Raw genomic sequence first — 72,089 nt, 5'->3', positions numbered from 1 at the left:
GATTATGTATGTACTAAAAAATAATTGACTGACATCTTTACCAAGGCTTTAAGTGAAGATAGATTTTGTGAAATTAGGAGAGAACTAGGAATCCTTGATCCATCAGCTTAAGTATCTTTTTGATTTCAGGTTCTTTTTGTCAAAAACTCATTGAACCAAATTTTTGAGCTCAATTCTCATCTCTCCTTTCTTAAAAGCTCAAAATTATCCTTCATTTGATCAATCTCTTAAATAGACATCCTTCTCTCAAGTTTCAAATTTTTAAAAAAATTTTCATCATTTTTTTGAATTTTTCCAGCCATGAGTCGACCCCCAAGGTCGACCCTAGAGTAAACTTGTAATTTTCATTAAAACCCATCGGGTGCCCTGTTTTATTGAAAAATCTCTGTTAGTTAAGAGGTCGACCCTTTGCCTTTCGTCTTCCTCTTCCCATCGAACAAAAATCTCCTCCCTTTCCTCTCTCTCAACCGCAAAAAATTCTCTTAAAATCCCTCTTCCCACCGGGTTTCCCCCTTCAAATCCTCCTTTTAGGAACTAAATCCTTTTACTTTTTCTTCTTCGTTTGGGCGGATCTAACTTACCCTATCTTCAAACTCTCTTCTCCAAACTAACGGTCTATCTCTCCAAAATCTTTATTTTTCCTCTAAAATCCTTTCCACTCTACCTCTCATTAGGTCTCCTAAACTGTTTGCAAGTCTCTCTTATCCGAAATGACTCCCAAATTGAAGCTACCACAGAGAAGAAAGTCTGCTCGTGGGTTAGAGGAGGAAGTGCGCAGAAAAAGAATGGCAGCCGAGCCCTCTCCTGCTCCAATCCCGATTTTCGATACTGCTCCAGCTTCTTCACAGTCCCCACTTAGTCCAAGCAAGGTACCACTCTTCAAATGAAAAATAGAACCCAAGAAGAACATAGATTTTAAGTTTTTTAAAAAAGAGGTGTTCTCAATTGAATCAAAAATTAAAAGTCAAGGATGGAAGTTTTACTGTCTATTAAAGAAAAAAACTTATGTTGATTTGGTCAGAGAGTTCTATTTAAATTTAAGTTACTACAATGGAACAGTAAAATTTTTAGTGACATGTGTTAATATTGTTCTTGATCCATTGCATTTAGGACAAATCCTGTACTTGCCTTGTGAAGGTTATACTCATATGGAGCTCCCAATCAAAGAAAAGGGACTAAGTGTTATTTTAGGGAGAGCATTTACTGAAAATTTAAATAAATTAGAAGCAAAAATACTTTCAGTAGAGATGAGACTTTTGCATCACGTGGTGACCAAACTTTTTATCCCTAGGAGTGGCAGGCATGACCTCTTATCTGGTAGGGATATATGCATCATGTACCATATGATCACCGAGACCCCTTTGAATCTTCCTACTTTGATGATTGAGGTCATAAAAGAGATCCTAAATAGGTCTAAGGCTCACCTGCCTTATGGTATGGCACTCATCCTAGTCATTAGGAGGTTTGGAGTCTGTTTTGAGGGAGAGACAGTCATCAGATTATCATATTCTGACACCATCAACCGCCACACACTGCACTGCATGAGTTTTTCAAAGACTGATGGCAGTTGGTCGAAGGATGTTGAGGAGAGAGCAGAGGAGGAGGGATTGTCTTCACCTCCTCATGATCACAGAGCTTCTCTTGATATTCAATTTATGTCTGATCACGAGGCTGGTCCCTCAGAGTTAGTGAGAAGGGATGCTTCTGTACCACAGTCAGGGAGCAGAGTAGATCCTTCAGTGTTCAAACTTGCAGACGATCAGATTCAGTTGATTTTCCAGCAGGTTACTTCTATCTTATCCCAACAGTTTTCCACCTCAGATTTTACTCAGAGGATGACATCTCAGGCTGTTTCAGATCAGGCTATGATCCCTCATGTCTCTACTATCTTTCAGATGCTTACAGCTTAATCCGCATGACTTGAGGAGCTTGAGGGATATATGCGGAGACTGACGAGCAGAGTTTTAGATTTACAGAGGCAGGTATTAGCCTTAGCCCATCCTCAGCTGCAAGAGGACATCACGGAGGTCTCCAACCTATCTGCAGAGGTGGCTAGGCTTCGAGATATTTTGGAGAGTGGCTTTGATTTTTTGAGGAGAGAGATCAGAGACTCCAGTGAGGCTATCTCTACTCAGATTGGTACCTTGATGCAGTCTATGTCGAGAGCTTTGGAATAATTGGACACCATCAGACTTGTTCTCCTAGCAGAGTCCATATCTTCCTAGGCTCCAGGGCCTTCTCGCCCTTCTGCTCATGCCGGTACTTCTATCCGTGGCCGAGGCAGTTATGCTTGAAGACGTGCTCGTGGCTTTGTTCCTGAGACTCCTCATCATATCTCTGACTCTTTTGATTCTGACACCTCTAGTCATGATATTTATTAGATCTAGCATAGTTAGTCTTTTATGTCTAGGATCTAACTTATAGCCTTTGTATTTGTTGGCTGATTGACTCATGGATAGTTATATTTTTTGTTACCCATGACTTTTGTATGGCCTATGTATTTTGACTTGACTCTTATGTATTGTGACACTTATGTATCTGATAACTCTTCATTTGGATATATATATATATATATGCTTTTAATTTCTATGAATGTCATTTGGATTGATTTTTATGAATGGCATTAATTGAAATATCTTAATTATGTGATATGAAAAATACCTCATATATGTGCTATAAAATATTATGAATGACAATATCTTCTATATAAATAAATTGAAATGTCCTTTATAATTGCTATAGTAAGGAGCAGTCTTTTTTATTTTTTTTTAAAAATTTCTTAAGATCTTAATTGATGTTGTCAAAAAAGAAGAGTAGAGAAATAAATAAAATTGGATAATAAGCAAATGTGTCAAAGAAAATAATCTTATAAGTAATTTTCAAACTAATCTTCAAACTACTCATGATATATTTTATTCAAATAATTAGCTATAATGTTTAAGTAATGCATCTTCGTAAATTTAAAATTCTTAATCAATGCTTTATATATGTTATATTTTACTTTTGCTCAAGTATTTTGTCATCATCAAAAAGAAAAAAATTTTTGCTCCATGAATTGATTTTGATAATTACAAAATATTTGAGGAGGTTACTAATGATTTTGGCTTGAAAAAAGATTTATTGTATTTCAGGGATAAATTTATAATTTTATCAAGTTCTGATTCAAAAATCTCAAGAGCAAGAACAGAAGATTTGTGATCTATTAGAGATAATTTTATATTTTTTGTATGTATATTTTGAGAGAAAATCAAGTTTAAAGAAAAAGATCGACCTTTGTCAAAAGGGACTGAACGACACGTTATTTTTGACTGGCAAACCCAAAGGGGACGACCCTATGAGTCGACCTCTGTGCCAGGGGTCGATCCCAGGATTGATCTCTGTTAGCTGTGCAAGCCAAAGATATAGAACAGTCACTTTCTATTGTGCGCCACAGAGGTCGACCCCTGTGCAGGGGACGATCCTATGAGTCAACCCCTGTGATGGAAAATCTCTGTAACAGTTAGTTTTTCAGCTAAATTTGACTGTATTTAATGCTCATTTAAAGCTTTCCAATGGCTCTAATCCTGTCCAGATTTCTCTCTAGCATCCATTGAAGATATAAAGATACTTAAAGGAGAAAAAAATATAAAAAATTCAAGCATTCATTTCAGCCCTAAGCAAAAAGCCCTCTTCAAGCAAAAGAAGCTTTCATTTTAAGTTCACCAACCCCTCAAGAGCTCATTCAAGTCTTCAACAACCTTGAGAAAATCAGAAAAGCTTCTTCCTTATTGTGTAAAGTATACTTAAAGTTTTATTTGCTCATTAAAGGAGCTAAACTTGTATTTCTTTGTCATTAACTCTTGTACTCTGTTTCTGTCTTGATCTTTAATTTTAGAAGAGTTCTAAAACTTAGATAGATTGATCTGAACCTTGAATCAGATTGTATTAGGTTGGCTTGTATCCGAAAAATAAGTGTTCTAGCTTGGGATAGTTAGAGTCGGAGGTACCGACGTTGTATTCTTGTTGAATATATTTTAGTAGATTTAAATTTTCAAGTAGGAGCTTGGAGAGTGAATGTAGATGCAAGGTTGGCACCGAACCACTATAAATCTTGATTGTTTGTAGTGTGCTTACTTGCTCTCTATCTAAATTTCTTTATTTTCTTATATTCTTGCATCTCATTTCTACACTTTGCTTAAATTACTTACTTCATATAACTTGCTTATTATTACTTAATCCTTATGGTTCTAAATTAACTTTAAAATTTCAAAAATCCAATTCATCCCCCCCCTCTTGGGTTGCATAGCTGGGCAACAGACCCTCTATCGTGAGTTTTGACTAGATGGCAGGTCATGGATAAATCATTAACCCTCAATATCAGTCATATGATAGATTGATTAGCACAAGTCCAGTTGTGACTTCTATGAAAACTCTTTTCTGTCAATCATACTACTGTGGCCACAAACTCTTGAACTTAGTCTCTTAAATTTTATAGGACTACTCTTCTCTATCAAGGTCGATAGATCCTATCTTGATGCGCATCCCACTCCTACAGTGGACCAACTATCACCAACATCCACTACAAAGGCTCATTGAGATCCATATTTATGTATCAATCAAACTCCAGCAGCCTCACTGTGAATAGCAGTACCATTTTAAGTCAAAGGATCAGTCACATGACTACAGCATCAAGACAATCACTGACGATTGAATAGAGATCCAAGTGATCTCATATGATCACACTCAGTGCCAGTTATTTTCTAACAATCACCTACACTTGTCACCCTATGTCTCTACACAGTAGATTAGAGACCCATCTTTTCTGAAGGAAGCAATTTGTGCGCCAGTCTATCTGGATCTATCATCATCCTCATGATGATCCTATGATTGAGAGCCTTTAAAAATTAAATACATGTCTCTAATTCTTAATATTTTGAGAATATATATCGAAATTAATTTCATAGACGATTCAAAGACACATTCGCTTGAATGAAAAAGAACTTGCCCTTTTTATTGATCATATCAATATATTAAGTATAAAATTATTTTCTAAAAATATTATAATGTGTCAGTCATATTGGCTTCTAGGACATACATCTAACAATCTCTCACTTGGACTAAACCAATTGGCTACAAATCTAAGTCCCATCTTTTCAAGATGGACTTTCATTTTTGGTTGGCTCAACTGCTTAGTCAGTGAGTCTGTCACGTTATCCGTAGAGTCTACTCTTCGCACCTCAACATGAGGTAGTCACGTATACTGTTGCTCTATGTATTTGAATTTCTGGTGAGACCTTGGACTCCTTAGCAAAAGCTATGGTACCATTATCTTTGCAGTACTGTGTCAGGGTATGACATCTAGTTGTACAACTAACATTAGAGTCAGAATTTATCCTACATATTTATAGCACACTCAACCTCCATTGATCGATTACTCAGAACCCTCTAGTAAATCAAACAAGAATACACCCTCGAATCGCAACTCAGAATCACCTCCAAAAATCAAGAACAGATCCTTAGTCTTTCTTAAGTACTTAAGAATGTTCTTCACAGCTATCCAATACTCCTCATCTGGATTCGACTAATACCTGCTCGTGACACTCACAACAAGGATAATACCAGGTCGAATACATAGCATTGCATACATGAGGCTTCCTATTGCCAAAATATAAGGACTTCTACTCATGCACTGAATCTTCTCAGATGTGATCGAACACATCATTTTGGAGAGACGAATACCATATCTAAGAGGTAAAAGATCTCTCTTAAAATTTTTTATGTTGAATCTCTTCAGCACCTTCACTATGTATAGGTTTTGTAACAGGCCAAGCATCCATTTTGTTCTATCCTTATAAATCTTTATTCTGAGAATATAGGATGCTTCCCCTAGATTTTTCATAGAGAATTTTTTGGACAACCATCTTTTGACCGTGGTAAACATGAGAATATCATTCCAAATGATGCTCGCACAACTACAGTAAAGTAATTCAGAATTAGTTATTTCATAAGGATTAATGGAGTTCTTATTAGTAAATATCGATCTTCTAGTGAGGCTATTAGGAAAATTGGGATACCACACATGTATATACCATCTTCAATGAATGACATGATCCTTCTTCTTTATAGGCACATATGAGTTATTTATCTATATAACAAAATATTTTGGTTATTTCATAAAAAATAAATTATTTTAATTATATATAATAAAATAATATTATTTAGTATTTTTATTATTTAATATTGTTTCTTATATGATTTAATTTTTATTCATGATCGAGATATGCTTCAGGAGGAGATAATACTATGGAGAGAGAAGATCATTCATTGAGAAAATAATCGAGAAAAAATATGAGAGTCAGATGGTTTACATTGTTTATCAGATCTGATTTTTCAGAAATAGCTTAATCTTCCAAGGCTAGGTCGTACGTACTTATCGGATACAAAAGAGAGCTATATGCTTGGCTATGGAGTATTGTCAGTTCAACATTGCTGACCCATCCCTTGACGTCCTCGATATCTGGGACTTCTATGCTACTCCTACAGCAACCGATAGGGTCATCTTTATTTCTTGGGAGCCCTCTCATTCGAGATTTATCAAGGTAAATTTTAATGGCAACATCGAGGATGGTAGGGGCAGCATGGGTTTTGTTATCTAGATTATTGGCTATGGGAGGCTCTTATCTTATTGAGCCTTTGGTCTCGGGTGCAGAGCTGCATGTCATCTAGACAGGCATCATCTACGTCAGATAGGAGTTGCAGGCAGAGAGAATTTTTATTGAGGGTAATTCTGCTATTGTCATTGGTTGGATTTGGGGCAACTAGAGGCACATCGTACTACAAAAAAATAGACTATTAACGATAGCTAACTACAATCGCTAATAGTCATTTTGCCATCGCTAATACTATGCCATCGCTAAAAATCCAATGAAAATAACATCATTACTAATTATCATTATTAGTAATGATAAATTTGTCATCGCTAATAACAGTAATTAGCAACAAAAGTCATCATTAATAATTTTATTTTTTTAATTAAAGTATTAAAAAATTATTGGCAATGGCCATTATCATCACTAATAATTTTTAATTTTTTAAAAAAATTAGTAATAAAATATTTTAAAATCTATTTTAATCATATTAACAAGCAATAATATTTTCAAAAAGTTGATATAAATAAAATAATAATTATTTAATATAATCATAAATATAAAATTAATTATATTATATTAAAATATAAATTTTATAATTTTATAAATTTATACTATTTTACAAGTATCAAAATTACATATATATCAAAAAAAATTATGTAAGATCCTCCACTATAAGAAAAAAGACTATTAGTGATGGCTAATTGTGGTCACTAATAATATTAGCGACGGTGCACTATCGCTAATCCGACGAAAATAACTTCATTGCTAATTATCATTATTAGCGATGATAAATTCATCATCACTAATAAAGATAATTAGTGACTGTATTAGCAACAAATCTTTATCACTAATAAATTTAATTTTTTCTTAATTAAACTGTTAGAAAACTATTAGCGACAGTGATTTCATCACTACTGCCATGACTAATAATTTTTTAATTTTTTTAATTAAACTACCATCGCTAATAATTTTTTATTTTTTTAAAAAAAAATATAACTAAATACTTAAAAATTTACTTTAATTTTAATAACAAGCAATAATATTTTTAAAAATTTGTTATAAATAAGATAATAATTATGTAACATAATCATAAATATAAAATTAATTATATTATATTAAAACTATAAATTATATATTTTATATATAGATACTGCTTTATAAGTATTAAACTTACATTCATATCAAAAAAAATCATGTACGATCCTCCTCTTCATCCTCCTCATCCCCTTCCTGGTCCTGTACGTTCTCTCCAGCACCTGATGGATGAAAGCCGAATATCTCAGCATTCTGTAATGAAGAAAAATAAAATATTATTCATAAATTTTGATACAAAAGTATATATATCGATATAGAGATGTATATTTTGATATACTTCATCGATTCTCAAATAGATTATTTCTATACATTTTATTCGATGATACAGACCTATAGACACCCCTGATCTATCTTTTGAATGGTTAGATTGAATTTATACCCTCTATATCTCTTTTTTGGACTCAAGTCTAAATACATGAAACTTTTAAATATAAAAATTTCAAGTAAGTAAAAAAAATTATTAATAGACTTACCTACTATGATGGCTGTAACAACGAGCCCAGCTAATCGCACAGATATGGATCTCTGAGAATCTCAACGATCGTATCGCGAATGGCGTCTCGAAAGCTCGAAGGTCGTTAGCTCCAAAGCCTTTGCACGACCTCCTCCACATGTGCGTCAGCCTATGTCTACATCGTCAAACCCTGAGAGGAGGATGTCGATGAAGATCCTCGAGCTGGTGGAGCATCGAAGCTGTGGCCGAATCTTATGATCCGGCTCCTACTCATCCCTCCGATGGCCCTGAGCCATCCCTTGAGGTCAAAGAGGAATTGAGAGAACGGATCCTTATCGTACCATAATATGACACTACTACAGGACAGGACTACAGCAATGGTTCTGAACCACTGTCGTAGCTCGAACCACTGTCGTAGTCTAAAAAATTACTATTATAGTCTATGACCGTAGTTTCACAATCACTATCACTGTCGCTATTGCCGCAGGTCTATGACAGCGATTATTGCAGCGGTTACAGTAATCTCTATCGTACATGGATATAGCAGCGATTATTAAACCGTTGCAAAAATCGGATCTATCGCAGTATATAGCAGCGGTTGGTAAACCACTGCTATAGCATCTACAGTAGTAGTTCCTAAACTGCTGCTATAGCTTCTACAGCAATAGTTCCTAAACTGCTGCTATAGCTTCTAAACCACTGCTAATCCTTTAGCAGTAGTTAGAAAATCGCTACTATAACTGCTACCATAGATTAGGACAGCGATTATTGAACTGTTGCCATAAATTATAACAGTAGTTAGCACAGATATATGACAATGAGTGGCATGGATATAATAGCGGTTGGCAACCACTGCTGTAGGCTATTGGACAGCAAAAAAGAATATAAATTTATTTTTTTTATCTTTTTTTACCTAATAAATACAATTCAATATATAATTTTTCAAATTAAAACTTGAAAGAACAAAAAATTCACATAAAACTCAACAATAATGCAGGAATATGTCTCAAATATTTAAATTGATCAAATTATATTATAATATTTTTAAATAAAAATAAAATATATCAAAAATCAACTAAATCTAAATCCTTCTCTCAAAATATTTCGTTATCATCGGGAGGGGCTGGAGCAAGAGCTGGAGCAGGAGCTAGAGGGGCTGGAGCTAAAATGCTAGCCAACATATCTTGAATGCTCGAAAAATCAGCTCCAAAATGAGAGAAGAGTTATGTTACTATAGCAGACATAACGCTCTATAACTGAGATGTGTGCTCCTCAGCTTGAGATACGCGCTTCTGAGCCTGACCTGTCTATGTCAAGGTCTCATTAAGCTGCTTCTGACTGACGACCCCAAACGCATCTGAGGAGACACTTACCTCAGACTAGTAGCTCATCGGCATATGTCCGGACCTGCAACGAATCCTCTCAGAGTGCTCAAGTCTCAAGACCTGAGACAGATGGTCATGGGGGCCAGAGGTGTCTGAACCCTTGCTCGCAAGCACATCTAGCTGCTCTTGTAATTATAAATTTGAATAAAATGTCATAAGAAATACTATAATACTAATTACACTAATCATACTCTAGTTATTACTTACAAAAATCTTTTTGATCGTGGCGTCATCGGTCTGCCTTTCTTGTCCGTATGACTGGATCGAAAAATGATGCTACAAGTGGGCATTACCCCCTCTTTCATCAGCTATAACAATCAATCAACTTGTTAAAAATATGCAAAAAAATAATAATTCAATATAAACTAAGGATCAGAATTTATTACCTCTCTATGCACACGACTGGCAATAGGCTCATGACTGAAAGTGTGCATGTACTCCTGAGCAGTTTGGTTCTCTCAGTTCTGTTGGGAGGCAGTCAAAAAAATATTTAAATCATATAAATTAAATTAAATATAATTATCAGCGTAATAAAAAAATTCTTAAATTATAAATTAAACCTAAAACTCTTTGCTCCTCCAATGCCTGACCATCCCCTCCCACTGACTCGGGGGACAGTCCTGGATCCAAGGAACAAGCTCCTCCTCAATATCCCTACAGTGCTCTAGCCACCCTCTTTGGAGCTTAATCTTGTAGTTCCAGTATAACTCCCTAATCTTTTACAGTCGGACATCTCGAGCACTCTCTTGATCTGAGAAGTCATGTCTCCTCTGCACAAAGTTATCAGAAGTTATTTATGAAATTATTCTAATCAAACATAGTGTAAATATATCATATGCATATATATAATTAAGATACACCTATCCAAATCTCCTCCCATACCCGATCCTTGACACCAGTGTCTATCAATCGTCAGTCTACGGGCAGTACGCGAATGATGTCGGACCACCTCATAAATATTCTGAAAAAGGAATGCATCTCCTACGTGGTCTCTCCTACTGACTTCCTCTTCTAATCGTACTCCATCATGATCTAATGCTGGCGGTTCCACACATGCGGTATGCATATGGGACCGTAAAATATTCTACTTGATGATACACCTACAATGAAAATACATTACAAATATATAAGAGTGTACAATAACTATATAAAAAATAAATAAATAAATAAATAATTGACATAATAAAAATCTACTCTCACTGGGATCGTGCGACATAGATGCCGATGGAGCCTCATCGGTGGGTGAAGTTTGTACCCAAGATGTGGCTGTCGGTGGAGGCTCCAATGTCAGTAGTGCCTACGAAGCCAAAGGCTATGCGAAGGTGGATGGAGTATGCTCCGATAGTGGCTCAGATGCGAAGCTCCGCGTAGCCTGCTGAGGGGCAGGGGTAAAAGCAAGATGGCGTTACGGTGCTATCATGACCTGCAATGTTAATGAATATTAACCAATATAACATGTTGAACAATAATATTAATAGAGCATCAATAAATAAACACTAACATTTATACCAAGATGTTGAACTCATCGCCTAATAGCATCTACAATGTGGACATCACCATCGCTTCTGACAAATATATCTGGGACTTTGACAACACGAAGTAAGTTTTATCCTACAGGAACACTTTTTATGTATGATCCAACATCATCATCAACCTCGATATCATCAAAGATATGCCTAGGTACCATCCTCACAACAACACTCCATTGAGGCTCCAAGGGATCACTAACATAGAAAACTTAACTAGCTTGAGAGGAAAGTATATACAATTCTTCAGTGCGGAGATGGCATTGCATGTTGACAAGAGTAAAATCGCACTCATTAGTTTTCATCCCTGACGAGATAAGGTGTCAAACCAATTGTATTTCATCAATGCAACCCTTCCTTTAGAATAGTAATCCAAGATGACTATCTTCTCCACAACCCTATAATAGTTTAAATCTTCCATACGAGACTATGAATCCCTCGAGCTAGCATAACATTCAGTGGTGGTGCTCAACATTATGCCACTATTTTGTATTACCATATTTATGGACCGGTTGTGAATATTGAATCTGTAGCCGTTAATGATGAGCTGTTTATACTCACACACAGTATAATTAGGTCCCATTGAAAGAGCAAGCATTCCAGGGCTCACATCACCGAGCAATAATCTCCACACCTAAGAAGATGACACTTGATTAGTAAATATGTTCAAATAAGGTATATAAGGCAGGAATATGCACTCACTTACATAATTCTCCCATCCATATAAAAATATATAAATGTATGGATACCGTAAATTATATACACTAATCAATTAATGGGTCTATCATTATACAATGCAATAAGCAAAAGCAACAGGGATTAAATAATAACTCAAAAAAATTTATGCAATAAATTTTATAATAAGAATTACATTAATTCTGAAGTAAAAGGGAAGCTCAGATTCACTACTCAAACCGCACGTATATGAACAATCCAAAATTATATGTTTCTTGATACTCATTCTTAATGTCCTTAAGTAATTATGCTTGTGCTTTTGTAAGATCTGTTTAATGTGAATGGTTCATATAAGCACGGTTTGGATTTTATGATCACCATAAAATAAATAATTAAAGTAATAGTAAAGATTAGTTATCTAAAAAATTATCTTATAATCGGATATCGTTTGGCCTTTTCATCACTCATTTTTTATTTAACGATCGAAATCATCTCGTGCTAAATTGACCATGATAATAATATCTGATTAAAATAAAATTTTGATAGTATACTGCAAACATCATCGAGATCATCGTTGTAAATTTTCAGACCTATCGATGGTCTTTATCTATCAAGTCATCGTACGGCTATTCGTCATTATCGAAATCAAATTTTATTGATCAATATAGCTAGGGCTATCAGATCAAGACGATCTTTTATGATCACACTCTAATAATAATTATTTAAATAATGAATGATGAAGAAAGATTTTAAATTTTAAAATTATATCATATTTAAAAAAAATATGAAAAAAAATTATATTCAACCTATATAGCAGCGGTTGCACTAAACTGCTGCTATAATTAATTATAGTAGCGATTATTATTAACCACTGCCATAGAGTTGACCTATAGCAGCAGTTACACCTAACTACTGCCATAGGTCGGAGATATAGTAGTGGTTACTATAACCGCTATCATATGTCGAATCTATAGAAGTGGTTACACATAACCGCTGCTATAGATCGAACTTATGGCAGTGATTATTTATAACCACTGCTATATCTCCAACCTATGGCCGTGGTTAGTCAACCGCTGTAATATCTAAAACTTATTGCAGTGGTTATTTTGTAACCGCTGCAACATATCCAGACTATAGCCGTGGTTATTTTTAACCGCTGCCATAGGTAGCCTATTACAGCAGTTACTTATAACCACTGCTATACTCGCTATGGCAGTAGTTTTTGAACTGCTGTCGTAGTAAGCATTGCCATAGATCTGTTCTATAGTAGTGCAAGATACTCTATATAATCTGTCTATATAGTTTAAAAATTTATTAGTCCATATATATCATTATATATAAAAATTTAATAAATAATATTTTAAATTATTATCGCGATCTGTCGAGATCGAAGATCTAAATAATCATCAGTCCTCCTAAACTGATGTGTGGCCTCCTATATCTGCAGCTACCTTGGTACACGACCTAACTGTCATGTCTACAATAAATAAATAATAAAATAAAATTAATTAAAATATATATATGATTAATTCAATATGAAATTAATTTAAATATAGAATTTTTACCCATCTATCGACCACAAATATGTGCCAATGGAGTCGTCAGTGTACTTGATCGAATGTGTTGGGCAAATCGATTCTGTCGTACCCTCTACCACCTATCAGAGTACTCCTGAATACTCCACTGATCGCAAAGGGCCTCTCATATATCCATCCACATCCAATGATCTATGTAAGACTTCTAATCCGATGGTGACTTGAAATTAGAGTGCTCTATGGTAAACTGTCGAAGGCTGTATAGCCCATCCTGAAACCTCCGTGTGGCCACCTCTTCGAAGGTCCGACGGCCAGCCTCCTCATCCTGAGGAGTCTTAAATCGATAGTACCCTTATAAATAGAAGCAACCATGTATTAATAAATAAAATATAAATCTACTGCGAATTTAAAAATAAAACATCTTTGACTTATCAAGAACATCTTCCAGACGGTATCACGAGCCCCCGATAGCCAACTGGTGAACTCATTCACTGACCCTGGCATCAATCGTCGGATGATGTCAGTAACCATATGAGGCATCCCAGGCTGTGTAAATGTATTACAAAATTTATTTTAAACAATAAATGTTAGACCTTAAAATGGCTAAAATTTAAATGTATTCAATGAAGATATATAGTACTTACGTGCGGCTCTGAACGTGGATGAGCTCTTTATCCTCCAGCCAAGATGGATGTGGCATGAGCTAGACGGGTCCTCTACCATGCCTCTAACTCTAAGAGCCGAGCACGGCTCCATGTGATTGTGGGGTCATTGGTGATCTCATGTCGTCCGAACCTGAGAGTATCAAGATATCATAAAAAATATTATATTAGATAATAAAAGATAAAATGATATAAAGAAGAATATCTAAAGTATTAGAGTTTACCGCATGGTACGTGTGGCATGGCATAAAAGCTCTCTTCTCGACTGCGATAGCTCCAGCCTCGGAAAGACATGATCTATAATCTCTGAAAATAAAAAAAACTATGTATCATATTGAATTAACTGTGTACCAAAATAAAATAACTATATATCATATTTATTTAACTATATATTATGATATCTTAACTTTGTACCAGTAGACCAACACATTATCATATACTGCTGGATGAGAATCATTTTTCTACTGATACATTACAGATGCTAACTAACAATCTTACATAATATCTTTTTTTGGGCTGCTTTTCATGCTCGGTATTATGTAGAGTCTGATTTCTCTTTATACCTGTGAGGAGCACTACTCATCGACCTTTTCAGATGTTTGATACCCTTCAAATTTTTTATCTGATTCTTCCTCTTCTTTCACTTCTTCATCTTCTTTCGCTTCTCCCCTTTCTTGGATAGGACTGTGCTTTAAAACAAACTTGTTGGGCTAGCACTAAGAAATTATTGACACATACTTTTGATCCATGTTTGATTTTAATAAGCCCATATCGTGGATCAACCTTCATATAATTATCAGTATCAAACCATCGGCACTTAAACAGAATGATACTATTTTCTCCAAGATTGATCAACTTGATCACTTCTTCGAGGATTCCAAAATAGTCACTCTCTACCTCTACCCACCAACTATCTTTTATACACACACTACTGTTCATTGTACTCTTATGATATCCATATTGCTGCTTGTAAAATTTGAAACCATTTACATTACAGTCATTATAACATGTCACATATTTTGTTAGTTTGTAACCCAATGATCTTAGCTTCCTAAGTATGGATTCGCCCCCTTGCATGACCAGCATATTTTAAAAAAAATAAATTGAGAGAAATTAAAATAAATAAAATGATAATGATCGCTTACCAGTTGATGGAACCAATTTGCAAAATTTTATGAGCATTGAGTGGAGATTTCTTCCTCGCTTATCATCAGGTTGTCCCATCTCAGTATCTCATCATATTGTTTATACATGCATAAGATAAGTATATGATGATAAGTGATTAAAAAGTTGAGATTATGCTGGATACTTACTCAACATATGGATTGACCTCCATGTAGTTTAGCAAAATATATATCTCTGCCTGTCGAATTTCAGCATCAATTAATACCCAACAAATCTCATGCCCAAATTCACGAGCGGGATAGATAAATATCGAGATCTCTATCTCTGATCCCTCACCACCACCATCATTTCAACTCATTTGAGTTAGCTTTATCTATGCATTATGGTTAAAGTAGTATCGACTGAAATTAAATTTTTTTTTAATTTTATAAACCTCCACAATAGAACCTTCGACTCTGATCTTATTTTTCACTTTCTTCTTGAGACTGTACATGTATTTTTTTGTTAGATGTATGCCCTAGAAACCAATCGGATTAATACATTAATTCTTTGTAAGACATAATTTTGTACTTGATCTAATTAATTAAGACAGTAAATTTTATTCATATAGTATATGTGTCCATGAATCGTCCAAAAAATTAACGAGATGATAACACATATTCTTAAGAGTTGAGAATTTGAGGCATGTATTATTGATTATTAATTCTTAAATTACTCCCGATCGTAAAATCATCATAGAGACGATGATTGATCTGGTAAGATTGGTGCATGGATCACTTCCTTTAGGATAGATGAGTCTCAAATCTACAGTGTGGAGATACTGGAGTGAGAGTGTAGGTGATTGTTAGAGAATAATGGTACTGAGCGTGACCAACATAAGAAATCACTTGGATGTCTACTCACTCGTCAATGATATTCTCGATGCTATAGTTATGTCAGTGGTTCTTAGATCTGGCGATGCCTCAGCTACTCACAGTGAGGTTGCTATAGTTTGACTGCACATTTCAAATAATTCTGACTTATGCTTCATAAAATAGACATATCATATCTCGATAGATCGTCTATAAATATAATGAAGTAGTAGTATCCTCTTCTGACACTTATGTTTATAGGTCTGCATATATCAGTATATATTAGACCTAGGACATCGCTGGCTCTTTCACCTTTTCTCTTAAAATGTGACTTAGTCATCTTACCTAGTAAACAGGATTCGTAGGTTAGTAATGATTCACAATCATCTATCTCAAGGATACGTTCTTTGATCAACCTGTCAATCCTACTCTTATTCATATGACCAAGTCTACAATGCCAAAGGTAGAATTCACTGATATTATTTAATTTAGAATGTTTGCTGGTTGTGTACATTACACTAACAGACCGTGATATTATATATATGCCATATTTTAATTGTCCACATATAATTACTATCATTCATAATGATATCATAAAAATCATCTTTTATTATAAACTTGTAACCAAATTAGGCTAAAAGGCCTACAGAGATGACATTTATAAAAAAAAAAAGAACAATAATGACAATCATCTGACAAGACACTACTGGACTCGAAGACAAGCTACAAAATTTTCAAGGCCAGAACAGGAACAAGACTTTCATCTCCAACACTAAAGAACCGCTCGCCTTCTCAAAACTTCCTACTTACCTGAGTCCCTACAACAAATTGCATATATTAATCAAACTTTCAGTATCTAATACACAGGTAATAGTATCACAAATAAAAAAATTATAAGGAGTTATCATATAAGTACCTTATGAAGCAACCACTTGCTTTTTTCTCTTATTTTTAGGTTTGTTTGGGTCAAGGGTGGCTATATAAGTAGGATAATTTCTCTTCTACTAACCCAGCTTCTTACAAAAGAAGCATTCTGTCTGGCTCTTATCATCTTTTAATGATTTGCTCTACTTAGAATCGGTGATACGGGATTTCTGCACCTTCTTTTTCTTTCCTCTCTTAGAGGATCAACGTTCTACAGATGAATCTCCCACTAAATTCACCGGCTCTTTCTGAAGCTGGTGGTCCTTTTCAAAAGTCTGCAGTAACCCTAGCATACCATGGTAGTTCACTGTAGGCTTCATCATTCTATATTGATTGAAAAAGGATAAGTAGGATTTCGGTAGCGAATTAAGAATAGCATCCTTGCCTAACTATTCATGCAACGGAAAGTCAAGTTTGCTAAGGCGTTCAATCTGCTCAATCATATATAATACATAATCAGTGACTGAAGCTCTCTCTCGCATACATACATTGAATACTGTGCAGGAGATTTTGTGTCTCTCCATATCCTTAGGGACATCGAAGGACTCATTCAATATTTGAATAATCTCCTCAGGCTGCACATCCTCGAACTTATGGCTAAGTTCGTCGTTCATAGCTATCCTCTTCATGCAACACACAGTCGTACGATCATTGAGCCACTTCATGTAAGTATCTCTAGCAGCACGAGGAGCATTGGCTGTAGGTTCTTCAGGTGCTTCGTCTGTAAAAATGTATAAAATTCTTTCGTACTCCAAGATGATCTTCAACTTTCGATACCAGCTATCTAAGTTAGATCCGATGAGCTTATCATTGTCCAATAGCATACAGAGGGATAGTGTGTTGGCCATAACTGAAAGAAAAAATACAAGCCTATTAGTATATGAATTATCTTTTAGTCCTAAAGACATGAACTTTAGTCTAAAGGTCCTCCCACTATTTTTATGAATTGATAGCCTCTACCTCCAACTCGAAGAATTACACTAATTTCTTAGTGGGTACTAGAATCCACATAGACTGCATTTGAGCTCGAGTGTGGCTCGATCAACCCTAGTGCATCCATGGTAGGTTCATAACTAATTATTTTTTCAAATAACTTCTAGCAATTAGATTTTTTCCCAGGCTTCTCTTCAGCAGACATGTGGCACCTCCACTAAAAATCCTAGTTAGATCCAACCATTAACATGACAATACCAAGTACATCCAACAAATGGATGTCCAGGTCCGAGTATGGCTCGACCAATCTGAATATTGATCTGAAAGTAAATTATGATGGTCATATGATGAACGACAATTCTAATACATAATAGATACCAAGCGTGTGGTGCCTCCAATGCCTATTTGAAATATTGGACTCATTATCACGTACCTTGATGGAAAGCTATGACCAAGTTATCCCATAACTTTATCATTTTATGAATCTAATAATTTAGAAATTTTGATTTCATTGATCTAAAAATAAGAGAAGAAGTCGACCTGTAAGCTGCAAATCCTCCCACTGACTTCACCAAGTAATGTAGGGGATTAGACACAAACTGGTCTAAAGATACCTAAATCAGTCACACTAATTCACCTTGATGGCATGGGTCTGCTCGAATCGACTAATGACTTAATCAAAATATAATCTATCATATTGGTCAGGTAAGTAAAATCAGTGGGAGGGATGTGTCCTTAATTCACCGTAGATGCATCTAGGTGAATAACTCTCGATTAAAAACTACTTGATCTAATCTGCCAAACTTACTTTAAACACCAACTGATTAATTAGTTTTGATTTGATCCATCAGAAGATTCAAACTCAACCACGGAGCCATGATCATGGTCCATTTATTAGAATTAAATATATAAACTTGATCAAACTTCAACTATTGAGATTGATTTAGAGAAATTCTGATATAATCTATTTCAATATTTGATTAGATTTAATCAATTTCTCTACTTGATCCCTTTGTGTTTCTAATCCTAGGTCTAACCCATTAGAAGGACCTGATTAAAGCTAACCCTTTGCCCATCAATTTATATGATATCTTAATGATCTTCAATTCTCAAATCTAGATCATTCAAACTTAATTCAAAATTAAGTGTGTGAAATATATGTTTCAATCTGTAGAACTATTCTACCAGAATTTCAGGTGAAGCATATCATATATTTCAATTTATGAAAATAAATTTTTATAATATATTTAATAATTAAACATGTATAGGTATAATCTAAATTTCATACATACATCTCATGCATCATGATAATTTTTAGATCAATATCGATTACATCTTATTTAACATGCTATTCAGAATTAAAATAATTTTATATCTAAATTTTATCTTATTGTAATAAATTATAAATCACTTTAGATCTAATCTAAATATATTTATGATTAAAATAATTTATAAGAATCTGTTTACTTTTCTTCTTCATGAAACCAGATCACAACGACACCCCTACACATCATAAGAGAACCCATCGAATAGGTAAAAGACAGATTAATCTCTTTGATCTCTTATAATCAGACGATCTGGTGATCTCATCAATCCGAGTACTAGGCTATTAAGATCTGAAATCTAATTTCATATGTAATCACCTCAACATTCAATTGTTGACAAAACTATTTATGTCATGAACATGTCCTTGATCTTATCAATCATGTTCTTCATCTAATCTAATTAGATTTGATGTATCATATACATCATATCAAATCTAAAATATATCTTATACTAATTATAAAATATTAATTTTAGATTTAATATTATATAAAAAATTAATTAGATATAAATATGAATGCATAAAGATCAAATTTATGATAAAATCTATTTTCGTGTAGTGCTGAATTTCGATAGGATTCAGATCTAAATATCCATCAAAACAAATCCAATTCAGATCTGAAATAAGCCCCACTTCATAATGAAAATAACAATATTAAATTTTTTTAAATATTTAAAATATATTTTAATTCACGTTATTATTCCATCAAAAATTCAGCAAGCAGTAAAATTCTATTATAACAATCTTATAACAACCTTAATCAACAATGATTAAGCTCATCTAATCCAATCAAAATCAGATCAAAAATTTTATATAAATAAATTTAAATTAGATTTGATATCTAACATAAAATTTTAATTATATATAATATATAATTAATTCAAAAAAAATCAGATATGCATGCATATATTTCAGCCTCGCTCTGATACCAATTGAAGGGAAGAGAAACTATTTCTCTTCGGATAGCTCAGGTTGCATCTAAAAATTTTTTATTAATCTACATGAATAAAGATTAAATTTTTATCTGATTAGTAGCAAAATCAGAGATCAAATCTCTAAAAATCTGAAACAAACCTTCACGGAGATTTGAAAGTGCAGACCCTCTACTTCGAATACACGTCAGACAACGCAGGAAAGTAGAATGAACTCCGATCAAATCACCTTCGCAACCCAATCAAACGAGGGAGAAGAGGTGCTGGTGTGATTCCTCACACCAGTAAGGGAGATGCCCAAGATGGGTCCCACGCCAAGGAGAAAGGGGGTGGCCACAAGGGATATGCTAAGGGAGAAGGAAGGGCTTCTCTCTTCTCACGCCTCTCTCTCTCTTTCTCTCTTCTCTCAATCTGATTTGTTTGCTATGCATCCATAGGTAGAGACTCTCTCTATTTATAGATGATTCTCATGATCCAATAAGTATAGGACTCCTAACTCAAATATACTTTGAATCAGTCCAATACTCATGAAAGAAGGACTCCTACATGAGATACAATTGCTATCACATATGGCATCCACATTGCATCCATTCCCACACCCACGTGGGACGTCCACAACTAGCACCATTCCAGATGTTGGTCGGCCCAAGAGAGAGGAGAATCTCAGTGCAAGTGGGATTCCTAATATCTCATCCAAATTAAATCTGATTCGAATCCAATTCGTAGCTGGTTTGAAATAATTTTGAAAGGCTATCAATCCCAAACTCTTTAAGACTTTTGTACCAAATCTAACTTAAATTTTTGGATCCAATTAAGTTTAATTAATTCATATCTAATCTAAAATTAATTAGTACTTAAATTCAATCTCTCATATGCTCTATGGATCATAAATCAGAAACTGTTCATCTCCGGGATCAAATCTGAACCTCATGTATAGTGCTAGCTCGACATAGTCAACTCTTCAATCTCATTTGATTCATAACTTAATTCTCAATCAAGTTAGCTTATATGTCCAATCAAGTTCAGTACTTCTAAATTGGATATATAAACATAGACCAATACTTTTCTACGGTGTCTGACTTGTGTGTATGACTCCATAGGTTCAAACACTAAGTTGGTAGCACAGAAACCGATTTCTGTACTAATCGAGATACCATCTAATAATGATTTTCGATGTTCAGATAGATCGAATTATCGTAAAAGAATATTTTAGAATCCATGCACATGGTTACCACATAATTCATCATTTTGATCCTGGATGCTCTAGGATGGTCTCAGATTAATTGTCAACCGAGATTGCTTCATCCATATTGTATTTCAACTTTTCAAATCTATCTCATGGATTACTCTGGCCAAGGCTTTACTAAATTGAAATACAGTGATACATCAACTCCAATAATTCGGAGGATCAATTCTATCTTGATCTACACGCAGACTTCGCAAATACTTGACTGTACTCAGTAGCCTTTCGTCATTGTATTAGAAATCTAGATAGTCCGACATCAAAGTACAGTGAGTTGCTGGCAAGTCACTATGGTGATCTCAGGTCTGAAGGACACTTATACCCATGTGCTTCATGAGCAGCTCTTGACAGTAGAATGCTCAACAGGTGAGTCATTTATTCAGTGATAATGTGCTCTTACATCTCACCTGTATGCCATACCAGTGTCACCACACTCTTTGGTTAAGAGGATAACCAACCCATATGGCATACAATGACCTCCATTCGATAAGCATCATCATCCTATAATGACATATCATTTGGTCACGAATATATTTAAGAACTATACGATAAATTCTCTCTTTATCATACACTAACATAGTTCTAAGGACTTCATCACAACACAAGAGTTCAAGGAAGATATAACTTTGTAATAAAAAATATCAGAATAATTATTATTTATTAATCAATAACTCATATATAAAGATGAACTCAATCGTCATACGGTTGATTTTAGGATACAATTTTCAATAAAATCATTATGTAAAAAAATAGTCTAAACATCTAGCCGATGAAGCAACCAATTCTTGATAACGACTATGGCAAGTAAGACTCGCACCATGACTATCTTGGCAACTGGGGCAAAAATCTCATGGTAATCTATACCATCTACCTGAGAATAGCCCTTGGTCACGAAGCGAGCTTTATATCTTTTAATGCTCCCATTAGAATTATGCTTGATCTTGAAGACCTATTTACATCCAATAAGTTCCTTATGAGGAAGCAAAGAAACCAAGGATCATGTTTTATTGTCTTCCAAAGTCTGAATTTCTGTATCCATTATCTATCTCCACTCAAGATATTTTACAACTTAGGAAAAGGTTTTAGATTCAACTGTAGAAGCAAAGGAGCTAAGAAAGGAATGATGAGATGAAGAAAAAGGATCATAGGATAAAAAATTTGCAAGTGGAAATGAAGTAGCTATCATGGAAGATTGAACCTAAGCATGAGAATAGTGATAGTCTTGTAAATAAGCGGGAGATCAATGAACTCTTTGTGAATGGCACAAAGGTAGTACAACTGGATTTGACAATAGAGATGTATTGGGTTGAAAATCAGATGCACTTAAAGTGTTATTAACAGAACATGGTGCTTGAGATATGTTGATGGATAAGTAAGACCCTTATTAAGAATAGATAAGGAAAGAACTGTAATGGATTTATCAATGGAAGTAGGCTGAACATGAAAAAATAGATTCAAAAAAAGGCGACATCTCTACTAATATAAATTTTTGTTAGAATGAAGGCTAAAAATTTTATAACCCTTTTGAGCGAAAGAATATCCAATAAAAATACCAGGTGAGGCACGAGCATCAAATTTATGTTGGATGTTTGGCTTATGCCCATAGTATAAACAACCAAAAACCTTTAAATGATGATAAAAAGGAACCTTTTTAAATAATGATTCATGAGGAGTTTTATCTTGAACTACTTTAATAGATGTTCGATTAATAAGATAGGCAGTAGTAAGAATGCAATCATCCCAAAATTTTAATGACAAATTTGCTTGGAAATGAAGTGCATGAGCAACATTTAGGAGACGGTGGTGTGTTAGTTCTACTACTCCATTCTGTTTAGGAGTTAAAATACAACTATATTGATAGATCATGCCAAGTGAGTTCAAAAATTAATGATATCATGATTAAAAAGTTCGAGACCATTATTACTATAAATTTTACGAATAGTGGTACCGAATTATGTTTTGACCATTGCAAATATATATATATATATATATATATATATATATATAGAACAAAGTTTTAGATTTATGCTACATGAGATAAATCCAAGTATTACATGAAAACTCATCAACAATAGTTAAGAAATAGTATGCACCACTAATCAATAGTATATTACAAGCTCCCCAGGCATCCATATGAACTAATTCAAAACAAAATGTTGATGAAATAGAACTTGAAAAAGATGGTTATCGATATTGTTTAGCTAATGGGCACATGGCGCAAATATATTTACAAGAAAAGAAAACACTAGAATCTAAAGTGGAAAATTTTTTGAGACAAACTAAAGCTAGATATCCTAAACGCCAATGCCTTAGGTCCACTTCATTTTGATGGACAAGCATAGAAGCAAAAGGGTTTGACTTAAGCTCCAAATAGTAAAGAGCATCACATTTCTACCTAGTCCAATCTCCTTCTTAGTTTGCAGGTCTTGAAAAATACAATATGCAAGAAAAAACATGGCAGAACAATTGAGTATTTTAATGATTTTACTTATAGATAATAACTTAGAGTCGAAAGTGAGGAACATGCAAAACATCATCTAATGATAATTGAGGGATAAATTTAATAGAACCAACATGCGTAGCTTGAATTGTATCACTATTAGAAAATTTGACAAAAGAATCAGAATGAAGATGGGATGCATTTAAAAGATCAAAATCATAAGTCATATGATTAGTGAGTCTGTAAGCCATGAATCATCCATAGAAGAAAACAAAACACAATACCTGCAAGGTTAGCCAGAAGATTATTAGATGATGAGGGTTCATAGTCAGATGCGGAGGAGGCAGAGAAATTGAAGATATGATAAAGTTGATGTTGGTGTCACCCATGAAGAAAGATAAAAGAAAAAAAATAAAATTTTGAGTTGATGGAGGCTATAAGATGTTATGGCTCTGATACCATATTGGAATTGAGCAGAAAAAATTTGGTATGATATTTCATTCACAAAAATGGTGTGTGTGTAAGAGTACAAAGATCTAGAAAATTAGAATCTCATGATTTCAATGTAAGAAATAAACAAAATCAGGATCCCATGATTTTAGTGCATATGATATATATTGCAGAATTTCTTCGATACTCCCTAATATGGTATATTAGCTAAAATCTTTCCGGTTTCTCTTTGATATTTTATGATATTCTCTAATATGGTATGGCTGAAAATCTCTTTGATATTCTCTGATATTTTATGATATTCTCTAATCCCAACTGAAAATTCTTCTCGATATTTCTTGATATTCTCTAATACTTGGCAAAGCCAAGATTGGATTTTAGAGGATTAGAGTATATTCCCATACCCTTATGAAATGGAAATGGGAATAAAATTCCTCGTAACTAATAGCTGGAATGGAAGTCACACATTCCCATTCTCATTCTAGAGCCCAATTCCCTCCAACCAAATATGCACTTAGTTGCAATCAAGTTTATACCCACATTCCCCCTCTTAAAATAAATTGAAGGTGTATCTAATAATTTATTTCCTAATATCAAGTACATAATGCATATGATATATTCAAGAGAAAAAAGTAATTGGTAGATAGTTATGATCCTATTAATCAGTATTATAGGTTTGACAATTATATCCTTGTTTAAGTTTAATATATTTTATTTTTTTATTTTTAAATTATTTTAGTGCCAATAAGGAGGAATGTATTGTTTAAATAATTATAATGCCAAAGAGATATGAGCAAATAGTTGCTCTTCCCATGTATAAGATGTGCAGGCACTAATATGAAAACTACTGCATTGTGGGTTTCCCCTTTCTCTTTTCGAGGTTGGCAAAATAATTGGCCTACATTTTTATCTCCCGATCTCCATATCTCACGCTTTCCCTGAATTTTCAAAAAGGAGTACCATATTAGACTCCGAGGAAAAAAATATATGGCATAACCAATGCCATCCTACAAAGGATTTCTTTTCATAATAAGTAGTAATGTGCACATGCCATGCACGTTACTATATTAGCATCAATCACTTGTTATTAATAGTTAATACACAATAATATCTAAATACAATGTAAAGCTAAATGTTTTCAACGATCACATAGCAATATAGCATAGCATATCATTAGATTGGCGGCTTATATAGCATGTGGAAACGAAAGACGATTGGAGCTCATGAAATAAAGTTATTCCCACTTCTAAAGTGAGTACAAGGCTCGCAAATAAGAGCTGAAATATTATATGCAGTAGAGAGAAAAAGAGAGGAGAGAAGGAGATACCTTAGGTTAGTGCATGGTGGATACAAAGTCGAGAAAATAATTTTTCTTATGCACTATGCCTTGATTTGGCATAACACATAGGTTTATATAGAATGAAGGAAAGACTAAGAAAGAATGAATAAGAAATTAGACTTTGACTTATATGCTAGCATATAAAGACATACTAATAGTAGAACCTTTCTCTAAACAAAGCAATATAATATCCTAAGATAGGCATGAATTTGTTTCTTATACTATTTAGATATTATAGCTTTACACTTGGACTCAAATATGGAATCCAAATTAGATTCTTGATTAAACAGGTCAAAATGGATAGGGGCCAAAGGTCTAAATATGAATCTAATCTATTTAATAAATAGGTTTAGATGAACGGATCCATCAAACCTTAACCTACTTAAAGTGGGCTGTTTGTCGATCAAGTTTGATGGGTCGGGTCATAACTTACCACTCTTACTCAAAGATAGTAAATCCACTAAAAATATGGCTAAAGTGTTTTGCTGCATTTTAGTACATATACAATATGCAAAGATAATATATTATAATATGGCCATACTTCTGCAATTGCTCTATCCATGACTTTGTCCTACTCGGTCATTATAACCATTGGAGCTTTTCCTCCATTTGTATGTGCAAAGGTAAGCAAAGTTGCACCGACTACTTCATTTCTTTACGTGGTTAACACCACAGAAAGTGCGAAAGACCTATCTTATTCATAACAAATGCCATCAAAAATTGTAAGTCTAATAACGGCGTCATGGCAACCCAAAAGATATTAGTTATTTAAGTAAATCTAATAATGACCTCATGTCAACCCAAAAGATATTAGTTATTTGATCTTCTTCATCTAAGGTGCTGCATGGTAAACTAATGGATTTTGTTTTCCGGATCCTAAAGGCACTATATTACATTCTTTGCATCTCCTAAAGCCATGTCATGCATGCGCCTCGACCTTAATAATCTATTTAGTCATCAGGAAAGAGAGGGATGACGGCATCCTCCAACTTATTCAGCCATCAAATTAAAAGGCCCATTTACAGTGATTCCAACAGTCCAACTGCATCTACTATGTTAAATTGGTGATTTTTGAGCATCAATCATCACTCTGTGTGAACTCAAAAGATGTTGCTTTCCACAAATATTTATGGTCATATGATCTTTGCAACCAGTCCTTTTGTCCAACCAACGATATTTTGATCGGTTGTATATGGATTTCTTGATCCTATAGTAGCCCCCCTTGTAACAAAAATCGTTTCTGTACATCATAAACTGAAGTATTCTTTCAAAGATGGTTTTTCAAATACCAAAGCTAACATTATATGCATAATTATTCTAAAAGTCATATGCATTCTGCTCACTCTCAAATTTCATGCTAACCTTTGGTGTATCAAAATGATCATCTTTATCAGTATCTTCCATGCAGGCATCATATTCTATATAGAATCTGATAATTCATGTATAATTATAACTGACAAAATGACTTGCTGGCATTCTATCATAAGCAGACTATTGCTTTGAAATATAGCACACTGTATCAAGTCAGGTTGAGTTGGACCAGTTCAGAATGGAAATCCAAGAATCCAGTTGAATCAATATGTGAAACAGGTCCCGTATTCGAATCTAAGCCTAATCAAACAATTTGGGTTCTGGTTGGACCCAAGTAATTTCAAAAAGGAGTCTATCCAAACCATTTGCAGCCCTAATTTTATCTGTAGGCTATGGAACTTGCCTCAGCCGCACATATCATGGCACTTTTCTGGTGGGTGCCTTGTTTTGCTGTGCCTGCCTGAAGAACCAGTTCAGCCATCTTGACCACAAGTAGACATGTAGTGGCCAAGGGCTACAGGCCTTATCTTCTTCCCACAGCAGGAGACGATTCTAAGACTAAAACCTCCCTCTGCAGCTCTCTCCCTCTTTACCTTACACCCTGCTGGATACGTTTGGTGGGTAGGTAGCTTGGATAACTGGGAACTAGATACCATGCCAAAAGAAGGGCAAAAGAGGTGGCAGTAGCCCCCACCACCCGACCAAAGGTTAGGTTACAGAAAGTAAGATAAGTCCAAACAAATCAAATCAACTCACCGGTCCCTGCATCCAAGAAGCCAACCATTAGAAAGATCACAGCATAAGCTGCAGCTGTGATAGATAAATCAACCCACAAGAATTATGCCCACGCATTTTTTCTGTCAAATGGGCTTGATCTGCATATAATAGTTTGATTGGAACAGAATTTTCTGGGGCACAAGGCAACAACAAGAATGATCCCAACTGTAGCTAGTGCTCCAAAATCAACACTAGTCCGTAAGTTCTTACTGATCAAACAAATTGGAGTTCAATGATCGCTTTACGAAGCTCCCAAACAAGAGGTGGTGAGGTGATCCAAGAGGCAGTATTCTGCACCCACATCTTCCAACTCCATGTACTTCAATCCACATGATCAAGTCAATCTATGATAAAATGGCTGCACTTTAGGTCATCATCCAGTTAGCGTAAGTACAAAACAAGGTGGTGATGGATGCAAAATCAATTTTTAAGGTAATGGAACTAAGCATTACTCATTTCGCTATTCACATCCAAGCAACACCAGCAGCAAAGTGAAAGAAAATCCTTAAATTAAATATATTTTAGCTTCTAAGAAATAAGAAACTTTACAGGACAGTATATTTCAAGATACCTTTTTCCCTTTTAACAATTGCAGATTAGGAGGTGGTATGCCAACTTCACCCAACCTATCCAAGTATATGCACCAAAATTCCATTCTATCAGTACCTAATAATCAGTCTACTGGAGTTTTCCTAATGCTAGTACTACATCATCTTATATACAAGACCAAACAGCCAAAAGGCAGGTGCTCATGTCCACTTGGGTCTTTTCTGAGACGTTTGGCCGCCATTCACACCTTCACCGTACCTCTTAATCAAATTACTATTGCCATTAGGGGTGATCTCAAGTACTCCATTGGCCTCTTCCGGACCATTATACCTACGAATGTTTGTCACAATAGCATATACGGTGACTTCGGACCTGGGATTGACCTTTCTCTCCAAAACAGCATGCTGGCCAGAATGAGATTCCATGTTTGCCGCATCCCCGAGCTCTGGAAGGACTTCATTTTTATCACGAACTAAATTGTCCTTTGTAACCTGCACAGCATGAAGTGCTCATATCTTCAATTTAAATTCCATGTACACTTTCTGTTTTTTTTTTTTTTTTTTTTTTTTTTTTTTGCTTTTTCTTTCCAAGACAATAATTAGTTTAACATCACTGATATTGGCCAGGCATGTATGTCTCAACAAAGTGGAAGACACAATGTTACAACAGCAAGTAAAGTCAAGGCAAGACAACCATGTTGAAGTTACACGAAAATATGAAAAACAATTACACATTTAGAAGCATAATTATCAATTCAAAATTGGTGGCCCAAACTGAAGGACTGTACAAACTAACTCGGGCCCATATTTTACCACTTCTATAAATACAAAAATCTAACAAACGGTTTAGTTTTAACTTGTTTTCTTCGGGTAGTTTCAGTTCTAACTTCTTTAAGGTATTGACATTCATCATTTCCAAAATTCAACATGTGGAAGCACTTGGGTCCTATATAATGAAAAAGCTGCCCACAGAAACCAGCATGGTGAGGCTGGAAATTTCTCTGAATCTTTCTCAGATTCTATATTTCCAATAAGATACCTTGATTATACTTCAGAGGTATATAATTATCATCATATCAAAGATGAGGATAATATACATGTCAGAGATTTTATGTTAAAAGGCGAACCCACAGAATTAGTATAAAGATCTGATAACCAGTTTATATGCTATTATATATACACCCAAAAAAAAAAAAAGGTTCCTAAAGCATAAGCAAGATTTGTCGATTTTTCAGTCTAAAATTAAAACAAGATTATTAAAAAATATTTCCCTGGCATTTTAAAAAAGGTAGGAGCACAGAATGACATTGGGCCAAGTCCAATAACAGTTAATAGACATCAATTCTCTAATGATGCAGTAGTATGGCATCTCGTCAAACAGGGGGATCTAAACAAGATCATTATAATAGAAATTTCATTGTAGGTCAATGTGCTCAAGACTGCTGACTCACACAAAAATGGAGAGCAAGTATTTCAATAAAAATACTTGAGAGTGCATCAGTTGAATGATACAAGAGATTACTGAATAGATGCTATAATAATAAGTCAGAAGAGTAGCAAGTCAACCACAATTATTTTAGCCTCTCTAATTCAAAAGAGAACTCCAGATAGAAGTAAAAATGTAAAATAGCAACAAACATCAAATGGACTAACCTATAATTTCTCACCTGAAAATTGATGGGCCACTCAATTGTAGTACATGGACAGCCACAACCATCACTAAAGTTGAATGTCAACAGCATTTTGAATGGTCTTTTCCTTAATGTCTCTCTACAATATAAACAATAGGTCAAGAAAATATATCTTAATGGATTAAAAAGAACTCTAGACAAGACTGGAGCAAGAAACTAAGTTGTCCACTGAATGATCTTATGCAAGAAACCTTTTCAAATAAAAAGGCTGCTTTTGTAGGAAAGCAGTCTTCAAGTCTGGTCTCTCGGGGAAGGAAACCTTACAGAAATTAAGTTGATGTCAGTGTCAACTAAGAAACCATGTATTTTTATGACAGCAATCAAAATATCAATTGCATAATTATTTAAATAAGGGAACTCAGCAGCCAACAATTTGGTAAAACTGAACATGCATAAACAGAAAGGTGAACAAAGTAATAGGAAACTGGTTATACTGTTAAGCTATTGAAGGTTCATAGATGGTAAACAGTTTGTTTTCTCCCAAGGATGACGGGAGTAACAGGATATGATTTAGTGAACATGCATGTTCATGTTTGCAAGGTCAATGCATGTGCCAAAAAACATGCATGATGTACTAAAAAATTATGACATTCACATGATACCCTATTGCATGCTAAAGCATCCATGCTTGTCCACATAGACCCCCATGTTGTAACATCCAGATACTGAGAAACTACAGCATCAGCCACAAATATCTGGGATCAGAAAATACAATCTTGTCCATGTCGATCTATTGCACCTCACTAATGTAAAGAGAAACCCACAAGCCCAACATTGTACTCTAATGATTGAACATACAACAAATATCATATCAGTGAAGAATCATGCACTCTAATCAATGAACATACAACCAATATGATATCAGTAAAGAGTCATGCACATAAAACCCTAAAGAAATGCACAAATCCAGCAACAATTAGTTTTTGTTGGCATTCAAATCACTTTGGCAACAATTCCGCAAAATGTACAGCCGAAAACCATTCAGAGAAATATATTTGTACAGGGATCATGGAACAGTCAGAACATGTGATTGAGAACTTGGCATATTATTGAAAAAGATCATAGAGTTTTGATCATTGATTTTGAGTACCAGAACATATGTACCAAACCAGTGAAGGATTGATACTTGGAATGTCATTTGTACTGGTACAAGAAAAACAAAAAACAAAAGAGAACATATACCAGCTTTGGTGTTTCAATGTGTGTCAGTTAGGTACAGTATGTGCTAGTACCAACCCAGTCTGGTATACGACCTATACAGCTATTGGTACCAAGATTTTAAATCTTGGATTTGATACTTTCAAATATAAAGAACAAGTGTTGGATGCATTGTAATGTATTGATGCAATCATCCAAAAATTGGGCAAAGACCCAATACCTCAGACCACAATCAGCCAAACCCTTTCACATAAGATGTAAATGACATGAATGAGGCAATGAATAAATGTAAGTAGCACAAAATTACATCATTACAAACGTTTAAAAAAATAAAAAATCACATCATTCCTACTTGCTCAGCTTGCTCTGTCAACAACTTTTTGAAGTTCAAAGCATTCATGGTATTATGGCATCATCTCTAGCACCTTCATTCTTTCAGCATCTCAACTCCAGCTCACATCCAAAGATGCTGATTCGCCAATGATGTCATTGCTTGTTGATCCATCAGAGCAAGGAATGTCATATTTTTTGACTCATCATTCAATATAGCACAAATCCCGTCTCCTAGTAAACAACTAAAAATAGAATATATAATTCCTTTTTTCTTGCTTCTTATGCATAGATAGAATGTTGTGTCCAACATAAACTTAGACATTAGTCAAAATTTTCTTTAAGACCATAATCAGTATCATTCCATTTGATCTGTCAGTTGTTCATGGCTAGAGCAAGCAAATATAAGATCTACTACCAATTTATCCACAATCAACCTAACATAGATATGACATTCTCGAGGTCATCTGATCACCATTCAACTTTTATGTTTTCAAGGAATCATTAGCCTTACAGAGAGTTTGATCTTGCAAGATTAGTTACATTGTCCAGCTTTTCTTCACTCTTTCACGAGAATGGTACAGTGTTAGTTTCTCCAAGATGGACCTACAGCAAACAATATATCTTAGGAGTGGGAAGTGGTGGTATCCATAGGAACTAGCAACCCACTTGACCCTCACAATAATTTTTCTTGCCAGTTTTTGACAGGCTCAGATTTCTCTGTTAAATAGGTAGACCAGTTGTTATCTGAACTTAGAAAATGAAATTTGCAGATTTCAAATATCATGCATGCACACAAGGAGAAAAGTTTGCTGCAACTTAAGTTGTCTATATAAATTTGAAACTCCTTCTAAAACCTCACTTATCAGCACAAGAATCAAAAGAAAAAAGAAATGCACCAGGAGTCGAGAAACTGCTCTGACCATGAAGAAAAACCTAGCTAACATTACAAGCATAAACGAATATATATACATATATAAGCACATATTTAATTATACAGATATATAACATGTATGTTGCATGCAAATATGTATGTGTCTCCATGTCTGTGCACAAGTTGTAAAAATATGTACATTATTTCTACTTTTTACCTCAACTGATTTCAGAAATGGTAATGGGGCTCTCTGTCCATGTACGCTTGCAATTCTGAGGTTCCATTTAACATAAGTTTTCTCTGCATTTTCAAGAATAAAATTCTGAATAAAATAATAAAAACAAATTTGTCGGGTGAGGATCTCTCTCCTCTCTTGATATAAATCAGGACAGCCCAAAGATTTTTCAAGAAACCAACAAAATTTAAGTGAAGTTGAGAGGAAGAATCCAGAACGAGATGTGCATAGAACGGAATTTTGCCAAAAAAATCTTATTAAAAAAAAGGTTGGGTGCATAGAAATTATCTGAGCATGATACGTCCAAGGAAAAAGGAAAATTTGTTAAAAGTTAATCTGCTTTTATTGATCTGTAACATATTTGTAAAGCCAATGAAGCAACTTCAGGCAAATGTGGGATCATCAAGATTCATAAATGGTTTTGAAAGGATCCACAAAATCAAATTGATGAAACATTTAGTGAAAATAAATTATAATATATAACAACAAAAACACATGTTTCTCACACAATTCCAAAAGAACATACAGTAGGTAGACCATGAAAGGAAAATGTAATCTAAACCTCCGTAGTACAGGCATATTGTTTATGTGCAAATTGATTCATCCAATAAATGCCTATACATGGATTATATATTAGTCTGTATGTAGGTTCTACAATACAATTTCCTTAGTGTGGCGCCCAACTGATAAGATGAGAGTCCTCCAACAAATATATTTCACTGAATGTTCCAGTGACCTAGTGCACACAATCAATATTTGCCACTAAAATTTCATGGAATCACAGTTGCGTATTACCATCTCATGACCTTCAAAGATTGAAGATTGTATGAGACTAGTAGTCCACATCATTCATACAAGTAGACTCGTTACCATAACACCAACAACTAGGCTTTCAATATCAATGGAGTCATAAGACTTTAAGAGAGCAGTCCATTAGTGGTCTTAAATGATATATCTTTAAAGATTATTTACATTTACTTTATTATGGAGTCAATGAATGCTATAGGATGGTGACAATCTGACCAGCCTCTATGGAGGGTCGCTTCTTCACTTTTAACAAAGCTTGAGTCTTGAGAAAATGGTATGGAAGGCCTTATCATCCAAAGTGCTTGAAGCGATCTTCCTCTCCTTGGGTGCAATATGCTCTTCACCCGCCTGATGAAACTTACAAGCTGGATATATTGATTAGGAATTTATCCATTTTCCTTTTGCTTTCTGGACCAATTTGCATAAGCTAACTATTCTATGTTATTCTTGATCCCTAAAAGCAACTTCTCATCCCTTAATTTGTTTACCCAATTTCAACCCATTGGTTGCTAACCATATCTTATTGAGCCTTATGAATGCTAAGTATGCCTTTCCTTTTTCTTTTAGCCTCAATCGAGAGCTTTGAAGCCTTCATTCCATGGATTGCCAAACCAACCCGAACCAAGTGGTTCGGGGAATGCTAACCTGAACCAGTGTGCAACCAGGTCAGTTTGGCCTCTTGGTTAAAGAACCCGTGAAAACCAGCCTAAACAACCCTGAACCGAGAGAAACTGCTCAATTCATCTTGGTTCAAAGCAATTCGGGTTGATTCTGGCCATCCCATGACCAAAAAGAGAGAACCAGGTTTCAGGATGCAATTCTCCTATCCTCAAATTTGAAGGGAAGGGTGGGTTTTGTAAGAAAAAACTCACACATTCTATCATAAGATAGGTTCATGACAAAAATTTAAAATCCTTGAACCAATTAGAAGGCATTGAAAGGAGATGGTCCTGATTATAATCAGCTTCTAAATTCGTAGAGAATGATGAAGGATAGGACATGCAGATCTTATATAGAACCCCATGAAAGAGGCTCTCTTCAGTTCATCCAGACAAGGGACTTACAAACAACCACAACATTTAATATTTGAATAAAAAACTTCATTACCATTAATAACTTTTTCATAAGCAATGACATGCCTTTAAATAAAACAATTTATCACCATCTGAGCTTTGTGTTGCTTGATTCAACCATCAAAAAATACAGACTTTCCATGAATAATGATTGGAGAAGGCAAGCTCTCAAACATTAGTATGTCCAAGAATAAAATGCAACTTAGCTGTAGCCTATTGTCATATAGGAACCTTAGAATCATTCTATAATTTTTTTAACTCTTGATGGAAATGGTTGCATAAACAAAATGAAAGCTTAAGAAAACCCAAATATTGTTTAAAGCTTAAACCAATCTCGCTAGTACACATTGATTGTAAATCACATAGCAACAATTAGAGAAATACAGGGAGGTGCAACCATAAACCTACTAGAAAGATAATAACGAGACCTTGGGTGTCCTATCCACCTATATATCGAGATAATGTAGCATATACAAATCTCTGAAACAAAAGCAAAAGTATTAGACTTAAAAAGAATGGGAGGATGTCAAAAGTCAAAAGCAAGAGTTCAAGAGAAGATAATGATCGAAAGAAAGATGGGGATGACTAAAACCAGGCATACAATGTTATGCAAAGGTGTATAGCAAATGTGTACAAAGAAAGTGAATCCATTAAAGGCTTAAAACTGCCTAAACTGGGAATCATATTTTTGATATCCGAATGCTCAACACTATATCAAAGATGAATAGCAGATTCGCTCCAAGTCAGTGACACCACAAGAGATTTTATAGTTTGTCTAATCAAAGGATCATATTATTGATTTCTCATATGCTTGAGATTGTATGACAAGAAAATTAATGTTAGGAGAAAAAAATAGATGCACAAATTAGAAATGGCAGGATCACTGAGAATTTAGTTGTGAAAAACCTATACACACTAGGAAGGTAGTAGGATAATTAGGTAAACTTCTATTTAAAAGTCATGTCTTTCTTAAGTAACATGGAAATGTAAGATCAAAGATGATAGCAAAAAAAATTTAGTATATGACAGGTGGCTGCACACATTCTATGAGGGCTATCCTATCAGATTAATGATTAACACGGTGCAAGCATACCAGTCAAACAAGTTGGGCTGAGGGCAAATTGATGAGTTGTGAAGGAGAAATATCAAACTTGAGAAATGAGAAAATTCCTAGGCTTGTGTTGTTGTATTAACTTCCATCTGGCAGTTCTTAACAAGCATTACCTTGGTCATTTGTCTATAGATTCTGATCATCATCTTAAATTTTAGCCAACACGATGCTATGTTTCTGTTCAATATTTCTCAAAACTGTCATTGCACTCCCTCTATCAATCTCTTTCATTCTTAGACACTATAATATGCCATAGAGTAAATCCCTCATTGTGCAAATTTCATGTTACATCACAATACCATACCAATCAAAAGAATTGAGCTGTGGACATCAGAGAGAGTGAAATACAAGTTGCTTACATTGCATTGGTATGTTACATGTAACTACAATGTTGGCTGCACATGTTAAGGCCACAGAATTATATATAGTAATTTTCACTGAGGAACTACAAACAGCTTGCAGTCAATTGCAGTTTCTATTAACCAGCATTCTTGGAACATTTGTAGAGTCCTTGACTTTTAGCCATATATTAATGAATCCTCAAACAGAAGTTGAAAAAGAAACTAGAAAATCAGAATAAAGGAGTGTAACCTTACTTTTTGGGGAATGAGAGAGACTGAGCTGGACGAAGTCAATGCGGATGTAAGGCGGAATCCGTAGATTAAGGAGGTGCATGGCACCTGCAATTACCTGTTCTGATTCATTCCATCATTAATAAAGCAACAAAAACCAAAGATAACCAAATATAAATGAAAATTTCAATGATGTGCATCGATCATTTTTTTTTTCAAATACTAGGATAACTGAAAAGAGGGACAGATTAAAAGTTTAATCATTATAAAGTAGATTTAATATAGGGAAAAATATCAGAAATTCAGTAAAGGTGTCATTCTTGCACGAATGGCATCTTTCATGAAGCACTGAAGCCTGCAGGCTCCATAATGTCAGGCAGATGGTTTTAACCTCCACCACTAGATGAGAAGACCAACACAAAGAACAACTAAAACCGATGTCTCGCAGCCACTCAGCTTGGCACAGACCCACAGGACAGATCGACATTGGTTTTTTGCCACTCCTTCAGGCATGACTTCAGTGAACAGCCTTACCAAGTTAGGATAAGTAAAAGCAAAAAAATAAAAGACTTCATGGGCTCACCATTCCCTCTTCTTCCTTTACCCTCTTAAATCTCGTGACCATAGTTGCCTTCACACCACTGTTCAGATGCAAAATCTTATCTCAGTTGATGTCAAGAAATCCGTTTTCTGGAAAGCTAATTGAAAACAGAGAGATAACATAATAGAATGCCTCCATCACAAACCCTCCACTCCTCCATCACCTCCCCTCCAAAGTCTGAAACTCCTATCACCGCCACCTGTCTCCCATTTTCTCCCCCACCTCACCATGTCATATCCTCACCCTGCCTTCTGAATCAAAGCTCTATCGTCATCCTGCCCTCTATATCCTATTTCCAGCCCTTACACTGATTCCATTCATTCCCCAAAAATTCCCTCACCTCCCTAACCTAAAAGGAGATGAGACAGGAAGAATTCGTCATTGTTGGTCATGCCAGGTTTAGAAAGGGAGTGTGGGCCATGGCCATCTATTACCACTTCTGGAGTGTGGTAATGAGTAGTTGTTGGTGTAGTTGAAGCAAGAACAACCATGGGAGATTTGGGGGGGAAAAGGAAGAAAAGGGAGCTGTGATATGGCAATTTATTTCCTATTTCACTTTGACTTTCTTAACTCGAAAAGAAATGGAAAGCTTTTTCTAATTACTTTCCTTCAATTGATATATTTGGTCAACGCCTCAAGTGTGGCACCCACCTCTGATACCTTCAGTGCGGTTCTCCATGTTTGACAACTTTGACACCAATGGTTCTCCCTCAAGTGCACCACCAAGAGCCCCCACTGACTATACCAAAACCTTGCTGGCCACCTCCCCAACCAATCTATTAGGATGGGGGAACTGGAGGGTGTTTGTTAGTGATGATGAAGGTGAAACACTAGCAGTGAAAGAAGAGGGTGGCAGGGTGAGGGCAAGGAAGACGTAGAGATGGTAGTGGGAGAGGTGATGGGCAGACATGGCACATGGAGAGGAAGGGGGAGGAAGAGGAGCAGTAGTAGGAGGATCTTTTATTCTTTTGCTTTTAACTTTTCTTAACTGTGAAAGGTGATCCACCCAATCCACACCAAACAGAGTGGTACAAAAAAAAAAAAAAAGGATATTGATATGCTCTGTGGCGCCTACACCAAGCTGAGCAATATAGAAATCTTGGTTTTAGTTGTTCCTGATGTTAATCTACTCATCCAGCATAAACTAAATGAATTGTGGAGGCATAAAATAGTCCATTCGATGGTACAACTCCCAGGCGTAAATGCCACATGAAAGATGCCATTGGCATGAGAATGGCCAATTTACTGAATTTTTCTGTAACTTTCCTTTTACTATATCCTTTTTTTTTTTTTTTTGGTGTTCTGGTATACTTCTTTAATATATGCTTTAGAAAAACTCATATAGGGACTGCAATATGCTCCTGACACCCAAGCTACCCAGAGATCATAGAGAGATCGATGTCTTCTATCTTAGTGAATAGTGACAGCATGTTAGATCTCTGTCAAGTTAAAGTTTAACAATATAATTGCTTCAAACAATAGGCAAACCTCATAAGCACTAAATAGTTGCTTTCTAAACAAAGGCATTACCATATAAATGATTACTGACAACTGGCAGCTGCTATGCTTACCCTTGACTTGCTATAAGTGCAGAGGGTTATATCCATATAGGATAGGTGCATTTAGATTTCTCAAACAGCAACCTAACACTGTAGATTGACTTTGTTGGTCAGAAATCCTATTTTAGCTCTATCTGATTATAGCAATCCCAAGATTTGCATTAACATACACAAGGATTCTCTTGCCATCTACAATTGGACACTAATTAAACCAGATGAATGATCTAATTTTTGTTACTCTTTGACGTGAGCTATTAACTGTGTAGGCATAGGTAGACTTCCTCAAGCATTCACTTAAATGTTTTCAACTATATAACTCAGCAAAATGATCTTTTGAAGCGCATGGTTTCAGAAACTGCCAAAACGGGATGGTACCACCAGTATCATACCATTCCAGTCATTCCAGCACTGAACTGGCATTGGTACAAGTGTCAAGATGCTGAAACAGCCATATTAGTACTTACCAACTGTACTGATCTATACCAGTCCATATCAATGTATATAGGCAGTATTGTACCAACTGTACTTGCCAATATTGAGATGTTTTTAATTTTTCGGAAAGTGACAGTTTTGATATGTACCATCAACATCCGTACCATACTCATATCATACTGTTCTGATGGAAAACCAGAACAGAGTTAAAACCTTGCCAAAGTGTATTATCTTATAAAAGTGTAAAAATTCCCAAAAAAAAAACAATAAGTAGCCTGCATTAGGAGGCAAAGAACTCAGAGAAAAGGATAGCTAAAGAGATATTCTTTATAATCATAAAACTAGATACCTTATCTACTAGTCCATGGATCACCAAACTAGCCTTTTTGTCCTTTGGAGTTGGCTGCAAAAATTCAAAATAGAATACTTAAGACTGGTTGGGAAATTTTGTATTAACAAATACAATTTTCTCTCTAGTGCTTAAAAAATTCGGATTGAAATGGATGAACTAAACATAGATGAATATTTTTTTCCTTGTAACCTTTAATTTCTTATGTGGATATAGGATAATCAACTCAGACAAAAAACAATATAGAGCAAGCAAGCTAGTAAAGTTCTCTCAGCTAAAATTCTTTAAGACATGTTCTAATCAAATTTTGCTTGAAAATATATGCTTTGTATGTTGACAGCAGCTTGCAGCTTTCCCCATATTTCAAATTTCTTATATTTCCTAACAATATCCTCCATATAGTTCCCCTACCTCCTACGTAATTTTATTTAACTCTTTGATAAACTCTGTGGCTCATCCACAAATGTTCCCTTCTTCTTGAACCACAATTTTTGACAACATGCAACTAAAATTTCAATCTTGTAAATATTCCCTTCTATTTGAACCACAATCTTTGGTAATATGAAATTTACTTTTCAATCCTATTAAGATTGCACATCAAAGGCTTAGAATAACAAAAGGAATATAAACTAAGGTGCATGGAATGCCGCACCATGCCAAACTACCCAGTACATCCCAATACCGGACTGTACCAATCTTGTACCAATACAACATCTTGTCCCGTACTGATACTCAATACGCCATTTCGTATCGTACCAAACCACGTACCAACACTGTAATAAGATAGTACTGGTATGGGGTTTGGTACGGAGATAGCAAACCTTACTGAGGTGGATGTAGTACAAATAAAAACACAAATTCAGGGCAAATGCATGTAAAGAGGCTAAGATACTAGTTGAATTAGGTAAAAATGGAGAAGAAGCATTACAAAATTAAATCTCCTACATGCATGAAGTCAGAGCACACGTCTAGTATAATGACAAGTGCAATTTGGCACAAGTGTAATGGAGGAATAGAAAAGGTGCACAAAGTAAGGATGAGATGGTAAAGAAGCAGCTGAGATAATCAAATTATCTGCATCGATGCAAACAAAGAAACAAGAATTTTGATGAAGAAAGAGCTAGGATTTGCTCAAAGGGTTTGGAAAAAAAGGGTATATCAGAGAGTACGCAAAACTGGCTCTCATCTTATAATCTATGCCAATGAGATTATCATAAATAGGCCACATTACATGAAAACATCCACCTTATTTGTCAACTTGTGTTCTTGCTTGTGAAAGATCATTTAGCCCTCAACAACAACAACAACAACAACAATAACAATAATAATGAGAGAGAGAGAGAGAGAGAGAGACCATTTAGCTGTCTGACAAAAGCCAAAGGGACCATTTAGCTGTCTGACAAAAGCCAAAGGAACTACAGTCACTAGTGCAGGTGTTTGAGGATCCACATCCACGGACGAGGAAAAAAGGAGATGCAACTAGAATAGATACAAATATTAAAACCAAGTGCTTCAGTATTTAATAGAACTAAAGATGAAGCTTCGAAAAACTATCAAGCCATAATATTGTAAATCCATGTGCCCTTAAAAAAAGAAAATGAAGGAATGTAATCAGAGAAAACTAGCACGTGGAGTCATAGACAAATCTATATACACATATATATGTATATATAATTAGGATTTATGACCATCATCACCGCCACCATTCTAGCCTCCTCAACAAAATTTTGTCAGCTATGTGCACTCAACTCTAGATGGAGAATGTTTCATGGAAGGCTTACCAGATATCTACAGGTAACTATCATTTTGATGTCAGAACTCTAAGAACCAATATTAAATCCCTTGGTGAGGAAACGGCAGGCAAGGTAGGGGCCTGCAATGAAACCTAGAAGGACAGCAGATACAGAGACCTAGCTTGCTGGTCAGATTTTTAGCTCATCTATCCTGGAAATTACCCTCCAAAATTTTTCTTGGCCTAAAGAATCTAGCCTAGAGGATAACAAGGTTCTGTACAGAAAACTGTGCTCATGTCTATGCACAAATAATATGCAAAAAGGCAATTTGAAATACTGTGATAGAATCTTTACATTTGCATGCCAAAGCTTGATATCATGTCAAATTCGAGCATGTTTCGAAATCTAGCCTCTCAAAATTCTTTAACATTGAAGTTTATTAAAGAAAATGCGGCCAATAAAGTTCAAAGATAAACACATGATATAGGAGACGAGAGATTATTTATATAAATAAAACAACATGTAAAATGATTCAGTTATGCTACACCTTGGAAATCAATATACAAGTTTTTTTTCTACATGATTTGATGACCTACGGATGCAGATATACTGTATAGCCCTGACAACACAGAGCAACTTCATCAGGTACATAATATCAGGGGTGCATGTGCACTAGATGCATGATAAAGATGAAAAGGTGGATGGAACTGTTTATGAAAAGCAGCTGCCTGGATTGTGTATGCATAGGCTCTCTCGCAATTATGGAATCATGCAGTCAAGAGCTTAGATTGGCCATTGGACGAAGATCAAGGATGATCAAGAACAATATCTAGCTGTCCAGAGAATTGAAGGAGTACATGAGTATCTAGCAAGGTTCACCCACTAATGTGTACCATCCCATGCTAAGAGTTCCATACTGTACCAATACCAAATCGAGACTCAGAATGAGGGTGTACCAAGTCCCTGTATACCAAACTAACCCCCTTATCAAGCATACCGACATTGTACCAGCATGGTAACGCTATGGTGTCTAGCAGCGAGACAGCAAATCTTGGTATCTAGAGCATCAAAGATTCAGAATCAACGAACAAAAAGGGACTTACAGCCCAAGTTTTCTGTAGATTTAGAGAGTTTTATTTTGTATAAATTGAGTCATAAATGGATGGTAAAAGTAAAAGATCGATATTAGATTTGAAGATAATTGTGAAATGCATATTAGAGTATCAAACAGAATGAAAATTGACACTTGTGAATGCTAGGGCATCTCCTATTTTATGCGACACACCCAAACCTGACCTGATGGTGGTGGATGTTTGAATTAAGTCATTACAACTTTAGCAGTCAACCTATATGGGAATGATTGGCAAATGAAGACCCACAAAGCCAAACCCAGTTAGTCGGGAAGATTGGTTTGTTATGACAACGGTAACAAGTTCTATTTCGTATATGGAACTTCCTGTGCAAGGTTTAATATTCATGGCACTGTTCACGTTACAGCATACAGAATAGTAGCATGGGCCCAAGCGGTAGGCTTGTTTCTTAAATAGGATTTCTGGTTTTAGTCAAATAAGTTGAATAGGAGCCCGTTATCAGATAGGAGAGTCAAATTATAGGTAGAATACTAGTTAATGATCAAATTAGGAGAATTCAGTACTGACTGAAGATTGAACATAGCTACAGCACAACCTGTCACTTCTTTTCTGCCAATCCTGCAGCAACATGTTAACCAAAAAGCAACATAAGGTAGCTTCTGCCAACCTCACTTCCAAAGTACTCATTGCTGAAGCACCTCAATATCAGCTGATAGACAATTTTGCAGCAGCACAGCAAATAGATGCTTCGATAGTTCGATTTATTACATGGTGGAGGCATGCAGATTATTCACATGCTTATCCACTGAGAATATTCCTGAACAGACAAAACTATCCTATTGTTGCAGAGGAAATATGATCATGATGGAAAAGGTTACGTTAAAAATCATAGGCAAGTGCAATTAGTAAGATATGTAGATGTGAATGTCTAAAGACAACTAGGGAAAACAAAGTTTATTGCCCTACATACTGTCATCTGCACACCAGGTTATCTTTAAGTTGGAGCTTTGCATCTTAATATTTTACTATATACAGCATTCTTCATGTATAAATATTTCAAAAAAAAGTGCTGCTGCAATGTGTTAATGGCCTAATACTATTTGACAAATAAATACAGAAATGCTAGTTTACATACCTGAAGATTTACTATCACAATTTCTCCCCCACTGCGGATAGTTTTTAGAGGCAAGTTGCAAGCAGGAGTGATCTGCAAACTGCACAGATAGGGTTTGTAAGGCCCTGTTGCATGAGAAAGCATCAAAAGGACAGTGCAGAACATCATGGGTCATATATGACTGCAAACTTTTTATGCATAATAAAGAGTGTAGGCCATAGGAAAATATTTTTAAAAATGAAAATAGCCAGATAGAATAAGGATGCAGAAAGTCAAGCATCTTGTGAATTCTCCAAAGATGATATTGAAGTTCTTTCCTTTCAGCACGGCCATTCAATTCATACTTGATAATTGGTAAGGTAGAAAATTGAGTATATGCTCCTCTAGAACTACTGGAGTTATATTTTCCCTATCTTGAAAATCATCTCGAACTCTGAATCAGGATGTGTTCTTCAAAGTGCAATCAAAAGGCCCTTCCGTATCTTCGTCTTCTGTTGGGTTGAGTACTGGTTATTTCATATGCTATCTCCATATCCCTTTGGATTAACTACTTCACATAATCTGGTGAATGCCTCCATGTTATCTTGAGCAAAAAGACAAAAGGAATGAAAGACCGGGCAATGTTATATTTCAACTAGCTTATGTCGAGTGAACTTCAGATTATACTAGGGCAGTAGAAAAGGTTAAAATATGTTTAAAGAAAAATTTTTGAAGGTACGTCACAATTGGAGCTACTTTTGACAACATAAAAAGACAATTGGCAAATTCTGGTTTGACATTGTCATCTCTGTTGATTCCATTCAGCATCTTGATATAATGTATTTTCCTTCAATATTATATGGAGAATTGTTTTGAACTTCACTGACATTTTTAACCATCAGCTTTTAGTACCTAATCCTTTTAATTTTGTCAAACAGAATTATTTTGACTCTGAATTTTAGAATGCAGTTGCTGATTTCTCATCACTGGCACACATGCACTTTATCATGCTTATACACTTCTTTACAAGAATTGCAGGTTCATATAGTCATAAATAGAAGTAAGGATGATAACATGAAATGCTTGGAAATTAATAGTTAAGCCACCTTAACTATGAGTTTATCAGATAACTCTCAATGCAAACTTCCTTACATATTGTTTAGGGAGAATAATTAGATTGTATTCAGTGATTCAAATGATGGAAACAGATTGCTGGAAATAATCACTAAATAAGTGATAATATTGTTGCTCCAGTGCGAATGTTACCATTACCTAGTCCCCAGACATAACACAATGTCAGCTGTTCTACAATGCTTCTCTGCAAGATTCATCTCCTTAGGCGGCAAAGCATCCTGCGACATGTGTAAGCATATTCATATATAACACATTTGGGAAGGCAGGAAAAACCTAATATGCACACAGAAAATATACGCCGTATAGACTGAAACTAGTGCACATTCACATATACACATATTTCTTGAAGCTTAAAGGGTCCAGTGTCTTGTGATATCTCAGGGCAAGATTCAATGACCGTATCTATTGCACACATCTGATGTCCAGAGATCAAAAGAGACACATGTTCTCTAGTTCATTCTATGAACTCGAGAAATCTTAATCCATTGTTAGATGATGTTCCTAGGAAAATCAATTGAACACTAAACTGACTAAAGTTTTAAAGAAGCATGGAATGCTTGTGGAACATTGTAAAGCTTCTAATATAATTGAACCTAGAGTGGAGACTCATATATTTTAATCATCAACTAATAACCTTAGGCAATGCACATAAAAATAATTTAGGTTTGATTCAAAAAAAAAAAAAGATTTTCAGTATGCTGAAAAAATGATACATGTTCTACAAATTTGTTAATAGATAAATATCAGCTAAGTTTTCAGTAAAAGTGAGCCACCTGAAAAGGAAATAATGCATTGTTTTGTTATTATTATTCAAGACCAGAGATTATCAACTACTGGTGGTACAAAGAAGCCAGATGAAATTGTAAGTCCATTAAGAAACTGCTGACAGCTTCCCAAAATTTATAGTAATGTTTTCAGATTCTCATTAAAATCACATATCAATTCATGAAAGGAAAATTACTTTTTTGGAGCCTCTAATTTGACTCTTACTGAAAAGTGAATGAAATCTAACCATTAGACCCATGCTGCATTAATTTTAGCTCAATAACGACTCATCTTGTTGGTATGCTGGCCAAGTCCATCTGTTGATAGATTTTACTAACCCTGCAGTATCTAAGAGACTGAAATGCTAGGCTGAGGTTTAAAAAACTGATTTATTCATCCATTCACATTGATGGATATTTAAGTAAAGTTCTGGACATGTGAACCTTGCACCTTAAGGTAAAACATCAACCAAAAGCTCCTCGTTAAACTACTACACCATTATGACAGAAGAAAGTTAAATTGATCAGCTCAGAGTGGAAGGTGGAAATGTCAAACCTTGCATGATAGAGCTGTCATACGAGGATCAATCACCATGGGGAACATTTCAGGTGAAGATTCTACAACAAGAAACCATACAAGATGGAAATGAGGCCATCTATCAACTTGTTGTAGAACTATAGTAGAAACATTTTGGGTAGCATTTTGGGTTCATCATTATGCATTGCAAGACATGCACCAAACTGATGCAAACCACCTTCTACTTTCACCTCTGATCATCAGATTTGACGTATTCATGTTAACAAGAAGTAAACTTAAACATCACATACAAATGCTTAATCATAAGCATTCATAAGTTGTAAAAATATGTCCACCACCAGAATATATTTACATTACCCATAATGCTCCATATCTGAAAAGAACCACTCAATAGCTTCCTTTAAACCAATGTGGAGCTACTTCATTAATAGCAAGTAATAAAATTATTTAACTCCTTTCATCCTTGAAATAGCTTAACAAATGTCACAAACTTTTAGTATCTCTTTCAAATATGGTTTGGAAAAACAGCGGAGTAGGATGGTAGTCGTCATGGAATAGGATGGTACCACCAGCACCGTACCATTCCACTAGAATTCCTATCGAGATAGGGCCCAAGTCACCCAAATGAGCCCAAGATGGGTGTCCCCCCAGGACAGATCCATAGTGGCCAATACAATTGGGACCAAGGTTTTACGCCCTGACGGGACAGAAGGCGTCCCGGCCGTTCCATCCCATTCCTATGAGAAAACGGGACCGGAACGGTCGGAATTCTGAAACCCATCCATGCAGGAAAAGAAGAAGAGGAAAGAAAGAAAGATGAACAAAGGTAAAAAGTGAAAAGAAAGAAGAAGAAAAATGATGAAGAAAAAGAAAGAAAAAAAGGAAGAAAGGAAAGAGAAAGAATAAGAAAAAGAGAATAAAAAAGGGATAAAAAAATAAAACAAAAAGGAAAGAAAAGAAAGGAAGATAGAAGAAAAAGAAAAAAAAGGAAGAAAAGAAAAAAAAGGAAAGAAATAAAAGAAGAAGGAGAGAAAAGGATATCTATCGGGATACATGGTCGGGACAGCGATCGGGATGGGACAGGACAGTGGAACATCCCATTCCATGGAGATACCTCCATTCCACGAGATTTAAAACTTTGATTGGGGCGATGTTCGTATCGATCATCCCGACTGAACTGGGTTGGTACCAACCAGTACTGAATCCAATATTACTAGTACCAAGGCATCCCAATGAGGATGCCTCATTTAATCTTTTTATTAAAGGGAAATGTGGGTAAAGGGGGCCCAGTTGGGTACTCTAATGCCTTTAGGCATCTTGTAAGAAAACTTCTGACCCCAAAATGTAAGAAAGAGAGAGTAGAGAAAGAAGAGGAGAGGATGAAGGGAAAGGAGAGTGGTTTTTGCTCACTAGGGAGGGGTCACCAATAGATTAATAAGGGAAAGACACTTCATTCGAGTGAGGCCCTCCAATCTCCTTCCCCAAAGTTGGCAAAGATCGGCAAAAAGAAGGAACCCATGTCAACTTCTTTTATTTGAATTCTGGATATATTGTAGGGACAACAGCTTACAATGTCCACCCTTCAACATGTTGATATTTATTTTTTTTCTTTGACAAAAATTTTTTTAATGAATTACATATCTTGTATCAAAATATTAATAACAATAAAATATATGAAAATTTAGTGTGAAAAAATTGCAACATGATGCATTCATAATATGTACATGCTACAACTTTTATACGATTATATCCTGAAGTTTATAATCATTTAATTAATTTTTAATAAAATAATCCTTCAAAATTTAAAATATTATTATCAGATGTCCTAAAGTATAAATGTAATTTTTAAATTTTATTATCATGCATTTCAGTAATTATTGGATATTCATGATTTTTAGACTATTTTTAATGGAGAACAAATAAAAATATGAGAAAAATTAGTTAAATTAAATAAACATGGAATTGTCATCTTATATTTTATTGATTAACATATTAGAAAAATTACTTTAAAATTAAAAATGATTTAATTATTAAAAACATGAAACATGCATTAATTAGTGAGAACAACTCTACACTACTTGCATTTTTTCATCGACAAAAATAGTATATTTTTAAATCATTTTTAAAATAATTAATAAAATATTATTTATGAATCATGAATAATATACGATAAAATTCAAGCAAAATAAAACATGCATCAAAAAATATCTTGTGAATCTTGATTTGAGTGGATGATACATAGGGAGCACAGATTTTCAAGTTGCAAATGGCTTCTAGCAAGAAGAGTTAGAATGAGCATGATACCACATGACACTACAGAAAATGGGCTCCGAGAGATCATTAGGTATATAGTTCTTACGGCATGGACAACAAAAGGAAGTGGGATTCACCCAATTGAAACATCTAGCGGATGACTACAGTTTTGTGCAGAAGTGTACCAAGATGCTCAGGGAGGTCAAATAAGCAATGAGGGGCTACTTACGAAGTCTAAAGGAAGCAAAGTGGCTGGCCAAACATAAGCGGCCTTAGCAAGACCATAGAGTATCGAGGCCAATAATCAATATGGCAAGAATGATGAAGGTAGTGGGAGTGGGCAGTCTGATCCAAATGATATGGAGGCTTCTAAGATGTAGGAGGCTATTCGGGCCTATACGCAAGCACAATGGAAGTATGAAGAGAACATGAGGCATCATCCATAATTTGGGGCTTCACATTATGAGAGAGGTGGTGGGTCGAGTACATTCAAAGGAGGGCACATAGCCATGTAGGACTCATTCAACCAAAGGTGGTTGTTAAGGGATCAAAACCCTATTTAGTACATTTTTGAAAGAGAAGGAAAGAACACCAGGTTAGGTCCCACCATTTACAACATCGATCGGGCAACCCAACCCATTAGCCACACATCCCCAGATAGATGACTATATCAAGAAGTATAAGAAGCATGTGATAGGGGCCATTGTAGTCAAGTGGTTCGATTACTATTAGATATCAACTTAGGCTGCATTGAGGGGTTTCTTGAGCCTCCCACTCCATATGAGATACACGGCTATATTTAAAGAAAGAGCTTGAGGGTTTGAAGATGTGCATTAACAGATATAAGCAACAATATCAATTATACGGCATCACACTGATGTGTGATGGATGGTGTGGACTGACTAAGAGCATCATTTACTTCCTAGTATATTATCACACTTTCTTTAGACATCAATTGATGCATCTAATTTAGATCCACGATTCTAATTACATCCTGGGTTTGATGAAGAAAATAATTGAGGATGTGGGGCTGCAATATGTCATTCAGGTGGTGACAAGATAATGGTCCCCACTACAAGTGAGGTGAGAATCTAATGAAGGACATGCAACATACTTACTGGACAACATGTGCAGCCCATTGTGTTGATTTGATGATAAGCATATTGGGGACCTACCATGATTAAGTTAGTTGTTGAGCAGGGACAGGCTATCTCAAAGTATATATACAATCACACATGGGTCCTTGCATTAATGAGGCAACAGGTAAGGAAGTACCAGTGCAAGGGGTGACTCAGTTGCCACATAATACCTAGCTTTAAGGAGCCTCCTCGATCGTAAAACCAGTCTGAAAACTATGTTTACATCCGATAAGTGGATGACAAGCAAGTACAGCAACTCAGTCGATGGCATGAGAATCGAGGGGATTGTGCTGAACAATGCATTCCGGGAGTGATGTGCAGATGTGATAAATGCAGTGGAGCCTTTACATTTAGTGTTGCAAATGATTGAACATGAGAAGTTTCCAAGGATTGGTTTTCTTTATCCAAAGATACAGGATGCCGAGCAGCAAAGTATTGATGTAGTGGCTATAAGGAAACATCCCCTTACATTCAGATCATTGACGATAGATGTACTGCAAATGGACAGGGAATTGCTGGCAGACATAACAGCATGATCTTAAGTGTTTACTTAACTGATCTTTCTTACATCTTGATGATTGTAAATTTTGTGCTTTGTTATGCGTAACCTCCAAGTTGAATCCAAACTACCAGTGGAAGAGAAAGGCCTCAATATGGAGCTACTTTGAGCAGTCAAGGCACTCATGCAGCAACTATCCCCTGATCATGGCTACACTGCAAAAGTAATTAGTGAGATAATATACATAGCAATGCACTATATTTCACACTTAAATGGCATTAACATGCAGTCCTACATACCTGATGAGGGGAAATAATCCACAAGAGATGTGAAGTTTCAAGAACAATGGAGCTCAACAATTAGTAGGTGGGATGTCTCCAAGCACCCTTAGGAAATTATTTTAATAGGAAATCATAAAAGTTTATTGCCCCCTGAGATTTGTCATTCTCGCAGGGGGGTGGTGGATGCAGTGAGGCACCCATGCACCTATCTAGGAAAATTGCCACCTGAGGCCCCTTGTAGCCTGTCTCTAATCCATAATAAAGTTTGAAATTGATTGACAAGCAAGCAGCTGCACAACTTGGTATTCACACACTATAAGATGAGATTGATCCAGAAAATCGGGGCAAGGAAAAGAAATGGAAAGACTCATTGGTAGATGACTTCATTCATAACGAGGAAGATATCATGCTTTGATGGGTGGCGGATCAGCTGTCTCAAGAGATGTAGATGCTAGATGAGCCAAGGGCTCTTCCATGACTGGACAAAACCATGGCAAAGGAGTTGAGGGTGCATCATGTAGACAATTGGGCAGAGATGCATATCTCACCCACCACAAGTCAGACCTGATAGGAGAGACTCAAAAGCAATATAAGGGTTCTGATCAGCAACTAAATCACCAGATATTATGGTCATGACAAGGGTTACAAGCCTTCAGGCAAGGTTTTACATCCCAGTAGGATAGGGGGTGTCTCGTCCCGTTCCTATAAGAAAATAGGACTGGAATGGGGTCGGCACTCCAAAACCCATCTATACAAAGAAAAAAGAAAAAAAGAGGAAAGAAAGAAAGGAAAATAAAAAAATGGAAAAGTAAAAGAAAAGAAAAAGAAGAAAAACAAAAGAAAGAAGGGAAGGGAGAAAAAGAAAGGAAGGAAAGGAGGAAGGAAGAAGGAAAGTGAAAGAAGGGGAAAAAAAGAAAGAAAGGAAGGGATGACAAAAAGAAAGAAAAAAAGAAAAGAAAAGAAGGTAGAAGAAAAAGAAAGAAAAGAAGGAAAGAAAAAAAAAAGAAAAAAAAAAAGAGGGAGAGAGATGGAGGATATCTATCAGGATACATGACTGGAACGGCTATCGGAACAAGACGTGACAGCGGGGTATCCCGTTCTACAGAGATATTGGGATACCTCCATCCTACGAGATTTAAAACCTTGCCTACAGGGCTAGTCAGCATGGTGAGAAAGGCAAGTCTAAGGGGGACTTGCTAGTCATCGATCCGATTAAGATAGCCGACAACACACCAATCCGAGAAGATGACAATAAGACTCCAAAGCCATCAAATCTTAGCTTGCCCAGATTGTCTTGCGATACCAGCAATAATGATAATAATAGTTCAGGTGATGGGTCTAGGAGGCCAAAATGGCCAGGATGGATAGTCTAGAGGAGGTGGCAGTGGTGGTTATTCTCAAGGCTTAGTACATTCACCAGCAAAGTAGAGTTTACTCATGCCACGTAGGATAAGGACCATAGAACCCATACTCAAACTAGATCTAAAAAAAAGACACTATCCTACAGGAAGAAAGGATCCAGAAGTGGTGCAGTCAAGGGACATAAAATCAAGGTTATGGGGATAGATATCTAGAGAGGATGGAGGCTCAATTGCAAAAAGCTATGTTCAGGGGAAAAAGATTATATGGCACACCTAGCACATTAGAAGCTGAGCAGATGGAAAAGCTTGGACTTGAGGAAAAAAGGGGTTGTTACATAAATTAGAGAAAGTGAACATCAGTGACACATTTATCCGTGCATCAGATAGCTATAGTGGACAATAGATCTCCACTGTAAGTCGAAGGTGGATCTTTTGGTTGACTAGATAGTTAGAGTGAGCATTATGCCCCATCCACATACAATCCTTTTGGTTTCTTCCACTTATAATATCTTATGAGATCCAACTCTGCACATTACAAGTATATATAGGGATTTGAGTACCATGTTGCTTCCTACAATCCAAGTACAAATGGTCAGGCTCTAAAGAGTACTTGATGTACACACATCCACAGCATCAGGAGTCACACAGGTCATTATCCAACACCTTATGATCATCAAGGATGGGGACAATATACATGCCGGACCACCAGCAAGACGTATCAAAGCCATTGACATTCTACATGGGATTAGACCATCAAAATGAGTGATTACGATTTTCCTTTTACAATACTACATTGTGTTTGCCATTCTTCACTCATAAATGATATTAGTTAATTGAAAACCAAATGACCATATCACTAGAAACCCTTACCTATCACATATATTAAAGTTCGTAGATTCGGTACCGAAATCCATGCCGGCTGGCTGACGGTACGGATCGATGCAAATCCATATCAGATTAGACCGGCACGAACCGACACAGGAGAAGTTGAACCGGGAGGAGAAAAAGAGAGAGGGGAGCAGGAGGGAGATGGGGGAGTCAATGGCTGGAGGAGACACCAACAGTGGCCGCAGGAGGGCCGTCGATATGCTTGGAGGGTCGAGAAAGCCTCCGCTTCATCCGCCACTCGACTAAGAGAGAGAGGGGGGGAAGGGAAGCCACCAGAGAGGCCGTCGAAAGGCCTCTGATTGGCCGTTGTGGCCGCCAAATGACGCAATCGCAGCCTCCGGTGCCACGAGCATGAAACAGAGGTGATCGCCCCTATTTCACGGAATATTTTTTAAAAATCCCAATTAGAGTAAAGCCGGCAATAGGTTTGCAGGCTTCACCATTTCTTAGCTTTTTCAAAAAAAAACTATCAAATAGTGAAGCCGGTGAACACATTGCCGGCTTCATTGATCATCTTCGTTTTTAAAAAAAAAACCGACGTGTAAACAGGGACGATCGCCCCTATCCATGGCCATGGCTCCATCCGCACGATTTTTGCCGTCCAATAGCCACAATGGCCTATCCGGCAAACTCTGGCAGCCCCTCTTCTAGCTATGCCTCCCTTCGGTATGTCGTTCCCTCTCTCTCACTCGATAAGTGCCCTATCAGGCGATGTCAAGCCACGAAGGCCTCCGTGGCCCTCCGCCAACCTCCGACAGCGTCGTGCCATATCTCCCTTCCCTCCTCTCTTTCCCTCTCCCTCGTCCGGCGTACCATTTTCCTCAACCGAACCATCCCGGTTTCCCACCAATCCGGCTCGGTATAGGGTGTACCAGCAGATTCGGATCGGTACGAAATTCCATGTCATATATTTTAAAAATAATTCTAGAATGCTAATGCAAACCAAGTTAATATTTAGGAGAAGAAAACCCAAAATTTCATGAAAAATTAAAAAAAAAAATTCAATTTCTAGCCCTCCTAATATGGGACCTCTATGAAGTCTTATGTTGTGTTTTGGTACAAGATGGCCTAGTACCATATAAATTCAAACAAAGTGGGTACCAAGCCCGATATTGGTTTTTAAAACCTTGCTCTCAAAAGTAATGCCAAATCCAACCATCTCCATCCAATAACAAAACCCACTAAGCATGAATAATTTCTGATATACCAAGCAAAATCCACCAGTTTTTGACTCTAAAGGAATGGGCAACCAAGATGGCATTTGCATGGTCAAAAATAAGTTGTCCATGATACTCCTTCTAAAACATCCAAGAAATGATCATCTCAATGTACTACAGAAATTGTCAAATAATGCAATTAGATGTTTAGATTCATACATTTTGAGAAATATTTGGTTCTTCAAAATCATGTCAAAGACCCATTCTATAATTGTTAAAACAATCAAGCTGATTATTTCCTTCCATAAATCTCAACAAAATAATAGAAGGAAAAAAAGTCTCTCTTGCTGAATTACATGAATGTGAAAAATATACATTTAAAATCAATTTCAAATAACTAACAACCAATTACTTTAAGATGTCCTTCTGAATTAAACTAGAAGAAAAAATTGTTGAAATACTATATTCTAATAATCTGTTAGAGTTATCAAGAATAACCTGAAAAGACATACTTTCATTAAGAATCATTCCAAGTGGCAAAACGAATGCATCTACACTATGCATGTTGAATATTGAAATGCAACAAATTCGATCAACAGCATATCACCTCCCAATCAAGAACTGTGTCCTTAAGTTTGGCTCCACACTTTGTGTCAGCACAACGTCTTGATGTCTCTTTCATTCCAATAGTCTCAACCTCAAAATCTCTAAGGTACCTTCAGCCATGGAACATATTAGCGTCAGAGAGTAAGAAGAACAATTTTTTCATGTTTGACTCAAGTATAACAAATTTCAACCATAAAAATATATGATTTGCAGAAGGCAAAAAAAGCTATGAAAAAAGACATAAATAGACATTAAATGCTAAGCATAATTTTACAGAACAGAACAAAGTTAAAAGCCATACTCGGTACCACATGAAGGGCAAAGTTCTCTGAAGGAATTTCCATGCAATTCAGCAAGTTTTTCCCTTGGTATACCAGATCGAAGATGAAGGCTGTCTACATTCTGGAAAACACACATAAAGAATAGAGTGCCATCAAAATTGCAAGCTTATATGCCTAACTAACATATATGATAAACGAAAAAAACACATTAGAAACAAAATAGCCCTTTAAATGAACAAGAAGATAAAGTTTCTATGGTAGCACTCTTTATCATGGTTTCCCAAGGGAATAAAAGGTCATATCTATATGACCAAGTATGTGAGTGATTAATATGGCTATTAGCATTCCTAAGAGGCTAAGAACTTGTGATATATGCCAAATGTGTAATTCTCCTAGGTCCCTGATGCTTCAGCCCCCAAAACTCAGACACTTCCATACCATACAACTTACAAATATATCAATATCTCGCCTATTAGACTAAATGGACTGGTCAGCAGCACTTTTTGTTTTTACATACATATATATGTACATATGTATGGGTGTGTTTGTGTCTTTATGAAATGTAACATGACAGAAAAACGAAGAAAGACATTACCAAAAAAGAAAAAAGAATAAAAAAAATCTGATACAGAAAGTGGCCAAACACTTCACATGACTAATTCTTTAGCACATAAAATATTTAAAGTTGAATTGCAATCACTTCAACTGAACTTCCTCTTACAGATCAATCCCAAATGTCATGCCAGGAACAAACATTTCAAATTTGATGTAAGCATTACATTCCATTTTCAGAGTTCTATGGAATGGCACGTCCAAGTGTCCAGAACTGTAACCTCACCAAAAAAGGCCAGCCAGAAAGTATTAGTTGAATCCATAGCCCTGTTTAAGTACCCAATATCTCCCCAACAAACAACCGATACAGAAATAAACATCCACCCACAGATAGAAGGAAAAGATTTTCTTCTCAATAACAAGACCACTGAATGATTTATCTTAAATGTTGACCAAGAAAGAAGATTAAAAATATATGATTTACATTAGAAGACATTAAAAACTAGTGACAAATTAGCCATACCTGGCTGATAACAAACTTTAAGATACCAGCTCTTTCCAGTTCAACTAATGCCATATGAGTCAAGCTTGGCATTGCACGATGGAATGGTAGAGATGCTTCAGGCACACCCTTGCCAGCACGCTGCAGCTCAAAATCAGAGCATTAGTAAATCATACATAAAATAGATCCATAGATTTACCAAACTTTATGTTAAAAATTAGTTTGTTGACAAATATAGCAGAACTCTCAAAAAAAATTCACAACATCAAGGTCGGCCATGTTAAGAATGATAAGTAATTGCTGTCACTTGATTACCACTCCAGCATCTGCTAAAGATTTTTAAGCATTTTTTCACTGTACCAAGCATTACTACCACACTCATCTGTTTATCCTTAAGAAGCAACCCTTTTTACTGGACAATAAAGGTCCAGCAGTTTGTTGAACTAAGACTGAGAAAAGTATTAGCTGCAGAAAAGCTCATATAACCATCAGAATGACCATTTCATGTAGTTTCTTGCCAATACAGTGAAAGAGATTTCAGTCCCATGAGAGGCTGTTCTGGAAATGTGGAAAGATGACAAAGATCATTTTAGACTGTCCCCACAAAATGGAGAGAATTGTGCATCTTCTAATGGAGAAGTAGCATCAGGAATAACATGTCGGCTGCTAACAATTATCTACTTATTCACGGGTTATGTCCAGTGCCACAAGGGGCTGAACATTCAAGGCTTCAAAACTCAGTTTAGCCAAACCAAATGATTCAATTTCAGCAGTTTTAGTGGTTTTTCTTTGGATTCAGCAACTTGATTGAAAATTATTAAAAAAATACCTAATTAATATTGGCAAAATATCGAAGTGAAGAAAATGAAACTAACCTAAAAGGACATATTCTGAAGCATAATGTCATCTGGGACCGGTTTTGCTGTTTTACACAGAAACATTCAAAAAAATAAAAAATATGTTTTAAAAAAGCATGTCTAGGTATAGTTTATCATTTTGTCTGCAGCAACCTAAAATGAAAAGCCTAAATGCCTAGTAGAAATAGGCAAGCCTGTGCCATCATAATAGACTTTCATTTGAATCTCATTGGACCTAATATTGCAATGCATGCAGGGACCAAAGAATTGGTATAGTAAATCATACATACAATGAAGTCAGCCCCATTAGTTTCAGCAAATTTCCAAAACTAGGCACAATTTCAAATTAGTTCTGGCCAAAACCGATACATCACTATTTCAGTTTTGGAGCTCCAAGTGAAGCCTCAAACCATGCCAAAAACCCATCTTTCATTGATTATGTAGGTCACCAGACACATCTAACACTGAGCTTGTAAGATGATTCAGGTATTTCCATGGGATGAAGCAATTTGTAATTTGCATCTTGTTCTCTAAAAATAATCTTAAAAAGTGAATAAAGCTGTAATAAACAGGTGAGTAGATTGAGGATGAACATCATAGGCACTTGATCATGACTTAGATCACAGCAGCAAAATAAGCAATAAGTATTGATTTCATGCAATTTCCAGTCCAGAGGCTTCAAAGCTATGCTTAACTCTAAAGCTTGGGAAAAATATGAAATATGAGTGGGACTCAACTAAGGAAAAGATTTGCTAGGACTATGCAGGGTGGATTGGTAAATTCTGTTCATTTTGTAAAAGGAGGTTTCTGATCTTCTAATCATGACAAAAGCATCTTGTAACTCACCATCACAAGTAATGGGAAACAAAGTGCTTCATGTAGTTAATTACTAAACTTTATAAGCTTAATCACATGAGGTTCTAGGTATCAAATGTTAGTACCAAAAAGTATAACTTACCAAGAGGATTTTTAATGTATTCTCAAGTCTCATGAATTAAGAACATAAATACCCTTGATATTTGCCAGGATGGATAGAAAAATTGTCACCCACTCAATCCAAATGTAATCTATATCTGACTTAGGTTAAGAAATTGAACCAAAGGTTGTTCAATTTTCCTCTGGGTTGATCAGCTCAGATTAAAGATTTATTTTATCAATCCGTCACATATTTCGAGTCAAATCGGTTTAAGAATAATTCACACAGATTATGAGAAACAAATAGTAGAAGAGTGCTTAATTATATCATAAACTTATTAGACAAAAAATTAATTAAATAATATTTAAACATTACCAACAGCCCACTTCACATATGATTTGAGTGGCAACCATATATTAGTTACCGTCAAAAATATGAAACCATAATTAACTATATAACATTATTACTAAAAATCAATAAAATTACTACATTCAAGAAAGATTAGAAAATATATTTCATTAGTTTTGGATCGTTTGGGTTGGTTTCAGTTTGTTTTGGAATACTTAGTGAACCAAATTCAATTTATATACAAAACAGGTCATATTTTTAATCCAAGTACCTCCATTTTGGTTGGATCAAGTTGTTTCTTGATTCGTTTTAGTTCAGCAATGGGTCAAAGCAATCCACTTGCAGCACTAAATAGAAATATCTCATCTTAGCTAACATCTTGAAATATCAATTTATATTAGCTGAGATAACAAAGATGAGATTTTTAAAAATAGCATATTGGTGCCTGATACCATTACGAACCAGTACTCTGTCAATATAAAAAACTTTATCTTAGTAAATGCTTTCCATCGATGTTATCAAGCTATAGCTTTCCCTTGATAAAAGGTAAAGGGAAAAAAAATCTCTTGCTCCTCTCATCCCATAGCAAGTTACTCCAGCTTTGAGCTACGATGCACCATCAGAGCACTTTACAATGTAGTTTTTTTTTAGTCCCTTTTATATCAGATAAAGAACATCTCCCATGAGTCCAACATTCTAGAAGAAAACTCGCTTCAAGTGAAGAAAAGAAAGGTGAAATTTGAAAAGGGAGTAAAAAGTGAGAAGCAACAGTAAAAAGTACAACATACTCAAAGGCTTGTCACCTTTAGTCTCTCACTCACTCTCTCTCTTCCACATTCTTTCACATTATTTTATTCCTGTTATTGTCCTTTGCTTATGTGTTTCTACAAAGTTAGCAGAGAGTCAAAGCAGCACCTCTCCTTCATTCGCATGGAGACTCCTCTAGGGAGTAGGGAACCTCTCACGAAAGACCACAACAAGTACGAAGAGTATTTTGATCAACATATTTCAGCCCAAGATCACCATGCTGGGTTGATCTTGGATACCCATCCTCAAGGATGGGTTTTCCATCATCGGGTTGGATAGTGATTTGAGAACTGAAAGTGATATAGAATCACTGCCATGTAGATTGCTAGGAAACACAGTAATGTCATCACCTCCTATCAGATCACCGTTGATCCTAAGTGCCCTAAAGTGTCAGAGCATGCAAGATACCATATAATACATAACACCAAGGTTTTAAATCTCGTGGGACAGGACCGTTTTTTTTATGGAGTGAGACATGCCGCTATCCCACTCCATCCTGATATTTGAGATAGGGGATATCCTAAGATGCCGATGGGACACTAGGATGATAGTGGGACGGTTCTGTCCCAACACATAAGAGGGTACCCTATGTTGGTGTCTAGAGGTGCATTCAAATCGAAGCGAGTCAAGTAGCTAGAAGCTCGAGCTTGACTCAATTCAAAATACTCGAGCTCGAAACTCGACTCGAGATTAATCGAGCTTTAATATTCCAATCTTAAGCTTGGTTCGATGAAAAAACACAAATTTAGATATTGACTCTACTCGAATATCAATCAAGCCATACTCGAGCTCGAATTCAAGCCTTAGCCTACTAATAGCATCTATATTAATATATATTATAAATAAAAATGCTATTATTAAAATATATAAAAATATGAATAGGCTCGCAAGCTTTCGAGTTGAATATCCTGCTACTAGAGCTCGACTCGAAAAAAAATATTCAAGCTACTCAAGCTCGATAATAGCGAATCAAATCGAGCTCGAGTAGCTCGCGAGCAGCTCGACTCATTTTCACTCCTACTGGTGTCCCACGGGATATCCAGCTGGGACTTGAATCCTTGCATAACCCACCAATGCCTTACGGGCACACAGCATTGGCACGATATTGACTGCATGCCAAACATGCCAAGCACTAACATAGCATAATAAGTGCTGTGCAAATGCCAAGCCAATATGCTACCAGCACAATGGTGAGAATAACCGAAAGTTCAAGCTGTATCAGGCTGGTTGGTTAGCTCATTATGCATATATCAACAATGCATTTACCATTTACCTGAAGAGTCCAAACCCCCTTAGGTCCTCGAAAATCAGGTATGCCACAAGAAGTTGATATTCCTGCCCCTGTAAATGCTACCAGATGTTTACTCTGCAATCATGGATGCAGAAATTTTGAATAAAGATAGATAGCAGCAATCAACATAATGATGTTAATATCTTCATGATCAAATTCAAACATAAACAAATGGCATATACAGTGGCAATACTATAATTCTTTACCTTTTGTATCAAGATGGCAAGCTCTTCAATCTGCAATCAACAAACCAACCCAAAAGATATCAGAAATCATAAAGCAAGAAGATATCAGGATTTATGTAAGGATGAAAAGGTTCGCCTAATAAATACAAAGCTAAGTCTGGACAATAATAACTCCAGCACACAAGGTCGGTTCTATGCTAAGAATAATCACGAGAGAGAGAGAGAGAGAGAGAGAGAGAGAGAGATGCTATTGGATCTCAACCAAAAGGGAAATTGGAAAATTGAATTATTTAAATGATGATCAGAACATTTATAAAAGAGAGATGAGCCATTTCTGCAGTACCATCATAATTTTCATTAAAATAGTCAAATTAAAATAAAATAAAATATAGGAGGAGCATAAAAGCTTTAACTCAAGGATAAATATGATGACCAGCAAGCTGCAGGAACTTCAAAATGCTCAAACAAGAACAACAAAGCCCCATGCTATAAACAAAAAGATCGGCCTTCTGCCAAGAACATATCTGGCCAGAACACCTCCAGCGAAGACACCCCAAAGAAATCCAGCCCCCTACTCAGCTGGATATCAACTGAACCTTGGGCACCTTAGCTTAGTCCAGGGAATGCTCTCCCAAAACTTAAGGACCATCTAAACTTCAAGAGCTTCTTCCCATATTCCTTTAGCTCATTGCAGCATATCAACATAATATTGTCTAATGACAAATACCAGCAAATGACATGATTGTGGTGTTATTCATATTCATCTTGCTGCAGCAACAAATCTCTAAAGGATGGCGCAACTCATAACTAACTCATGAATTTAAAATTTGGGTACGGGTTGGGCGAATTTCTTTTGGCTTTGGATTGATTCCTGCACTGCCCAACCAAGTTGCACTCAATACTTCCACATTAACAATTACTTATCAAGTTATCGCATATCTATGAGTATTCATGCCTACCTCACTGCATAAAGCTAGAATTTCTTAAATTCAAATATCAAGAGGAATAGAGTGATTAAAAGGAACACCATAATTAGACAATCTTTAGAGTTAAAAGGATAAACTCTATGGCACTTGAAAGGATTGGTTTTCAAATTATACACCTTCTTGGCTTTGCCTAAACTCATTCAAAAGTGAGAGGCATTATAAGCAGTCTCAAGATTTTAACCTTAGTTAACAAGGCTCATCCCATCTGTAACTGTTCGATTTTATTCATCAAGTTATGATCCATAGAAGTATAAGTGCCTTGAGAACAACCATCGATCTAGTGTCAACTGTCAACGTCGATGAAACACTCGGATTCTTAGTTAAGGCAACTACAGGCATAAAAGGAACCTGTCAGCAAAAAAGTATCTGAACACCCAACTTATTGGCGAGGACTAAAGTTCCTGTCTATAACATGCCACATCTATGATATATGCCATGCCAAAAATTGATAGGTAAATAAAAGGGTGCATGCCTCTATACCATTTATGCCAACATATATTGATGTGTGCTTGTCCATATCAAAGCGATGTACGCTAGTATGAATAAATATATATCACGGCAAGCTTTATCCTCCTCTTCCAGAGCTAGAAACCTTCATGACCATCTCCTAAGTAGCTTTATTTCTACAGAGAAAATCTAGAAGTCTTAATTCTTCTTTTTAAAAAATCTGAAGGTTTGATGTGCAAATTGAACACAATATGAAATAGGATTATTGTTCTGCACAGGAACCGACGATAAAATCAAGGCAGATCAGAAGTATAAGCTTCCAACACTACCAAGTACCAACAGTATGTTTATGACATTGCTAGTTCACTAGTACATTGCCCGTGCCATGCACGTGACAAATCCTTTTTGTATATATCTACAAATAATTATTTAGTACGTTAATCATATTTACATGCATATGTACATAGACGTACGTACATGCAAAAAAAAAAAACAAAACAAAAACAAAAATAATACATACACATGTAGATGCATAAGCCAATCTTGGTTGAGCAAAATAAATTTCATATCACATTACATATTGTTGCATCAAAAAATCATTAGTATAGAGTAAAACTTAACACATTTATTAGCATAAGTACAGCCAATGTGCAGATCATAGGGTATAAGCTTCCAACACTACCAACAGTATGTATATGACATTTCTAGTTCACTAGTATATTGCACGTGATATGCACCTGATAAAACCTTTGGTATATATCTACAAATAATTATATAGTATGTTAATCATATTTACATGCATACATACTTAGACGTACATACATACATGCATAAAAACAGACATAATGCATACATATGTACATACATAGGCCAATGATGGTAAAGCAAAATGAAGTTAATATCACATTATATATTATTGCATGGAAAAAATCATTAGCATAGAGTAAAACTTAACGCATTTATTTGCTTGTTTAAAATTAGAATAAGGCATGTAATTGTATGGTTCTATCAAAAAGAATTTAATATGACTTTAAATCGAAGAATTGCTTCCTAAGAAATTAGTCATATGTATCCTTGGTTTAAGAAAAGTTGCTCATTGAAAATAAATTCATATAACTACTTCAATTTGAAATTAAATGAATTTTCGCTCCATCACCTATGTAACCATGGTAGCACAAAGTCACATACAAAACATCATTCAAATGTCATGTCCAAGAAAAGCAAATTAAAGACTCATGATTGAATTGCCAATTAGGCTATAAATAAGGCTCCACACAACTTATCCTGTTTAACCAACCAGATGCTAGAAAAATAGCTTTTCTAGGATAAAAATATTGTAGTAAGTAAACATAGTCACTTTTCACTTAACCTAGAATAAACTACTCCACCCTACATGGTGGAGTAATTTATTCCGGAGTAAAAAGTGTTAGGAGCAAGCTACCCCAATTATGTTAAACTAACTTTTTTCTACAGCAAACATAGCCTTAGGATTAGTAAATTCCACTTGATTATGTGATTGGGTTTAGATATATTATTTACTTTGAGTGGGCATAGATGGGGTTAGCCTGTTTCCAAATTCAATAAAATATAACCAGGTCGAATTAAAAATAAATTAATATCATAATTGCCATCAGTACTCAATTAGCATTCCCATATTCAAATTTAGATAATCAGAAATCCCTTCTTTTTCTTTATTTCTCTTTTCTGTTCTTGTTCATTCTTTCCTATGTCCTTCTTGATATTGAAGCCTGGGAAATAATCAAACAGAAGGCCAAGAGGGATATCAGCAGTATTGCTCCTCCTCAAGATTAGAAGCTCTCTCTCTCTCTCTCTCTCTCTCTCTCAGTTTTAGCAAACATAGAATGCATATCAGATCCAATTTTGCACTCCCTTTCTTGAAAATATTGCAAGAAAATATTAGTCCTAAGTATTGCAAATGAAGAAGTTTTGCATATCAATGGCTAAGTTCAAAAATAGCAAAAGGTATTTCATTAGATTTCAATTATGCTCTTTGGTTAGACATAAAAAAGAGATCAGGATATTCAATCAAAAAGGGTTCTTTTATTGTACCAGAAAAGGGGGTTATTTTAGTCTCATAATTGATGCAACTTAACCAACAGGTAGCCAAATAAGCAAACAATGTTAAACTTGGATTCTCAAGTAAGACCAAGATTATGAAAATATAAGCATATTATTTTATACAAATCCAATTGGTAACAATAGCAAATATTTCAAAATACTAAATTTAGCTCCTTAGATGTAGAACAACCTTAAAAAATATGAAAAATTCCATGGAAGAAGTGAAGAAGATCAAGTCCAAATTCTAGACTATAAGCTACATGAAGTCAACTCAACCTACGTGTACCCCCAGCAACACAATGCCATGAAATTCAAAACTTCATGAATAAAATTAATAATAATTAAGATAGACCAATTCAAATTACACGCTAATGAAGACATAATGGCAGCATACTCCTCACTAAACATTTCTTATAGAATACATTTATTTTTAACTTTATTTCTGTATTAAATATAAATAGATGATTACATGGCTGAATTGGATGCATGCATTAACTACTTTAATATTTCTACTTATTAAGAGTCAAGGACCGCCGAACCACAATCGGAGCCCATGCCGGCCGGCCAGTGGTATGGTTCAAATCCAGTTCCATACCATTTCGTGCCGGACCGAACCGACAGGGCATAGAAGGGGAGAGAGAGAAGAAACAGAGGAAGAGAGAGAGAGAGAGGAGGGGGAGAGAAGGAGAGGGAGCGAAGGAGAGGACCTCCGGAGGCTGTCCAAGGCTGCGCTAAGGGGCCTAAGAGCGGCCGAGACTAGAGGAGGGCCTCCACCCTCCTCCCATGCAAAATAGAGATTTGCCCCTATTTTGGATTTTTTTGGATTTTATCACATGAAGTCAACAAACTTTGTCGACTTCAACCAAAATTCTTAAAAAAAATAGAATAGGTGAAGTTGGCAGCTAGTTTGCCGACTTCATGCGATAAAACCCATTTCACATAGGGGGAGGAGGGTGGAGGCCCCCCTCCGGCCTCGACCGCCCTCAGGCCCCTCGGTACGGCCTCCGACGGTCGCCGAAGGCCCTCTCCTCCTCTCCCTCTCCTTCTCTCCCCCCTCCTCTCTCTCTCTTCCTCTCTTTCTTCTCCCTCCCTCTGAGAGAGCCGTTGTGCCAAATTCTATGCCGAAACCAGACCGATTTCCCATCGACAGGGTCTGAACCGTCCGGTTCGAAATGGTTCGGCAAACAGTGTTAAGACTCTTTACATCCAAAAGTGGGCATATTAGACAATTTAAACATTTCTATAAAGATTATTAGTTCATAAACATACTTGCATATTTGCTACAACTTTTTTATCATGAATTTTGCACTCATTTGTTCTGTTTTTAAAATGTTCATACTGAATAAAATTGTTTAATATTAGTTTGTACAAAAAAATTATAAGGAGCCATGCAACATGTGCTTAACAATTGGTTCATTTTGATAAAATCATTTAATATTAGTTTAAACAACAAATTATAAAGACTCATGCAACATGTGCTTAACAATTTTCATTATAAGTGAAAATATCTCGCAAAATTTATGATCCTAAATTTCTATTATTAGTAAATATAAATTTGTCAACATATACCAAATGTTGAGGGAACACGCATCATGCAAAACCATGATTGGCATGGGTATTGTATATGATACTTTAGCCATTGCCTATCAGTTATGATTTAAGCTCATGAATGAAGGAGCAACCTTAGATGTTCCTACAACTAGAACATCCAAACTAAGAAGGAAGAAAGTAAAGATCATGTTCTATTGTACCGCCCCATATTGCCTGGTAAGGGTGTACGTGTACCATACCATACCAATATCATATCGGTACGCTGTCTCATATCATACCGGCACTTAGTAGGCTATCTTGTACCGTACCAAACTGCATATCAATGCTATAATAGGATGGTCCAGTATGGGATCCAGTATCGAGACGACGAACCTTGCCAAAGATTGAGATAAAGACACGCAAATTTAATTAGTTTTGAAGATAGCGATTAAACAAACAAGATTCTGCACATCTCAAATGTGCAAAAACACAATCACCAATCAGTCTATTACACTTCAATAGAAAAATTCACCAAACTGAAAACTCTTTTGGAATTCATTTGTTCATCAATCCCCAAAAATTCTATTAAAGCCCCATACTAAATTACAAAAGATCATCCAAATATCAACATTGAAAAATCCCTAGAAGACAAACTACACATTTCTTATTGTATATTCTTTGACCTTATTATTCTCAGTACTAACATCCAAAGGCTTTCACCAACTACTTTCATTCCCTCCTGCATGTTGACATGCTGCTATTGTTCAGCACCTTGAAATCAAATAATGGTCTTACCTGCCCTAAGCTGGTACGTGACAGACTGAGAAGCCCCGATCATGATCAAACCAGAGGCCCAAACCACCTTGTCAACTGTATTGAGGTCAATCAAACCCAAACCAGCTCTGAACCACAACAAAGTGCCTGTTTAAAAGGTTTCTTTGCCTCCTTCTCCACCATTCCAAAATGGAAGCAAGCAAAAAGAGAATGGTGGAGGCTCATACAACCTGATTTCAGACAATTCAAGGTGAAATCTATGAATATTTTGGGATAGTACAAGCTACTAGCTTGGTAAACATTTCTTCCATCCCTTATTTTAGTTATTTAAATATCCAAGATCAAATCATAGTTAAATTGAGGAAAAATTTTAAGGATTATGTTGAAGGAAAATTTACTAATGTGAAAGCACTGAATTCATGCCTTAGATCATGAACCTAAGACTAAAATCACAAAAATTTGGTTTTTCAGTTGAACCCTCAGAGGTTGACTTCTAGTAACCTAACTGTTTATGTTGACATGGTTCTGTTTTCTATGTATCTAACTGCAAGCCATGTAATGTTGCATGATAAACTGCCAATGCAGAAACTTTGACACACATTTTGAATAGGATGACACACTCCAATCAAGTTTTGCAGAAACACAGCATCAAAGACATGAGAAAATACACACAAAAAAAAAAAAAGGTGAGGAACAAAACAGTCCCTAAATTGGGTGGACCACCATATCAAATTGTATGGATCAATTCTCTTCATCAGTGCAGTGTGCAATGCAAAACATACCATGCCAACTAGCTGTCACTATGGAACCAATGTCAAGATGTTACTCCTTGCCTTCAGTGTTATCAAGGTACCGCTGACATCTCCTAATTAACAACATTTCACATCAGCAATATAAACCTTGATGATAGAAAGAAAACCTTTGCAACCCCGGTTTCTTCGGCAGCGGTCTCATCACATCTCTCTTTTCGCAGCCTTGACCAAATTCAAGCAACAACATTGAACCCATGAATCCCTTCATTCTGGCATCTTTCATCTGCATAAATCTTTTACCATAAAGCATCCAGCCATCAAAGAATCGACTACTGATTCTTCACAAGGATTTGACTAATAGATTGATATTGCATCCGTAATGGTGAAATCCCCATTTAATTTCTTCTTCGAATCACTCTTCAGCCATAAAAACTCCTGGTTCGCATCATCGATCCCCTTCACTATGAACATGACCTCCAAAGCTATTTAGGTAATCACCATGCTTCGAGTAACTATATTACAATCTGATATATCAGGATTACAATTCAAAAGAGGGCAGCCAGACAAGAAAAATGTATAGCTTAGCTCTTTAGTAACCATTTTTTTCAAGTTAAAGACCTATAGAAGGTTGGTCCAAGACATAAGCCAAACAAACTTTCAAATCAAAAACAAGAGAGTCAATCATGGGAAAATACCTAATTTTCCTCTACAATCCGCCGACGATCCCACGGTAAAAAAAGAAAAATAAAAAAAAATAAATATACATTTTTTAAAAAAATAAAAAAGTTGAAAATCCTTCTCTGTCTTTCCAATCCTCAAAAAAAAAAATCTTCCTTCAAGCAATCCACCCAACACAGAATCCTCGCAACAACGCCAAAAACTGTTTCTCCCCAAATGAACTGTTACAAGTTTGAATATTTCTTGGATCACAACCATTTTAGAACTCATACAATATCCGCCAAGCAAACATCAATGCCAAACTATTAACACCATTAACACTCTTCCATTCTTCGGGACAAAGCCCAATGAGAAGATAATCATCAACAGAAAGAAACAGCATTAAAAAGCACTGTAAAAAATCCATCAAGAAGATTGGAGAAATGGGAGGATCAAGAAAACCACCTTTTGCTGCAGAACATCCGGTGGGTCGAAGATCTCCGACATCCCCACCGTGCCCACATCTTCTCTGTACGACAGCTTCTCCGCATACCCCAAAGACATGGCTCTCTTCCCCTCTCCTCGTCTATACTCGAATATCTCACTAAACCCTTCTCCCTCTAGGGTTTGGATTCTTCTCGCAAGGGAAAGCTCGGGAAAGAGATCAGAGAGGCGAAGGACTTCCGCTCCTTGTTCTTTTTTCTTTTTTTGATTGAAGTCTTCCGTTCCTTTCTCGCACTACCTTGGTTCTGTCCACCCGGAAAACCGGAGGACTCCGGCTGGCGAATTTATATAACGGGAATAGGTCGGTCCCATCCCGTTGAGCGTCAGAGTTCTGGAGAGAAAAATTTTTTATTTGGTTGGAGTTTTAAAAATAAAAAAATATATATAAAAAATTACTATACATATGAGAAATGAAAATTCATAAAAAAAATAGATTTTAATATTTTTTATTTAAAAAATAGATTTTGATATTTTTATAAAATAAAAAATAATAATATTTTTTTAAACATCTTTTTATGATCTGATTCAAGTCTTATCAAAATCGCATTTCCTTTTTGTGCCATATATATTTAGATTTTATCTTTTTCCTCTTTCTCTCTTTTCTTTATTTGTTCTCAAAGATCTTCATCTCCTTGTAGAAGCAAACTCTTCAAATTTATGACCAACCTTTTCTTCGGTGATCTTACAACGAATATGAGTTTTTCCATTATAAATAAATATAGAGCAATCAATAAATTTCAGCGAAATAGAAGACCTGTGTAACCAAATTTTTCTGCTCAAAAGAAGATCTACTTCTCTTCATTCTCAATAAGAAAGCATCAACAAAACTTCTCTTCCATGTACATCATCAATTTTTCAAAATATCAATAGATGGTTTGATGAAATATTAAATAGTAATATAATATTATATTAATATTATTTTAATATTTATTTGAATATAATATTAATATTAATATCAATATTACTATTATTATATTTATTATATTTTAATATTATTTTAATATTTATGCTAATATAATATTATTATAATATTTATATTAATATAAGATTATATTTAATATTATATTTAATATTATATTTATATCTATATTAATAAATTTATTATATTAAAATATTGATATGATCTTAATATAATATTAATATATATTAGTATTATATTAACATAATAAATTAATGTTATATTATAATATATTAATATTATATTTATATTATATTTATATTAATATAAATATAATATTTATGTTTGTATAAAGTTTAGCAGCAAAAATGCATAGTCTTGCCTCTGCTAAAAGTATAATAGATATTTTATATAATTTTTTTAAAAATAGATATTCAATCAAATATAAGCTACTCTGCAATAAGTCATTTTTTCATGATCAATCAAATATGTCAAAATTTTATTTTCAAAAAATAATTTTTTAGAAAGTAATTTTTCTCCTTGGAAAAAAAAGTTTGGCCCATGAATTAGATGAGTCCTAGAAGATTTTCTTGTTGTTTCTTAGAGAGGATGCAAGTGGGGAGGTACGGTGGCACGTGCAAATGGATGGGGTTTGCATCGCTGAGGGGTGGGGTGGAGCTATTAGTTCTTATGATCTCTTATGCCAACCAGTATGGCTGTATATGTAGCCAATAACAACAACTAGTCGTTTGATAATACATCAAGATATGAACAAAAATCACATAGGACATGCACAAAGAAATGTAGGATGGGATTTCTACATTACCATATTTCCTCCCATATCCATTTTAAAGTAGAAGTTCAAAAGTGAAAAACTTTTTCTATTAATGAAGTTGTTAGTTTTATTTTAAAAATATACTTTATATCGATACATATTATATAATTAGATGACATCCACTAAATAAATTAATCATCATGCAAATCAATATGTATGTCTAAATAGATTAATATATAATTTATAGAATATAGAGTTTATCAGTAATAGTATATGGCTAAGTGATACATACTTAATAAATTAATCATTTAGTGACCCAATATATATCTTTAAACAAACTAATCATAGTTTTTGAACATCATATTCACCAATATACACTATATAACTATATAATATATACTTGTCGACTTCCTAATATATACTGTAAACTTCTTTGATATACATATAGTAATAATCCAATACACACCTTCTGATAAAAATCATAATCTAAAAACTATATATCGATTTACATAGAGGTATATAATAAATTATTGTTAGATGTATATCAAAAAAGCTTACAATATCAGAAGAAAATCGACATGTATATATCATCAAACCATATAGTATATATTGGTGAATATGATGTATCGATTTATTTAGAGATGTATATTAGGTTGTTAGATAACTAATTTGCTAGATATATATTAACTAACCATATACTATGTACTAGTAAACTCTATATTCTAGAATTGTATATTGATTTATCTAAAGATACATATTATCTTAGTTGATGATTAATTTATTTAATGTATAACTTGGTTATGCAGTATATACTGGTAAAAAATATATTCTAATTAATATAGTAAAATTAATAATTTCTTTTTTTTGCTGAATCTGTATGCTCGTATGCACCATATGATGGAGCACCATCTGCCCATGCATAACATGACCACGCACACCATCAATCAAAACTATTTGTTCCCATGTATCTTATCCATCAAGTATGCCTCTTGATGCACTACCATATGAATAGGCAGTTATGATTGATGGCATACACCCTCGCATGGATACAGTGTAACTATCACCAAATAGTTTCTTCTTCTGATATGTGGGACATGCAGACAAGGTGCATAAGGGTTGGCTTGCTCTTTGTTAATGGGGGATAGCTCACCGTGTCTTAGAATCTTACGTAGCTTACAGTTAAATTTAGAGAAATTTTCTGAACCTTGCATAACTCACAGCTTTTTATTTGACTTAAAATTGGATCAGAAGCCCAAATTTTTATTATTGAATATCTTTTTTTTATTTACAACCAATATACTAGAGGAGTGATGTGTCTTAAATTTACCGTAAGTATGCGATGTGTAATATAGCACGTTCAACGAGTACGGATCGATTCCATGAGGAATTAAATTTTAAAGGAATTGTATTCAAATACTTGTTCAAGCGAGCTTTAAAGGAAAAGAAGAGAGATTGATTGTTGAATTACGAACGGCCAAAATAGTAAACTAATCAATTATAAATATAAATTATCTCAAAGATCTAAGATTTTTGAATCCACTAGACCAATGAATTAGAAAGCCTTCATATAGTTTCTCTTATAATATCCCTTGATTACGATGTAAAATATGAACAAGCATGGATCATGAAGAGATTTAACTCAACTATGATCCATCAAGCATTTTGCTTTCATCCTAATTAAGAGACTCTTCCTTTCTTCACTTATCTTGTGTTGTCCAAGTATAGACTATGAAGAGATTTTGACCCAACTATAACCCATCAAGGTTTTTATAAGAAAAGAGAAGAAACGGTTTAGAAAATTGTGAGCATTCTACCAATCATCCAATCTTGCACCGAATCAAGTATGAACTATGAAGAGATTCTGATCCAATGATAGCCCATCAAGTCTCTTGACTTGAGAGATGAAGGGAGAAGGACTCTAAAAATTAAAAGCTCGAAAAGAGAGATTCAATAGAGAAGGCTTCTATTCATGATCTAGCTTCATCGCAAACCCCAGAGGGGTTGCTTAGCCAGACATAGTTGATTTGAAGTCTGAAAAAAAATTAAAATAAAATTTAATTTTACTTGGTAAAATTTAATTTGTAAAAATTAAAAATTACAAAATTAAAAAATATAAAAATTTAAACTACTTTATTACATAAATTAAAATTATAGAAATTAAATAGAAAAAAAATAACTAATTTATTACTGAATAAAAATTTTGATTACAAAAATTTTAACTCCTAAGTCATTAACGAGGCTTAGAGTTGAAACAGAAAATAAAATAAAATTTCTTACATAATCTAGCTTTTCTCCTTCTTTTGGCTTATGGCCAATCTCTCTCTGGCTGACTCTCCTTCTCGTGTGTTGGAAGGGTGAAAGAAAGTGAAAATAAGATGGCTAAAAAATTTAAAAGATAGGTATGCCTGCCTGTCACACAGACCTCCTACAAGAATTATAAAGTGGAGAAAAATATTCCAAGAGTAGAGGTATTAGACTTTATTTATAGGTATTAGAAGGGAGGAGGATTTTATGATTTTTAGATGTGAGATTAAAAAGAGAGGATAGATGAATGGTTAGGATTTTACTTGTAAAGGATGGATGGATGGATAGATAGTTGGTTAAATAAGAAAGATAGGGGTGGTTGCTTTATTTTAAAATTTTAAAAAATATTTCACTCTTCGTTGCTGCTAGCGACCCAAGCAAGATCAGACCTATGTATGCTGCGTGCACCCTCGAGCCCAGGTCGCGTATGCTAAAAAGAATTGTGTCAGCTTCCATTTAACGTCCAGATGTTGTTTCAACACAAAGTTTAGCTTCCATTAAATATCCTTGGTTCCCACGTCAGCCAGCAGCCAACCAAATCAATATTTTAACTTTAATTCATCTGATGCCATCTTCTTCCTTGTGGACCAAGCGATCCATGGTGGACCACTAACTTACAAATTAAATTGGATCGTCTTCTAGCTTTAAATTTAAATCTAGTTTAGTTTCATTTTTTGTCCTGTTTGATCTTTTTAAGCTTACAGATTGGGCTCTTCATATTGGTGCATCTCTTTCCTGCAAAATATATGAAGAAGCATCAATTTTTAAAAGAATAAAAAAATTTGATCCATAAATTAATGTTTCTATGGATAAATTTATGCACTTATCAATGAGGAATTTGTAAACTTATTTGGCTCGAAAGAATGATAAATTATCATTGATTCCATGTACTTTCCAAGCCATCCTAAAATTCATGCTGGATGATTATAGATAAATGTCGACTCTCTTGAGACAATTTAACTGATATCAACAATCAATATTTCTTGTTGGCCTATGGAGATGGTGCGTATTAATTTTTATTACATTAGTTTTTCATCCAATTAAAGATAGGTGAATAGAAAGGCAACTGTCTTTTCTTTTTTTTGGCTTTTCATTTTTTTGCATTTTAGTATGATATTTCATCATCTCCCATTATTTCTTTTAAAGATACTACAACT

The 72,089-nt window shown here is 35.2% G+C and overlaps 1 protein-coding gene across 3 annotated transcripts; it reads right to left on the bottom strand.

Moving 5' to 3' along the window:
* Window positions 1–28,102: 28,102 nt before the first annotated feature.
* Window positions 28,103–67,251, bottom strand: LOC105061056 (NAD-dependent protein deacetylase SRT1). 3 transcript variants are annotated; one of them, XM_010944988.4, is made up of 14 exons: window positions 66,917–67,249; window positions 59,248–59,277; window positions 59,024–59,116; window positions 54,844–54,963; window positions 53,789–53,889; window positions 53,489–53,597; window positions 44,140–44,219; window positions 42,910–42,988; window positions 38,951–39,004; window positions 36,034–36,127; window positions 32,429–32,511; window positions 30,041–30,108; window positions 29,826–29,928; window positions 28,103–28,650 (listed from the first exon to the last, which is right to left on the bottom strand). In XM_010944988.4, exons 1-14 carry the CDS (start codon window positions 67,013–67,015, stop codon window positions 28,360–28,362), a joined length of 1,404 nt encoding a protein of 467 aa, XP_010943290.1. In that variant the 5' UTR covers window positions 67,016–67,249; the 3' UTR covers window positions 28,103–28,359. The 3 variants fall into 3 exon arrangements, with proteins under 3 accessions (XP_010943290.1, XP_073113384.1, XP_073113380.1); XM_073257283.1 differs by having other exon boundaries at window positions 59,024–59,091; window positions 66,917–67,026; XM_073257279.1 differs by lacking the exon at window positions 38,951–39,004 and having other exon boundaries at window positions 66,917–67,251.
* Window positions 67,252–72,089: the final 4,838 nt, after the last annotated feature.

The sequence above is a fragment of the Elaeis guineensis genome, chromosome 1 (genome assembly GCF_000442705.2).
Source record: "Elaeis guineensis isolate ETL-2024a chromosome 1, EG11, whole genome shotgun sequence".
NCBI lineage: Eukaryota > Viridiplantae > Streptophyta > Magnoliopsida > Arecales > Arecaceae > Elaeis > Elaeis guineensis.
The sequence above is the reverse complement of the archived record's forward strand: the minus strand, read 5'-3'. Positions and strand labels throughout refer to the sequence as shown.

Excerpts from the sequence above, each read along its gene's own strand:
- LOC105061056 (XM_010944988.4), bottom strand. The coding sequence starts at position 67,015 with ATGTCTTTGGGGTATGCGGAGAAGCTGTCGTACAGAGAAGATGTGGGC. Across the intron at positions 44,220-53,488 it reads ACACAGTTCTTGATTGGGAG|GATGCTTTGCCGCCTAAGGA; the intron begins GTGATATGCTGT and ends CACATGTCGCAG. Across the intron at positions 28,651-29,825 it reads AGTGGCCCATCAATTTTCAG|GTTACAAAGGACAATTTAGT; the intron begins GTGAGAAATTAT and ends CATGCTGTGCAG.